The sequence below is a fragment of the Barbus barbus genome, assembly GCF_936440315.1.
Source record: "Barbus barbus genome assembly, chromosome: 17".
Taxonomy (NCBI): domain Eukaryota; kingdom Metazoa; phylum Chordata; class Actinopteri; order Cypriniformes; family Cyprinidae; genus Barbus; species Barbus barbus.
The window spans coordinates 1,451,949-1,524,037 of record NC_136745.1 but is presented as its reverse complement, the minus strand read 5'-3'; the positions used below and the strand labels follow the sequence as shown (position 1 = coordinate 1,524,037).

The 72,089-nt window shown below is 38.7% G+C and overlaps 3 protein-coding genes across 11 annotated transcripts in view; 1 reads left to right on the top strand and 2 right to left on the bottom strand.

Annotated features, from left to right (window-relative positions):
- Positions 1–20,806: 20,806 nt before the first annotated feature.
- myot (myotilin) lies at positions 20,807–31,772 on the top strand. Its single transcript, XM_079438092.1, has 9 exons — positions 20,807–20,948; positions 23,490–24,212; positions 25,227–25,473; positions 25,997–26,034; positions 26,499–26,634; positions 26,954–27,161; positions 28,361–28,526; positions 29,910–30,043; positions 31,167–31,772. The coding sequence occupies exons 2-9, from the start codon at positions 23,569–23,571 to the stop codon at positions 31,295–31,297; spliced, it is 1,704 nt and encodes a 567-aa protein (XP_079294218.1). The 5' UTR covers positions 20,807–20,948; positions 23,490–23,568; the 3' UTR covers positions 31,298–31,772.
- Positions 31,773–35,295: 3,523 nt separating this feature from the next.
- hdac3 (histone deacetylase 3) lies at positions 35,296–59,675 on the bottom strand. 2 transcript variants are annotated; one of them, XM_079438384.1, is made up of 16 exons: positions 59,472–59,664; positions 42,727–42,771; positions 41,856–41,938; positions 41,643–41,785; positions 41,378–41,459; positions 41,079–41,135; positions 40,920–40,975; positions 40,362–40,495; positions 40,149–40,229; positions 38,974–39,047; positions 38,837–38,901; positions 38,679–38,768; positions 38,037–38,095; positions 37,852–37,931; positions 37,258–37,415; positions 35,521–35,946 (listed from the first exon to the last, which is right to left on the bottom strand). In XM_079438384.1, exons 1-16 carry the CDS (start codon positions 59,524–59,526, stop codon positions 35,877–35,879), a joined length of 1,332 nt encoding a protein of 443 aa, XP_079294510.1. In that variant the 5' UTR covers positions 59,527–59,664; the 3' UTR covers positions 35,521–35,876. The 2 variants fall into 2 exon arrangements, with proteins under 2 accessions (XP_079294511.1, XP_079294510.1); XM_079438385.1 differs by lacking the exon at positions 42,727–42,771 and having other exon boundaries at positions 35,296–35,946; positions 59,472–59,675.
- Positions 59,676–63,886: 4,211 nt separating this feature from the next.
- LOC306883038 (highly divergent homeobox-like) overlaps positions 63,887–72,089 on the bottom strand; it is a 20,661-nt gene continuing 12,458 nt past the window's right edge. For 3 of the 8 annotated variants that reach the window (XM_079438097.1, XM_079438099.1, XM_079438096.1), the window contains exons 7-11: positions 70,976–71,168; positions 70,459–70,538; positions 70,286–70,381; positions 64,270–64,392; positions 63,888–64,188 (exon numbers count right to left, since the gene is read on the bottom strand). In XM_079438097.1, coding sequence (XP_079294223.1) covers positions 64,054–64,188; positions 64,270–64,392; positions 70,286–70,381; positions 70,459–70,538; positions 70,976–71,168 — 627 coding nt within the window. In that variant the 3' untranslated portion in view covers positions 63,888–64,053. Of the gene's footprint in view, positions 64,189–64,269; positions 64,393–68,114; positions 68,233–69,323; positions 69,431–69,610; positions 69,691–70,285; positions 70,382–70,458; positions 70,539–70,975; positions 71,169–72,089 lie in introns of all 8 variants that reach the window. The other 5 variants (XR_013785314.1, XR_013785315.1, XR_013785313.1 and 2 more) reach the window with 5 other exon arrangements.

Here is a 72,089-nt window from a genome sequence, read left to right as displayed (position 1 = left end):
GAATGAAAGTTAGAATATATGGAATGAAACTTGAATATATTGAATGAAAGTTTGAATATATGGAATGAATGTTTGAATATATGGAATTAAACTTGAATATATGGAATGAAAGTTTGAATATATGGAATGAATGTTTGAATATATGGAATGAATGTTTGAATATATGGAATTAAACATGAATATATGGAATTAAACTTGAATATATTGAATGAATGTTTGTGTTACCGTATGCTCCACGAAGGACTGCAGGAACCAACGGATAGGTAGAAAACAGAATCTTTAATAACGTAAGAGTTTCAGGATACGAGAAATCATTCATTAAATAACGTAAGCATAACTTCACATAACATTAAGACACGACAGCGACATGAGGAGAACTGAAGACTTATAAAGACCAGGAAACAAAAGAGCAAATTAGATAATTAACACAAAACAGGTGACAGGACTAAACGATGATTACTAAACCAGGACAGGAACTACCAAATAAGGCAAACACAGAACTGAACAGAAACTGACACGTAACAGATATCGCTCCCCTTCCGGAAGGTGCGTCCCGCACCATAATATACACATAACGGGCGGGGGGGCGGGCGCTCTGGAGGCTGGAGCCGGGCTAGGACAGGGAGGAGACCAGGGAAGCCTCCAGGGCGGATCAGGGGCCTTGGGAGGCCATGGTGGGCCTGGGGACACGGGAGGCCATGGCGGATCAGGAGACACGGGAGGCCATGGCGGGCCTGGGGACACGGGAGGCCATGGCAGATCCGGGGACACGGGAGGCCATGGCGGATCAGGAGAATATATGGAATGAATGTTTGAATATATGGAAAGAAAATTTGAATAAATGGAATGAAAGTTTGAATATATAGAAAGAATGTTTAAATATATGGAATTAAACATGAATATATGGAATGAATGTTTGAATATATGGAAAGAATGTTTGAATATATGGAAAGAATGTTTGAATATATGGAAAGAATGTTTGAATATATGGAATTAAACATGAATATATGGAATGAAACTTGAATATATGGAATTAAACATGAATATATGGAATTGAACATGAATATATGGAATTAAACTTGAATATATGGAATGAATGTTTGAATATATGGAATGAATGTTTGAAAATATGGAATGAAACTTGAATATATGGAATGAATGTTTGAATATATGGAATGAATGTTTGAAAATATGGAATGAAAGTTTGAATATATGGAATGAAAGTTTGAATATATGGAATTTTTTTTTGAATATATGGAATGAAACTTGAATATATGGAATTAAAATGTGAATATATGGAATGAAACTTGAATATATGGAATGAAAGTTTGATACACAAATGTGCTGTTCACACAAGCAAGTTTTCCTTTTTTTTTCCTTTTTTTTTTTACCAGTAAGATACCATTCACTTGTTTCAAAATACTGGTAAACTCTTTAATGTCAATCATCCACCCAATTCAAGTTTCATCTCATACAAGGTACATCTAAAAAAAATAGAATATCGTGAAAAAGTTAAATAACTTTCTTATATTTTAGATTCATTAAATGTAAAGTGAAACATTTCAAAAGTTTTTTTGTTTTCATTTTTAATTTTCAATTAATGACCATCCCTACAGTATAAATTCAGGATATCTCTTGTTCTTTGAAACCACAATAATGGAGAATACTGCTGACTTGACAATGATCCAGAAGATGAACACTGACGTCCTCCACAAAGAGGGTAAGTCACAGAGGGTCATTATTGAAAGGTGTGGCTGTTTACAGAGTGCTGTATCAAAGCATATTAAATGCAAAGTTGACTGGAAGGAAGAAATTGGGTAGGAAAAGGTGCACAAGCAACAGGGATGACCACAAGCTTTAGAATACTGTAAAGCAAAGCTGATTCAAACACTTGGGAGAGCTTCACAAGGAGTGGACTGAAGCTGGAGTCAGTGCATCAAGAGTCTCCACGCTCAGACATCTTCAGGAAAAGAGCTACCAAGCCACTTCTGAACCAGAGACAGCATCAGAAGCGTCTTACCTGGGCTGTGGAGAAAAAGAACTGGACTGTTGCTCAGTGGTCCAAAGTCCTCTTTTCAGATGAAAGTAAATTATCAAAAAATCAAAAATCAAGGTCCCAGAGTCTGGAGGAAGACTGGAGAGGCACAGAATCCATGTTGCTTGAAGTCCAGTGTGAAGTTTCCACAGTCAGTGATGATTTGGGCTGCATGTCATCTGCTGGTGCTGGTCCACTGTGTTTTCTGAAGTCCACAGTCAACGCAGCCATCTACCAGGAAATTTTAGAGCACTTCAAGCTTCCTTCTGCTGACAAGCTTTATGGAGATGCTGATTTAATTTTCCAGCAGGACTTGGCACCTGCCCACACTGCCAAAGGTACCAAAAGCTGGTTCAATGGCCATGGTGTTACTGTGCTTGATTGGCCAGCAAACTCGCCTGACCTGAACCCCAGAGAGAATACCGGGGGAGTGGTGATGGCGCAGTGGATAAGACACATGCCTTTGGTGTGAGAGACCCGGGTTCGAATCCACTGTGAGACACCAATGTGTCCCTGAGCAAGACACTTAACCCCTAGTTGCTCCAGAGGCGTGTGACCTCTGATATATATAGCAATTGTAAGTCGCTTTGGATAAAAGCGTCAGCTAAATGAATAAATGTAAAATGTAAATGTATTAATAACTGATAATTAAGCAGCAAATAAGGCATCATTAGAATTATTTCTGAAGGGACACTTAAGACTGGATGATGCTGAAAATTCAACTTAGATCACAGCAATAAATTACATTTAAAACATCCAAAATAGAAAACCACTATTTTAAGTGTAATATTTCATTATATTTGGCTATTGTTTTACTGTATTGTTGGTCAAATAAATTCAATATTCTTTCAAATAAATAAATAAATAAATAAAAAGCCTTAATTATTTCAAACTTTTAACTACCAGTGTGTATATAAAATATGCTAATGGATGTGAATTATTAAGCAAATTATATTTTTATTAGGCCTATAATATAAATCACTTTCCTATGCACAGCACTCGAAAGCAAAAATCTTCAGATTTACATTGTTCTAGAGTAAGATTGAGAATGATATTTATAGATTTTTAAACATTTTCTTAGACACGTGAAATCACGGAACAAAGCAGATTTACATGAACTCTTATCTCATGTCGACTGAAAACTGCATTATAGCCTACATAGTGACGATTCGAATAATGGCATTACAATATGAGACATTTGAAAAGGCCAGTAATAGTTTGCATTCCTAAAAATTAATGTCTGTTATTTAACTAAACGGTTGGCAAATATTGCTGAATTGTCTCGACATGTTTAGCTGCGTATATCTTACCTCAGCTCACATTCACGTCGCACGCAGCTCAGCATCTGTGAACAGTAAATCCTGTCTTCTACACTTTGATTGGCTGTTTCAAACATTTTAACATTGACGAGCGTTTTTGAGCTGCTGCACTGAGCTGGAGCACGCTAAATTAATTAGAATGCCCTAGGCCATTCGTCTGGGCCGATGGAAGGATATACGTACATTTACTACAATCCAATTTTTTATATATATTAAGCAAAGGGCCGGTCCACATTGTACAGCGGCCCACCGGGAAAACTCCCGGTGCTCCAGATGGCCAGTCCGCCACTGGTCTCAACTCTGATTGGTCGTCTTGCTCACGATCTGGGGTGGGACTTCTGAGAATACTTCTTATCAGACTAAATCATTTTTCGGGAGGGTAGAGGGTAGACAATTTCTTTTTTTGTGGTTTTCATAATATCTTAGTTATACAACAGAACATGGGCCTATATAGTATAATTCCTGGATTTTGTGGGGCCCCCTGGGCGGTGGGGGCCCCTAGAATTGTCCCCACCTTTCACCCCATGACAGGGTCACATGAACCATTAAACCACCAAATAAACACTCTTCACCTTTAGATGTCTCTGTGTGACTTATTTCAAATATCAGTATCAACTTTCATTAAATGTGTAGATTCTGTATAAGAGTTACACCAGATACAGTAGAAATATCCACCAATAAATTAATCTATATATGGAAAACAAATCACCAATCTATATAAATGTTGAAATGTGGATCACGGACTATGTACATAATGATTAAAAACTGCAAACGAGTAAAATACATGGCTTACATAAGCCGATTTGAAACACCTCTAAAATGAATGATTTGTGGGCCCACACACACACACACACGCATACACAAACCCCACCGTTGCAGGTCTGAATCGTTGCTCGTGTGCATTGTGGCTGAATCAAAACACAACACTGGCCCCTTCACTCTATAGAGCAAAACTGTTACGGGGTTGACAAGACGTGAGACGTGCGGATCCATTTGCAAGGCTTTATTGCAAAACGTGGTCAAGACAGGCAGGGTCAATAAACAGCAGACAGGTATGGCAGAGGCAAGACACAAGAGCAATCCTAGAGCAAGCGTGGGTCGACGATCGGCAAACAGTATCCAAAACAGGGCAAGGCAGAGAGAATAATCCGGGAACACGGCAGGAATCAAAACACAGGAAAACTAGGTAAACTGGGAATGCTTTGAAAGATAGCTGGGCTAATCAATACTCGGCAATGAGCCAGAGGAAGTCCCAAGCTTAAATAGTGTGTGTGTGTGTGATTGTGAGATGGTACTCAGGTGTGGGCGTGATCAGTGTGAACAGCTGTGAGTGATTAGTGAGTGCAATGGATTATGGAAAATGGAGTCCAATGTGCTGTGTAGTGTGAAAGTCCATGTGGTGAGCGGGTGACCTCTGGTGGCGAGTAAACGGAAGTGCATGGCCAGGATTCGTAACATAGCTCCCCCCCCCCCCCCCCCAAGGAGCGGCTTCTAGACGCTCCTATACAATCAAGGAGGGCGGTGGAGGGCCAGATCCCTGCGGAAGTGGGGATCGAGGCAGAGCCGGCAGGGCAGGGAACCAGGGTGGAGCCAGATGGCACGGGAGCCCACCAGGGCGGAGCAGACGGAACAGGAGCCCACCAGGGCGGAGCAGACGGAACAGGAGCCCACCAGGGATCTGGGATCTAGGGGGAACAAGGATAGACAACACAGGGAGAGCAGAGACAGACACCACAGGGAGAGCAGAGACCGACAGCACAGGGAGAGCATCCATGGTATCAAGAGACTTGGCAGGGCAGGACGGGACCAGAGCCCACCTGGGCGGAGCAGGAGACCCCCAGAGCCAGACAGCTGACCACCAGTGTGGAGTAGACAGGGCAGAGGATCTCCACGGTAGAGCAGACTGGTCAGGAAACCATGGCAGAATCAGGGATCTGGGAGTACAGAGACAGACAACACAGGGAGAGCAGAGACAGACAACACTGGGAGTGCCCTCATGGTCTCAGGAGCCGTGGCAGGGCAGGTCGAGGGTTCATAGGCGGCCTCCATAGCCATGACAGGGCAGGACGAGAATTCACAGACGGCCTCCATAGCCGTGACTGGGCCGGACAAGGATTCATGGACGGCCTCCATAGCCGTGACAGGACAGGACGTGGACTCACAGACGGCCTCCATAGCCGTGACTGGGCAGGACGTGGATTCACAGACGGCCTCCATAGCCGTGACTGGGCAGGGCAAGGATTCACAGACGGCCTCCATAGCCGTGACAAGGCAGGACGAGGATTCACAGACGGCCTCCATAGCCGTGACGGGGCAGGACGAGGATTCACAGACGGCCTCCATAGCCATGACAGGGCAGGACAGGGATTCACAGACGACCTCCATAGCCGTGACAGGGCAGGACAAGGATTCACAGACGGCTTCCATAGCCGTGACTGGGCAGGACAGGGATTCACTGACGGCCTCCATAACCGTGACTGGGCAAGGCAAAGATTCACAGACGGCCTCCATAGCCGTGACTGGGCAGGACAGGGATTGACGGAAGGATACCACTGACACCTCTGGAGGTTCTGCAGCAAACGCCGCCACCTCTGGAGGTTCTACAGTGGTAACCTCAGGTTGTAGGTGGAGTTCAGTGACGGTCTCTCTGACCGCAACATGACAGGTTGAGAATACATTGCTGGGCGCCACCACTTTATAAGGGGCTGAAGCGAACACCACCGCTTGGGGAGGTTCTGCAGCATGTGCCGCCACCTCCAGAGGAGCTGCAGTGGGTGCCATCACCTGGGGCAGTTCAGAAATGGTGTATGCGGCCCAAACGCAACACAAAGTGATCCCTAACATGGGAAGCGCTTCAGACAGGGGAATAAATTCAGTGTCAGATGGGTTAACATGGGTGGACTTGGGAATACCGGCTGCACGGCCAGACACCAGCGGTGCGTCCCACATGTTGGACACCAGACAGGAAGTACGAAGGACTGACCTTAAATCCTTGGGTGTGACAGACTCTTGCTGGAGCGCTGAGGCGTGGTGTGACTCTGGCTGAAGAGTTGAGGCGTGGTGTGACTCTGGCTGAGGGGTTGTGAAACGGAGTGAAACGCTACAGGGTTGTGTTGTGGCCGCCCTTTTGTGAGCGTGCTCTAGCGCGGTTGATAGAACACTATTGAGTGTGGTATCTCGTTCCTCCGCGACCCCCACAGTGAACGCTGAGCCAATAATCAATAAAGCATATTCCATGAACTGACTAAGAGATGAACGGGGACCCTCGCGGATTAACTGTGACTTGAGTGGCTGATTAATGCCCTCGCAAAAGAAGTCTATGAGTGCATAGTCCGGCAGATCAGAAGGTGAGGTCTAAGTACTCTTGTACATAAACCTCGAGCGGTCGCGAGCCCTGCTCGAGGGTTAATAGCATCCATGCAATGTCCATACCTGGCCAATATCCACAAGAAAAGCCGCTGGATCCTTTGTGGGCCGAGTATTCTGTTACGGGGTTGACAAGACGTGAGACGTGCGAATCCATTTGCAAGGCTTTATTGCAAAACATGGTCAAGACAGGCAGGGTCAATAAATGTCCAATGTGCTGTGTAGTGTGAAAGTCCATGTGGTGAGCGGGTGACCTCTGGTGGCGAGTAAACGGAAGGGCATGGCCACGATTCGTAACAAAAACAAAATAATACAGAGTATCTTAATCTCGGTGTCAAGTATGTAAACAAGTGTTATGTGCTGTCCGCTCTGGTTCTCACTCCATCAGATGCCGGCTGCAGATGCTTCCAATCCGCGGTCCTCTTTCCCTCGGTGCCAGAGGAACTCTCGATCGCCAGGGGATCAGAGCACTATCTAGGTCTCTAGTAAAAAATACCTTGGTGCCAGAGGATCTCTCGATCTCAAGGGGATCAGAGTGCTATTTAGGTCTCTAATGAAAAATCCCTCTGTGCCAGAGGAACTCTCGATCGCGAGGGGATCAGAGCGCTATCTGGGTCTCTAATGAAAAATCCCTTGGTGCCAGAGGAACTCTTGATCGCCAGGGGATCAGAGCACTATCTAGGTCTCTAGTAAAAAATCCCTCGGTGCCAGAGGAACTCTCGATCGCGAGGGGATCAGAGCGCTATCTGGGTCTCTAATGAAAAATCCCACGGTGCCAGAGGAACTCTCGATCGCCAGGGGATCAGAGCACTATCTAGGTCTCTAGTAAAAAATCCCTTGGTGCCAGAGGAACTCTCGATCGCGAGGGGATCAGAGCGCTATCTGGGTCTCTAATGGAAAATCCCTCAGAGCCAGAGGAACTCTCGATCGCGAGGGGATCAGAGCGGTATCTGGGTCTCTAATGGAAAATCCCTCAGAGCCAGAGGAACTCTCTATCGCGAGGGGATCAGAGCACTATTTGGGTCTCTAATGAAAAATCCCTCGGTGCCAGAGGAACTCTCGATCGCGAGGGGATCAGAGTGCTATCTGGGTCTCTAGTAAAAAATCCCTCAGTGCCAGAGGAAGTCTCGATACTAACTGCCGGCAGGCTTGGGAGAGCTGTGGACGGCGGCGGCGGCTGATTGCGTTGGCCGCAGATGGCGGCGAGCTTGCGTTGGCCACGGACGACGATGGGCTGGTTCTGGCTCTGGCCCAGACACTTCCCGGACACACTGGAAGATCCCTTCTCTCCAGTGGTGTCTGGGAGGTATACGAGGTGATGGAAATTTGCCCCGAGCCAGAACAGGTGATTGAGGGTGGCGTCATCCCCACGCTGTCGCTGCAGCGAGCTTGCAGAACTCCCCGGCGTAATCATAGAACGGGAGATCCTGACGGGATAGGGCAGCGAAACAGGTGGCAGCTTCCATGCCGCAGGAGAAAAAGGGGAAAACAAAAAACTTTCTTAAACGAAAACAAAATGGAAGTAGGGACGCCGCTGTCACGAGTCCGGGTCCTGCACTTCTCCCTGGCGCCACAGGAGGCCGCCATCTCCCGTTCTCCCGGACTCCTCTCCCATATCACATACACCTGCCACATAACACACACCTGCCGCATCATCACACTCAGTACACCCACAGCTGTTCCCCATTTGCCACTGACTATTTAGTCTCCCCTCTCCCACCACTCTGGTGTGGGTTCATTACTTGTCTTGCCATTTTGTGATCTGTCGTGCTGAAGTGTTTGTTGTGCCGTGTTGGCCTTTGTTTGTTTTATTAAAGACCTCACCTGCATTTGGACCCTGACCTCGTCTTTTCCTCTCAGCGATCCGTGACAGCCGCTTACTGCTGTTAGGTCCGGTCTTCTGTCACGGTGCGTCGGAGCCAGGGAAACGAGGAGACGAGGAATTCTTCTAAACACACAATCTTTATTGATCCAAAACACAGAGCACGTAGGAGACACGGAATGACAAACACAGAATGACAATTAAGACCGGACACCAGAGACAGGAAACAGGGCTTAATTAAGGGAGACTAAACAAGGATAAACTAGATAATTAATAACACACACCTGGAACTAATGAACTAATAAACCTAAATGGAGACAGGAACAGAAACTAACCAAATATGGGCAAGAGAGGAAGGGAAACACAAGACACAGGAAGATAGGACTGACAATTGTATAGGTCAAGATTATTGATTTTTCTTTTATGTTAATAATCATTAGGATATTAAGTAAAGATCATGTTCCATGAAGATATTTAGTAAATTTCCTACCGTAAATATATAAAAACTTAATTTTTGATTAGCATTATGCATTGCTAAGAACTTCATTTGGACAATTTAATTTTTTTTTGCAGCCTCAGATTACAGATTAACTAATCCTAACAAACAATACATCAATGGAAAGCCTATTTATTCAGCTGTCTATTGACATTTAAATCTCAAATTTAAAAAAATGACCCTTATAACTGGTTTTGTGGTCCAGGGTCACAAATGTGTAGCTCTCTCCAGCCAGTGACTCCTTCACCACCAACAACTAACTCCTGGTTACAATATCATACTTTCTTTTTGCCAAGGGTTAGTCGACACAAACATAAAGCACAAGAATGAATCAATCTTCTTCTACTTCTCTCCCTTTGGTCTACTGTGAATGACAGTAGAGCCTGGCCGACATGGGTTATTGGGGGCCGATACCGACATTAGGGAGTAAAAAAGTCTGATATCAATATATTGGCCGATATTATTTATGTGTATAAAATAGTACAGTACCAGTCAAAAATTTGGACACAGTTCCCTTACAATTTAACAATAAACTTTATTATCCAAAATGAGTCTGACATCAGTGCACTTAACAGTAAACTTCACATCACTTATCATAAATAGCTTTAAAACACAAATAGAACAATATATAGGTTATACTACTTGAATTAAGAAAATATACAAGGTAACTGTGTAAGCAACAAGACAACAGGGGAAGGTTTATGCAGGAAGCACAGATTTTCCAAATGTAAACATCTAAAATAAATACATATATGAATAATATATATATATATATATATATATATATATTTATTTTTTTTTTTTTGGTAAATTTGTTTTCGATAGTCCACTTTAGACATTCTACTAACAGTAAGTAACTTTGCAACTACATGTCAACTAGCAGTTATTATAGTATTAGTAGACTGTCTGCTTAATATCCTCTAACACTTTATTTTAATGGGTCCACAACATACAACATACTGACTATGAGAAAATTTGCAGGCATATGTCAACTTATTCTATTAAACCTACACTACTTAAACTTAAACTTTTCATGTTGACTAACCTGACCCACTTACCTTTTGTCTACTTACCAGTTGCTCCAGTGTTCCTATCCCTGTTCTCCAACACTCCAGTTCTCCACCGTCTCCACGCTCCGCTGTTACCTCCGGATCCCCTGGGAAAGGAAAAAGGACATTTACACTCAGACAAGCCCCTAGAGACATTCCCATTCCCCGCCTGCTTACCTGGACATTCTGCTCATCTCATTCCCCTCTGCTTCTACTCAATAAACCTGTTGATTGTATTCCACTTACCTCTGTGTCCTGTCTATCTGCTGACATTCACATTTTTAACAGTTTTATTGTTAGATGCAGCCTCAGAGGTTTTTCTAAACCTTTGTGTTCAAATGCTGCCTGTAGACCCTAGTGACAAAATAAATATACTAAAATATATTTGAATTACATTTATTTCATACTAAATATACTACAAATACATTCACATATGTATGTAGCTACTTAATAAAATACCCTGCAATTGTTATTTTAGTGTACTAAACTGCTATACTTCAAGTCTGCTAGATTGGAACAACTAATATTGTACTTAATGCACTTTAATTGTGCTGAAGTCCAATTAAAGGCATACTGAAGTATATTTGATTGTGCTAAAGTGGAACTAAGTATACGTCAGGTACACTTTAAATATTTTGCATTTAAAAACCAAACCGATATTATTCAAAGATCATTCAATACTCATCAATAATGACATTAAAACACGTTTTAGGCTTAAGAAATTTGGGTTGTGCACAAGTAGTACTCCAAATAAAGTTTAATTATAATCAACTTTGCCATGATATTAAAGCAGGCTCAGGCCCACTTACACACCTGGGCCAAATAAAGGAAATCCCTCATATAAGAAAACAAGCAATCAATTGCGAAGACTGCAGCTGTGGGTATCAGGTTAGGCCTTTTGTGTGTGTCTATAGCCCTATTCACACAGGATTAGGATCATCTGGGGATCTCATGTGATTTAGAAATTACCCCCACATCTGAATTTCGTGTGGCGCATTTGCATGGGATAAGCAAAGTCTGTGATTTTACTCAAATTTTCTGACTTATCTCCTGGATATGATGTCAAGGCTTTGTGTAATATTATATATAATAAAGAGAAGATTGTTCCTTACAAGCCAAACCCTAATCCTAACCCTAACCATATAGTAAGTACATGTAGTTAATTAATATTACTCGGTACTTAAATGTATAATTACACTGTAACAAGGACACCTTAAAATAAAATGTAACTGACTAATACTATCACAGGACCTCTGTGTTCGGCGAAATATGGAATTTGTATTACAAATTACAGACATGGCCGATTCCCACAGGATTAAGATCAAGATGACTAGAGGTCACCAGGTAATACTAGTCCTGTGATCTGCAGTCCAGGGAGAGTGAGCAGATATCAGTCTGCTGGAGGTGTAACAGTAATCCTCACCCTGCTTTATTGAGGCTCCTGACACCTAAACAACCAGCAGGAGGACGGATCCAAAACTCCAGTACAGGGGACATGACAGAGAGATCCAGGCAGAGGAAAGACAGGAGACTCTGGGGGAAGACCTTGGGGAGCCGGGCCGAGCCGAGCAGGAGACAGGGGTCAATGCACTGGATAGCTCTGCCAAGAGAGAAGCTGCAGCGGATGCAGCCAGGAACACAGTCTTGTGTCGTACTAAAGTGGTGCACAATGACTGATTAGTTTTTTTTATTTTTATTTACTCATCAGTCATATACATTGGGAAATTATGTACTGATCGGTGTTGGGAGTCACACTTTATTTTAAGGTGTCCTTGTTACAGTGTAATTATACATTTAAGTACTGAGTAATATTAATTAACTACATGTATTTACTATATGGTTAGGGTTAGGATTAGGGTTTGGTCTAGGGTTACTTGCATGTAATTATGCATAATTTATTGTTATTATAATAGTAAGTACATGTAACATGTGTAACAAGGATACCTTAAAATAAATTGTTACCCTAATTACTAATACGATTTCAGTAATAATATTACAGTTACTATCCATAATACAGCTCATTACTTGATGCCTCAACCCCTACTGATTTAAAGTCCAACAATCCAATATTTGTTTTATTTATTTTCATAATTATCACAACTTGCTCAGGTATATGAAATCACCAGTGCAGCAGGCATATGGAATATGAAAAAGCTTACATTCAGCAGATGGAAATATTGCATTACATTACATTGATTTTGTCAGGAGAAAAGATGATCACTGATGTGGCATTATTTTACTCTGGCTTTACACGGCTTGCCCTCATCCTTCTGACCCTGATATACATTTTTGGATTTCTTTTAATAAAATACATCATGGAATATAATCGTATGGGTATAACAGAGAAATTATAGCTACAATTAGCTTCTAGCTTCAAGCACTTTTACTTAAACGTTACTATAATCAATAACTTCTGAATGCAATCCAATGTGGATTTTGGTCAAATGATGAGGCAAAAATATATTGTTAGTAACATTTTGGAACATTTTTATGGGGAAGATATGCAACTTATGTGAGGCATGAAAGAAAAGTACTGTAACTAATTACTGTTGCCAGAAATTAATAAGTAATAATATTACTTTTGAAAGGAGTAGCTAGTAATGAGTACTATCAATTTTTTGGAGTAACGAGCCCAACACTGGTACTGCTGTGCACATGCATGGATGACTGGAACATACAAAGTGATTTAAGGTTAAATGCCAAAATGGGGATCATGCTGGAGCTTGAAGTTCTGAAACCACATTATATATATTTTTTTAGAATTTTTTTTTTTTTTCTTTAATAATTGGTAATAGTGGTAACTTACTAAGCTTACCAGTCTTCCTGGACAATGATTAATATTAGAGTTTCTTGCACAAGCTATTTCCAATCCCTGAGGCCGAGTGCATGAGTGTGGTCTATATTTGACACCCGAGCGGTTGGTTCACCCGTTTACTGTGGAGTCAGCTGTGTGCGATGGACAGACTGTAATGTGAGATGATATTTGAACACACTTTACTCTGCACCTTATACCTTCCCAGACAACCTGCAGTCAAGCTAGTGAATCTCTTTACCAATAGCCCAGTCTGAGTGCCTGTCCCCACTTCTCCATTTCTTTTACCGGGCAGAAGACATCCAGTCAAAGAGGGGGGCAAAACAGACTTGCAGTGCACTCTCTTTGAGAGGGGAAGAGTGCAACAACTTCCTTCAGTCTTGGTGTTGTCAGCCCAGTGGATTTAATTGTCCTCTCCACAGCAAGAGGATACACGGTAAGACTCCAGGTTGTGAAACAGTTGCACTGCTGGGACCCATGCAAAGAAATTGTTTTTCATAGCATGAGAGGTGGCAAATTAGTTTCTTTGACGGAGGGCATTGGTTGTGTTCAGCCTATAGGCGGTTCTGCTGTAATTTTAGATATACATGTTGAGTTGCTGCAAGAGGACCTTGTATTCCTGCTCATGTTTAGACATTACATGGCTGTGCCAAAAATATATCTGGCTTTAATGCTGATACTGAAACATCTGCTCATAGGTGCTACACTTCATTCAACTCTTCTAAAAGCTATATCCTAGATTTTTTTTTTTTTTTTTGAGAAAATACAATATTTGGAAAACTGTACAGTGATCCAGTTAGTTACAGTACTAAAAAGACAAAATGCATTTGAACGCAACCTTTGATGTAGAGACATATGTTGATCATATGCAGTTTAAGCAGGTTTTCTTGCTCTTATGTAGTTGCGACTGTATATGGTTCTTTGGAGTTCTTGATGTTTCATGATTGCTTTTGGATTATTTACCGCACCATTACATACACTGTAAAAAAAAGAAAAAAAAAAAAGTTGAGCAAACTTAAACGTTTAAGGCAATAAGTTTCAGCAGATTTTTGAGTTTTTCAACTTATTTTTGTAGGAGATTTTTGAGTTTGTTCACATTTTTGTTGTATAAACTAGTTGAGAAAACTCAAAAATCTGCTGAAGCGGGTTGCCAACTTTTTAAGTTTGCTCAACTTTTTATTTATTTATTTTATTTTTACAGTGCTGAAAAAGTTGAGAGAACGTAAACGTTTAAGGCAACCAGCTTCAGCAGATTTTTGAGTTTTCTCAACTTCTTGTTTTAAGTTTATACAACAGGAAGTTGAGAGAACTAAAAAATCTGCTGAAACTGGTTGCCTTAGTTTGCTCAACTTTTTTTTACAGTGTAGGTGATTTTCTAAATAGTGGGGAAAATAAGAAGTCATTAATGGATTTGTTTTGTTTTTCTATGACATCAGGCTGTAAATGCTTTTTTATTTTGACTTGAACCTTTATTTTTAAGGTATACCTCACTGTAGAATGACTACAGTGAAAGCCCTATAAAATCACAAGGTGTAATTTGTGAATATTTCTGATTATTTCTTTAAAAACAAACAAAGACAAACTCTTAATATTTTATTATTTGAGATAGCACTTTCCAGTGCAATGCAGGGTGAAAGATTTATCCTCCACCATGTGTTTCTAAATGCAACACACTGAAGGCACAACCAAATTAGCTCAGGGAGCTGCTCAGGTTTCGTTGCTTCTCTCTTCTGAGTACAGGGTTAGACTCATTACATTGCTATGGATAAAGTCACCTAAAGTCATCAATCTGTTTACAAATCTTGCTTGAGAATAATTAAAGCAGAAGAGTTTGAGAATGCAAAAAAGAGAGGAGCATTTTTCTGAAACTTAATATTCAGTGGTGCTCATTTCTGACTTTAACTCTTGCTCTCAGATTTTATTATAATGGTTGCTTATTAAAGGTGTGCGAGACTTCAAGAACAGATACGACAGGTTTCACCACTGCCGCAAACTGTTATATGTGCATTAAGACAAAATCTTACGTAAAACAAATGTGTGACCCTGGCTGTGAGAACCCAGCTAAAGTCATTTTTTGTTATTTACTGTTTTCTACAAAAAAGAATGACAAATTCTTCATAAGGTAAAGAACATTCTGTGAAAATATAACCTTGATATCTTTAATACTGACACAGTAAGGCCATTTCAATTTTCAATCAAATCACAATAGAATTAATGGTTGAAAGCAAACTTTGATGTGTGTTATCTCATAATTAGGTTTTGAGACTGTGGATTTCACAGACAGGGTCACATTTATTTAAAGAAATGAACATAATGAACCACTCATGCCCTTCTGTTGTCCTTAACTCAGTATTTCTGTTTTCTTGAATTTTCTAGTGCCTCCTGCGCTCACCAACACTCTTCTGAGATAGAAACATGGCACAGTAAGAGACACACCGTGCTTTCAAATAAATAGCTTTATTATTTAAATTCGAAATGACATGTAAATGTGCCACTAAATAGCTCTTAATTATGGCATTTATTATAAATGTAATGAAATTAATTAAATAATGCAGTTGTGTTCTAACTCTTTTAGGATTCAGAAAAAAACCTCCACTATGTCCCTAACTATATCATCATGCTCCCGAGACACATCCTCCTCTTCATCATCCTCATCCTCGACTACAACGAGTGCCTTGACGAGGCACTCCAGTTTAGTACAGCCTGTCTGCATCAGTCCTCAAATGGTAAGAACAAAAAATACATACGTTTTTTTTCAGGATCTGAAAAGTAGGCAAGTTTTGCAACATAAAATTGTGCCTTCAAATCACAAACCATTTTTCACAAAGTTACATGCATCCTCTGGAACACACCCCACATTTCAGTTCATTCAATTTATGTCACTCAACTATTCTTCCTGTCATGTTGGAGCTGTTGATCTGCAGTCATGGGTTTTTGATGTGGAGAACTCTGCTCATGTATGATCAGATGCATAATGAATAATGATGCATTAAATAGTTAATGACCAACGAGGTCAGTTTTGCTATTGTGCTATTCATGTCTTTATACAGGTGATAAAATTAAATAAATACTTTTGATCAGATTAGACGCTAATTATTAATACTCAAACCCCTTTCTTATCCTGGTCACGCACTCTCAGAAGAAAAAAGGTACAAAAGCTGTCACTGAGGCAGTATACCTTTTCAAAAGATACTAAAATGTACCATTTAGGTCTGAACAGAAGCGGACAGTAGTGAAGTATTTTACTTTACTCAAGGAAATTTAAAAAGTATCTAGAGTGTTTTCTTTGGAAAACCTTACTTCACTATATTCCAAAGCATAATGTCATACTTTTTACTGCACTACATTTCATAAATAAAAGTTGTTGTATGTTTTACCTTTAATACTTAAGAACATGTAGTACTTTCTTGTACTCAAGTAAATCTTTGAATTACATTTGCTTGAATAAAAGTAAGAAAGTAATAGATTTCTAATGTAATTTAAGAATTAAATTATATTTAATATGAAACGTAGTGCAGTTGTGAAGTAACGTTTTCTAAAGAAAAACACTGATAAAGTACAGACACTTGAAAAGTACTTTTAAAGCAGAGTAAAAATACTTCACTACTGTCCGCCTCTGGGTATGAACATGAATACTTAGGTACAAATATGTGCCTTTACGGTATTAAAATGCACCCTTTAGAGGTAAATAAGATACATATGTGTACCTTACTGTCCCTGTCCCAGTGGTAGCTTTTGTACCTTTCTTTCTGAGAGTGTAATCAGTCTTCATTCACTGTGCAAATATAAATTACAGTAAAATATATATATATATATATATATATATATTTTTACCACATTCAAGCAGTGAACTTGTGTGATGTATATTTAAAAAGTGATAAAGCAATCTCACACACATCCACCATTTTTACTAAACCAAGCGCAGTGAGTTGTGGGCCGTGTATGCTATGTGTATGTTACTTCCAGCCTAAACACACATCGTTGATCTCTGTTTTTGTTCAGGTTCAGAACACAAACCAGGGTTCAGGGAATACTGGAGTGTCTCCAACATTTGTCAAGGTAAAGCAACAATAACATGCCGTATACCTTAACCTGAGTGGATGAGTGTGAAGTGAAGTGAAGTGAAGTGAAGTGAAGTGAAGTGAAATGACATTCAGCCAAGTATGGTGACCCATACTCGGAATTCGTGCTCTGCATTTAACCCATCCAACGTGCACACACACACCGTGCACACACACAGCAGTGAACACACACACAGCAGTGAACACACACACACACACAGCAGTGAACACACACACACACACACACACACAGCAGTGAACACACACACCGTGAACACACACCCGGAGCAGTGGGCAGCCATTTTTATGCTGCAGCGCCCGGGGAGCAGTTGGGGGTTCGGTGCCTTGCTCAAGGGCACCTCAGTCGTGGTATTGAGGGTGGAGAGTGTCAGGTTGTTATTGGTGTGGTTGTGTCTTCTCAGTGTCTTCATGATGTGAGTACGGTGAAGGGGCAGCTGGTGGTTCTGGAGTGCAGGATCAGAGGAACGCCTCCGCTGCAGATCTCCTGGTTCAGAGAGAACGAGCAGATCATCGACTCGGCAGACTTCCGCATTCTTAGAAAGAGTGAGTGAGAGCTGGACTGATTACAGCTATGTCGTTTAAAGGAATAGCTCACCCCAAAATGAAAATGTGGTTGTATGGACTAGGACTTCAGCACTATATTCCAAGTCATCTAAAGCCGTACAATAGTTTTGTGTGATGATCAAGTTTGAAGTTTGCATTCAGAATTAAAAAAAGATGCAAAAACTGATGTGACATTTATGCTTTTTTTTTTTTTTAAATGGATACAAAATATGCAAAAATTACCAGCATATAGGTTCAAATTTTCAAGAAATTTTATTTTAACTATTTCTTTAAAAACAATAATAGACATAAGACCCCCTTATGTTTCATTTCATTACAAGCCAATGAACTAAAACAGTTTCTTACTGTATGTTTTGCCTTTTTCAGAGGCAAGTTCGGCTTCTGTTCCTGGTGAGTAAACATTTATCTCAAAGGATGGTGCATGAAGGGATGGACTTACTGGACTTTTAACACGTCTTTGTTTTATTGTAGAAGAATTGTGCACCCTCGTGATCACAGAGGCGTATCCAGAAGACTCTGGAATATTTAAATGCACAGCATTAAATCAGTTTGGAACAGTAACATGTAGTGCCATGCTTGACGTATATACAGGTAACTTTTATGCATGCTTACATGGCACAAATAAATCTAAATTAATGTATGCATGTCTTATTTAAGTTATTAATTTTACATTACTTTTGTCATAAAGCCTTTTATTTTATAAAATGATTCATAGCTTTTTCCCAGCCATTTGCGTGTTTGTACATTAAATATTTCAGCCAATTTGATAATACTTTCTACCTCCAATAATATTTGTAATACAGAAACAGAGGGCAGCAGATTCCTACCAATTAACTAATCTTTATTTTCTTTATCTAGAATTTTTGCTGTCACCATTTTGCAAACAAATACTAGGGTAAGGGAAAAAAAATAATACAATATTTAATAATATGATTTTGTTCTTTGAAGACCTAGAGGAGGTTTTGGGAGAGGAGGATGAGCCTTCCTCTCTAAGCTCAGCTGGACTAGAGCCGGATGACCAGCCCTTATTACAACAGGACACATTAATTCCTCCTCCAGAATGGCCTGACAGTTCTGAGGAAGAGACTGCCGCCCCTGTAGCACGGTAGGACATTTTTCAATATTTCAGGTATGTTAAGATGTGCAAGTCAACATGTAGTCCAAAGATCAAAGTTAAAATCTATAGGATGAAATTCACAGAAACCTCACAAACACACAGTATAGTAATGCCACAAAGACATCTACAAAAAAAGATATGAAGCTGTCCAGGTGCAGATGAGGATTTTGCTTGGTGCCTTGCTGTCAGACAGAAAGTACAGAAAGCCAAAAAGGCCAGAAGAAAAAAGTTTGCTAACTAAACTGCATGAGTGTACAGCTGCACTTCTGATGCAGAGAAAAAATAATAATAAAGCAGATGCAGAGGGCAGAAGCTAAATGTGTGGAGAAAGCCATTTGATTGCATTCTAGCGATTGATGAATAACTGCAGTGTTAGTGATCGTTTCATTGTCATTTCATAGAAGCAGAATAATGTGAGTCAAATCAATCACTGTTGGACTACTCGAAGGCTTCCTTACAAAAGAGTTCAATAGGAGAGGCAATGCAAATTCATGAGACATGAGAAAAAAAGTCATCATGGTTGTTACGTTTTAAAGGAGAGTGGCTTGATCAAGTGGAAACAACAGATTATTTGTGCAGCACAGTGACAATCGTTTTGTGTTGTTTTGTGTGTTTATGACTAAAATGTTTCTTTAAATTATTTAATATTGATAACAATTAATACTGTTTAAATATGTTAATTTGATTATATCATATTAGCTATATGAACATTTTATTTGTAAATTAACTTTCTTGTTTTGAATATATTTACATGTATTCATGAATACTGTAACAACTATAATGTTAGTTAATTGGATAACAGGTACAGGTTCATCAAAAGTGTTAGTGATTAAAAATTTAGGTTACACTTTATTTCGATAGTCCACTTTAGATATTCTACTAACTATAAGTAACTTTGTAACTACATGTCAACTACATGTCAACTAATTCTCATTAATTTGCAGCTACATGTCTACTAACTCTCAGTAGGGTAGGTTTAAGGTTAGTAGAATAAGTTGATATATACTTGCAAAGTTTCTCATAGTCAGTGTGTTGTATGTTGTGGACCCATCAAAATAAAGTGTTAGAGGATATTAAGCAGACAGTCTACTAATACTATAATAACTGCTAGTTGACATGTAGTTGCAAAGTTACTTACTGTTAGTAGAATGTCTAAAGTGGACTATCAAAATAAAGTGTTACCAAAATTTAGAATGTAAATAAAGTTCAATTAAATTATAGAACAGATTTAAAAACATTGTGCTAGCACACAGATGAATTGTGTTATATAATAACACTAAGACACTAAGAACAAACAACTAATAACAAGATATAAGGAAAAGAAAATAGGGCCCAATACAGGACCTTGAGGTACCCCACAGATAATGGGTGTAGACGAATAGGAGCTGTTCCCTATTCTAGCAGTTCTGTTCTGTCTGTGTGGCAGGAAGTGAACCACAGAAATACAGAGCCAATAAGTAATAAAAAAAGAATGGCAGAGGATGAAAATGGTCCAGCAATGTCTGGAAAGTTTCTGGTAAATTTGGAAATCACTGGATGCTGTAGAAAATGAAAGAATGTCACCTTTATTTATATAGCACTTAATTGTTTCAAAACAGCTTTACAATGATAAACAAGAAAACAGTGAATCATTGATGCGAACAGAATTTAATTCTGCTGTAAACCAGCTGTAAAATGACAATAGTAAACATGTACATTTAGTCAAACTTATATTACATTGACCTGGAGTTACAGTGTCACTGACTCATTTGAGCTCATAAAAATAAGTTTAAAAAAGCTATTTCAGTCTGTTGAATAAACTTTGCGAAGCTTCCTCTTTTCTTTTTGTATTCAAAGTCAATAGCTAGTAGGTTGCAAGCAGGACAATCTATTACTGTGACATGGTGATCCTCATAAATTACATGCATGTGCCCTCTATTCCCACATTTGACTTGCCTCAACCAAAACTATCATGTAGCTGATTGACAGTTGGCTGTTGAGGCATGCAACATTCACCTTTAGTCTTGACAACAAGAATAAATCAAGTTAACAGATTTATTCACTTTTACTCCGATGTTCTCATTATTCGGTGTCCATACATTGTCCGTGGTTGAATGGGTGGTTCCTCAAGAATGGTGGGGGCGTGAGTCTGCTGCTCATGACTCACATAGCTTTCTATAGATAAACAGCCTGACAGTATCTCATTGAGAGAACAGATGCCAGAGAATTGCTCCACACCTTCAACCTTTCAAACCAATGTTACATACAGTTGATTTTACTGGCTAGCAAACTAATTTTAAAGAGCAGGTAAGCGCAAGATTTGTAATCTGGATTATAATCTGTTACACTTTATTGCAATCAGAATGACCCAAAAACTGCTCTAGCATCTTGATTTGTTTAATCTTTTTATTAATGCATGACCATTTTGCCTTTTTTATTCAGTAGGTAAATTAAAATGTCCTCTCTGCTTTATAAAAATCTATTGACCCCCATAGGTCATACAGTGTGACTCGCTGTCCATCACTGAAGCTTTTACTCCCTTCACTCACTGCTGTGTGTTTGTGTTTGTATAGGATGCACTGCTGGCTTTTAAACTATTTAGTCTGTCAAGCATCTGGTCCTGGTGTTATAATAAAGTATGTTTTTTTTCATCCTGTAAAAGCCTCAAAATTGAATTTAAACCTGCAAATAATCAAATTTTTATGATTTTGACTATAAAATCCTTTTTACAGACGGTTATATTTTAAATGTTTGCTTCCATTGAAGCACAAGATGTTCTTTTAAATATTCTCAAATCATGCTGGAGAACATGATCAGATGGGTTTATACAGCTCAAGTGCCGCTGTCATTAAAGTAAAAGAGGCATATCAGATATTAAGACACTGTTAAATTCATGTTCATATTCAAGTTGTTTTGCTGACAGTTTAATTCTAGGGTATGGTGCTAACATTATACACAGTAATCACAATTTAACACTTTTTGACTTTAGCTGTTGATCTGTTTACACAATTGTTAAAACATTTTGTCCCATTCTTTTTGTATTTCAAAACTATTTTGCTTGCATATTATTGTCTATATATTCCTTGCTTGAATATAAAATAATCTATCTATCTATCTATCTATCTATCTATCTATCTATCTATCTATCTATCTATCTATCTATCTATCTATCTATCTATCTATCTATCTATCTATCTATACCTATCTATCTATCTATCTATCTATCTATCTATCTATCTATCTATCTATCTATCTATACATATCTATCTATCTATCTATCTATCTATCTATCTATCTATCTATCTATCTATCTATCTATCTATCTATCTATCTATCTATCTATCTATCTATCTATCTATATATACACCTGTTTGATGTTGAGCAGTGCTTTTACCATCACACATATATACATTGTTATACGTTATTGAACTGTTACTGAAGTGAATGACATTTAGTGAGCTCGGCCTTTCTTCACAATGACCTCCAAACAGGGTAAGTGAGTGCCAGCATGGCTGTAAATGAACTGCACCTGCCACGTCTGTCAGTCAGGCCTCATGACACTTTTTTTAGCCACATGGCTCTCACAGAAGCACCAGCAGTATGCAGTTATGAACCCCTGCCATGTTCATTAAAGTGTAAAAAAGATTATTGACATATAGACTGTTTACAAATATATAAATGTGTACTTTGTAGCTCTCATTAGGTTTAGTAAGTAATGATTTCAGAAATGTATGATGGCTCTTAGGTTGCTTGTGTGTGTGGTGCTATAGGTACAGTATATGATCATTGGTCATTTACATAAGAGGCGTATGTAGACACAGACAAAGACGACCATACTTTAGTGATGTAGAAAGATAAATGTAGTGTTCTACTGTGTTATTTAGCCTTGTTTCCCTTCCTTGAGACATGCAGTTGCTGGGAGAAGCCATCAATCAAGCTTACAATAACATTGCTGTTTGTTTGAGCATGACACTGCTACACCGAGACCACCAATGGCGTGAGTTTGGGGCGGGGCTAAGTGTTTGAACCTGTCTAAATCAGTCATTCGGTTTTGCATCCATTTGGTAATGCAGAAATTTACTAATTCTGTCAGGATTTACTAAAGATACGCTGTGAACAATTAGTGAGGCATGGACAGTTATTTTTGCAGCTGACCTTTTTGTATATGCATGTGTAGGAGTTTCCCTCTCAGACGCAACATTTATGTGAGGAGAGTATTTAAATGAATCATGCAATGTGATTTACGTTAGTCAGTTTACTGGTATTTGCACCATTATTTAATGCCAAAAAAGCAAGTTTTAACCCAGTTGGAGCTTTGCAAATGAATTTTGCATTGCTTTTGATAGATTGTGTTGGTCATTTAATGATCTGGTATAGAATAAACTATACTTAACGTTTAACATTTCCTAAAGCAGGGAGGTCCAGTCCTGCTCCTGTAGAGCAGTAATCAAGTACACTCTTAAAAATGTATCTTTATTTGGCAATGGTTCCACGAATAACCTTTACCATCAGTGGAACCTTTCCATTCCACAAAAGGTTCTTTAGATTATTAAAATGTTCTTTACACTAACAAAAAGTGGTTATTTTAAGAACTGCTCACCAAAACTGGTTCTTCTATGGCATCGCTGTGAAAACCCCCTTTTGGAACCTTTATTTCTAAGAGTGTAATCAAGATATTCAAGACTGCAGGCAGGTATGGTGGGACGAATTGGAGCTAAACTCTGCAGGACCAGGATTGGCCTAATATCTACATTCCTTTTGTTTGAATTCATTCACTTTGCTGCAAATCATCAGTGTGAACTCGTTTTTTGCACTACCTAGTCCAAGTTAAATATGCTTTCCCAACAGGGTGCCGGAGTCTCCTGTGGACACGGAGAGCAAGCAGGCTCCTGCCAGCCAGCTGACTGAAGCTGCAGAGCTCTCTTCCATGAGCAAACCTGATCCTCCAGCAAAGGGGGTTAAAAACAGTGGCCCACATCCATTCCTTCCCACAAGCAAGCTGAGTAAACCAGCGGAGCCCAGAGGCAGCGCCATGAACGTGGCTGACCTGCCCACCTTCTCACCATCGCTGTACCCCCCCAGTGCCTTTAACTATGAGCGCCCTCGCCATTTCCTCCAGTCCCTGCCCAGTTTTCACACACCTGACACTGAGATCAGCAAACCCAACAACTTCAGTCCCCCGGCTTCAACAGCTGCTCCGTTCCTGAGCCCTCCTCAGCCTGGACCCACTCGAACCTCCATGAGTTCAAGCATGACTTTGATTCCTAAACCACGGAGCTCTCCAAACAATGAGAAACTATCATCAGCAGCTTTCCTCTCATCTGTCCTGCCTTCCCTACCGAGCTCCCAGGCCAAATGCATGTCCATACCTCAGTCTCCATCTCCACGGCGCTCCCCTAGATCACCCAGCCCAACACCGAGAGTCCAGGAGCAGCCTCTGTCTCCTCCAAGTCGGTCGCTAGATCACGCTCTTGTAACTGTCCCACCCCGGATATCTCAAGATACTCCAAAAACAACCGCTCCACCTCCACAGCCCCCACCAGTGTCTCACATGAGCTTCACACCCAACACGTGAGTGCCTTATCGCTGACATTAATCTTAAACACTGTAACGCATGCTTATATCCTCCCACAGGAAAGAAAACTCAAAAAGTAGACCTTTTTAATGTCTTAGTTGTTTATTCTAAAAAGCAATGAGATTTTTACTTAAGCCGAAGATAATTAATTTAATAAAGTTAATACTCTGAAATTTGAAAAAATGACTAAAATCTCCAATCTCTTCTGAGCTTAAAAGGGAACAGTTCACCAAAAAAATGAAAGCTTGCTGAAATTGTGCCCTCACCCTCCGGTGAGAGTTTGTTTGTTCATCAGGTTTGTAGAAATGTGTCTCTGCATCAGTGTCTCAGCAATGGATGCTCTGCAGTGAATGGGTGCCGTCAGAATGAGAGTCCAAACAGCTGATAAAAACATCACAATAATCCACACCACTCCAGTCCATCAGTTAACATCTTGAGAAGATAAAGGGTGTGTGTTTGTAAGAAAAAATCCATCATCAAGATGAGTCCATAATAGGTGTCCATAATCCATATTAACTCTTCCTCCAGTGAAAAAGTGCATCTGCTGTTGTCTCTCTCATCAAAATCCACCCACATATTTGTTTAGAGCTGTTTTGGACTGTTTGGGCTTGTAAACGCTGCTTGATCTGTGCAGATTTCTCTCCTGATTCACACCAGACCACTTTTCACTGGAGGAAGCAATATTATGGATGAACTTGTATTTTAGCAGGAAGCAACAGTTTGACATTTTAATGCTGGATTTGTTTCAGCTTTTGTCTTCTCCAGATGTTAACTGGTGGACTGGAGTGGTGTGGATTATTGTGATGTTTTTATCAGCTGTTTGGACTCTCATTCTGACGGCACCCATTCACTGCAGAGCATCCATTGCTGAGACACTGATGCAGAGACACATTTCTACAAACCTGATGAACAAACAAACTCATCCTAATCTTGGAAGGCCTGAGGGCGAGCACATTTTGAGGAAAAGAAACGCTTTAACAATAAAATTTTCCCATTGGCTTTTTTCAAAGCTTGCCAAAGCCGATTTTGAAGAAGACTGTTTCCCGACCAGTGTCTCGCGCTACAGATGAAGAGATTCAGGGCTCAAAAGATGCTCTCTTGCAAGACCTTGAAAAGAAGCTACGGAACAAAGCTCCTCAACAGAGGACCCTTCAGAAGATGTCTTACGAAGAGCGGATGGCGAGAAGATTGTTGGGAGCCGATAATGCCGCTTCAGTATTTGATCTTGAAAATTCATTCAGTTCACAGCCTGCACAGGTATTGTCATTTTAAGTTACTGGATGTTTCATGCAACTGCAGAATACCTTCTCAAAGCTTGAGTCACTATGTCAGAGCTTGTTAAGAGGAAACACTATGCAGTGATCATGGCTTTATAGCCAGGTGCTCATGATCTGCCATGAGTGCAAACAAGCTAAAGTGTCCTGCACAGAATGATATTATATTAGTAACACCATAAGCAATGCTAAACCCCCTGGTAATCAAGAGATGAGAGTGTCAGTTTATGCAGCTGTACTTTATTCCCATTTGTTACCATCAATCCATAGCTGCCAGGAATTTTGAAAGCCAGACCAAACAGATAACAGTCTGTCCATAGGCCTAAAATAGCATGAGCAAAACCCATGTGCTCTGCAACTATGCTATTCATCACGATGCTATTATTATAATACCACCACATGTGCACATACACATACGCCTCAGTTCCTTTAGTTTATCTGTCTGTCTGTCTATCTATCATATGTTGTAATGTTATTCAAGCAAATGTTATGCACTATTCTAACAGCCAGGCTCTCCAGAAGGTCTCCAGCCTGGAGGAATATGGTAAATGTCTCTTTGCATTAGGAGCATCAGTTTGGAGTTTGTCTCTGAAACGCTTTCATCTTATTATTGTGCATGTTATTATTATTGCACCTAACACTTCTGACACATTTTAGAGTTAATTAGTGAATTATCATTACTGAATGCATCAAACACGGAGTGACAATCTAAGACAGACACTTTGTGCTTGTTGTGGGTGATCGTCTAATGCTCTGAGCCCTGTCTGTTCAAGTTCAAGTTTCAAGTTCACGTTTATTTGTATAGCGCTTTTTACGATACAAATCGTTGCAAAGCAGCTCTACAGGAAATTAAGTTTCCACAATATATTTATATATTGCAGAACCTTAATATATTTAACTTATGGCAAAATTTGGTAATTCTGTGTTGCTTTGTGTAAACTTTGATAATTGAGTTTGTTTTGTTGAATTGCTGTCCCATTCAGTTCATTTCCACCTTCTCTTGCTCAGGTCCAGAAAGAATCGTCCCGGAGAAGACGGTACAGAGGCCTCGACCATCCAAGAGAAGTGTTTTGCTCCTCGTTTTATACAAGTGCCGCAAGATCTTTCTGTTGAAGAGGGGCGATTCTGCAGGATTGATTTTAAGGTAGTTATCATTTACTGATATAATAAAACACCCTGCATGCATTTGTTTTACATATTACTCCACCGCTTCTGGCCTTCTTAAGATGAAATATTAATGAAGCTGTCTTGGGCAGTATAACATTCAAAAATAAACAGTCCACAAAAAAAAACTGATTTTATAACCTGATGCAGAAAATAACATTATACCACAAACAGCAGTAGTTAATAGGAGTCCAGAGTTTATGAACAATTTTGAAACAGAAATACAGTTGTAGTAAAATCTTTACAAACCAACATTTTAGCTTTTTTAAGTTATGCTTTTCTTTCTGTCTTTTCTGCAGGTTGTAGGTTTGCCAACGCCAGATATTTCTTGGTATCTGGATGGGAAAGTCATCCGACCCGATGATTACCATAAGATGCTGGTGTGTGAGAAAAGCGTGCACTCCTTCATCATTGAGATCGTGACTATTCATCATGCAGGTGTTTATGAATGTGTGGCAAAGAACCGTGCCGGAGAGAGCCACTTCTCCCTGCATCTGAATGTGATGGGTGAGCAGTCTTCTGTTACCTGGATAATGTTAAGAATAAAGGTTCCTTTTTGTTGTATGTATTTATTTTATTTATAAATCAGAGTGCAATGATCTGCAAATATCATGAAGCCATATTTTGTCATAGATAAGGTTTGAATACTTAAGCAATGTAATTATGCCTTTTCATTTGAATACATTTAAGTATCACTAATCAGTTTTTTGTTTGTCACTATTGAGCATCGAGTGAAGTGTAGATTAATGTGAAAAAACATTTTAGCATAAGGTTGCAACATGACAAAATGTGAAAAAAAATATGAAGCATGAATACTTTGGCATGTCATTCATTATATATGATGGAATGTTTTAATCATTTTGATCATGATTTGTTTTTTTCACATGAGTACTAAACAATTACCACCTAATGCAACAAATCCGCAGGCCACCACCAACAATTGCAGCGGAGCTTGACAGTTTGTGGAAGCTAGTGCAGAATGAGGAGTGCATGCATGCTCCCAAGTTCAAAACATTTTACTAAAGTCATCTCTGAACAGGCTCGCTTTGAGCTGATTGAGAGCGTAACCGCATTGAAATGTTTAGATGGGAAAAGATGTGCTTCTGTAATTCTCTAGATACTAGAGATAAGTTCCTGTGTTTCTGATGTACTGACTGACAGCTCTGCTGTTGCCATGTTGAGAGAAATCAGGAGTAAGTGCAGAGCGTTGTGTGTGAACATGATCTTAGTAGTTCTAGACTAAATATCAACATGTATTTACTCATCGCACCTGCACTAATATAGATTAAGTATTCCTCAAAATGAATAAAAACTGAAATGCAAACTCAGAATATGACCCAAAGCTGCAATAATTAAATATGTTAATAATTGAATTTACATTTCCTTCAGCCTGAGGCTTGTTCATTTAACTTTAGGTGTGAAAGGTTTCCCCAGCACTGTTAATGTATGCCACACTCACCAACCTGATCTCACAAAAGTGTGTATAAATAGTATGCAAAATACAAACGAAAACTAGTGGTATTGTTAGTAACAAAAATGGACTTTGTCGTGTATATGCTCGCCAACAAATTTCAGATCATATGCACGCGAAAGTCCATTTTTGTGTATCAATACCACGAGTTTCTGTTTTTATTTGGTGAACTATTTGTAAGCATTTTCATGAGGCCGGGCTGATGTGAATGTGGTTGCTCTGCGTGTGTCCTCAGCTCAGGAGCAGCTCTGTCCTCCCTCGTTTGTGGTGAAGATGAGGAACTCGCGGGTTCTGGAGGGCGACGGCGTGCGGCTCGAGTGTAAGGTGACGGCGTCTCCAGCGCCGCAGATCTACTGGAAGAAAGACAAGGAGATGCTGCGCATCGACCCCAGGAGAATGAGGTCTGACATCCACCGTGCACTGTGGATCCCGTGTGTTTCATAGTATTCACAGACTATATATTATGACATTACATTTACATTTAGTCATTTAGCAGATGCTTTTCTCCAAAGTGACTTAAAGATGAGGACAATGGAAGCAATCAAAATCAACAAAAGAGCAATGATACGCAAGTGCTATTAAGTCTCAGTTAGCTTAACACAGTGCATGTTGCAAAGGTTTTTTTATTATATAATAAATACAAAGAAAACAGATAGTATAGAAAAAGAATAGAGCAAGCTAGTGTTAGAGGCCTTTTGTTGCTTTTTGTTAATTGTATAATAAATAAAAACAAAACAGATAGAACAGATCTCATCTGTGTTCATATTCATTCAAATGTCAGCACATCTTAATGTCAGTAACATGTGAGAACCAATGCTGTGTGACGTTACAGACGCTAATCTGCTGAAACCTCTTACAGAGATGAACAGCACTGTCCACATTCAGCTATGTTCAATAAAACAGTATACAGCGGGTAAAATAAGTATTGAGCACCTCACCATTTTTCTCAGTAAATATATTTCTAAAGGTGCTGTTGACTTGAAATTTTCACCAGATGTCATTAACAACCCAAGTAATCCATACATACAAATAAAACTAAACAAATAAGTTCAGAAATTAAGTTCTGTGTAAGAAAATGGAATGACATTTTTTTTTACCCGCTGTATATGGCAAAGTAACTTTCCCAGAAAACGTCATATTTTGGAATGACATGAGGAAAATTCATTCTAAGATGGTTATTTCACAGATCTTAGTAAAGGAGCAAGCATAATGTCCGCACACTGGATTGACTGCTCCATCAAAACATTCCTTTATTGCAACGTTTCCACCATCAGGTCTTCATCAGGCACAGATATCAATGTTGATAACAGATGTAGTTATCTGTGCCTGACGAAGACCTGATGGTCGAAACGTTGAAATAAAGGAAAGTTTTGATGGAGCAGTCAATCCAGTGTGCGGACATTATGCTTGCTCCTTTACTAAGATACATTTTTTTGTCCTGCACCTGAGCCCTATTCAGTTTTTTTGGGGGATGTGCGCAACTTTCTTTCACCTTGCCTATTTCACAGATCTTCACACATTTTCTCTGTGAAATTGTGTGGTTCAGCATCCAGAGCACTACAAACATACTCTAACACTGTTTCTGAAGAACTGAGCTTTAGAAAACACATTCTCATACATTGTAACTGCAGAAATTTCCATGGTTGTACTGCGATTGTCCCTTGAGCTTTTTCAAAACAGATGCATATTGTCAGTTGGTTTACATTACAGTTGATCGTCTCATCTGTAAGCTTCATTACTGTAGTCTCTGTAGTTGTGTGATGTTTGTGTGTTTGGTGTGTCAGTCTCTCTCAGGACGCTTCAGGAAAGCAGTGTCTGGTGATTGATCCAGTGATAAAGTCTGACGCAGGCTGGTACACGGTGTCTGCCATTAATGAAGCGGGCATGTCCACATGCAACGCCAGGCTAGACGTGGCCAGTAAGTGCACTTACTCAGTTTGCTCTACTCGCTTTATGTTTAAGACTTGTTTGAAAGTTTGTGAGTGAAGACTGTTTGCTTAGACTTTTGCTGAAAACTCTTCCTAACTTACGTTTAGATGCACTGACATTATAAAACTTTATATTTTTTTATTCATAAAGTTAACCCTCTGGTGTTGTTTGGTCATTTGTGACTGAAAAAAATATATACATTTAGTTTTTGTTTGTTTTAAGGTGCTCACAAAACACAAACACAAACACACACGTGCAAAAAACAAATCAGGATTTGAAAAAGTTAAATGGTCTTAAAAGAAATTGGACCATTTTTTCGCAGTCCATATTGTTCGCAGTCAGAAATGAGCGCTGTAGGAAATGAATGGGAAGTGAATTTCATCTAGTGGAAATGTTTGTTACGACCGAACAAACACAAACTGACCGAAAGCTCATTTTTTGCAATATCAACCTCAAATTTGGAACACAACTTGTTTAGATTCACGGCTTTGATTTTCTTGCAGCTTTAGAGAAGAACATGTTTTGGAAAATATATATTTATTATAAAATTTTGGTATTTTTGTGCATTTTTTCATAGTTATAAACTTTTATGTATTTATTTATTTTAAACCAAAGCATTCAAAATTTATGACAGTTTAAGCTGGAAATTTAATTTTAAGGTCTGTACTTAAAAAGTGGTTAACAGGAAATAAATAAAAGATTATAACTCGTCCATATTTCATGGGGGGGGGGCACCAGAGGGGTTAACGAGTATATGAATGTATAAGAGAAGTGTGTAAGAATGTGCTGTAAATGTATATCTTTTTGACCCCCCCCCCCCCCCTTTTAAATAAAGAAAACTTTTTATTTATTTTTTTTGGGGGGAGGGGGGGACAACAACAACTTAAAGCAGTATTACACATTGTTTTTATGCTTAAACCCTTTTTCACCTTTGACCCATGTATAACAATGTACAAATGATTTTAAAATATCTTGATATGCATGTCACACAGGACACTTTTGTCACTAATGAACACGACATCAGCTCATCAAATATTGATTGTCTGTGTTGACCCAAATGTGCTCATTTACTGCTTTTAGCAGTCTCAGTCAGAATGTGTGTTTCCCTGCAGCTCGGCTGAATAAGTCTGCTCCTCCTGTCAGGACACTGAAGACTCTTCCCATCTTGAGCCAGTTCTCCACACGGAGCACCGAGCCTGTTCCTCATCACACCGCCCCGCTGTACGAGAGCGAAGAGCTGTAGACGCTTTTCTGTAGTATATTTCTGTGTAAATGAGCCAGTTCAGCAGATTATGGGTCAGACACACTTTAGCCAGTGTTTGCCTGAGGAATGACTGGATGAGAGTTTATCATCCCACTTCACTTCACTGCTGCACAAGCTCTCATGTGTTTGGTTGGAAATGGATTACCAGTTTCATAAAACTACATATTTATGACACCCAATACAAGGGAAAATAATGTATCTAATTATTGTTTGTTAGACTAACGCTTTGATTGCCGTCTGTCTCTCAATATATGTGTGCAGTGCAGTCACTGATACACTCAGAACTACATTATGATCGTATATATGTACTGAAAATGATATTTGTTGGCATTTTTGTTACTAGTACAAAGGATTTGGTCAAATGTATTGGATTACGGTCCTCAACACAGATATCATTTGTGTTATATATGATGTGAGATTAACATTTGAGTAAAGATCTTTGTGAAAATACTATACATTTATCTCTGAGGTGTTTTTTTCTCCGGCCATGACATACTTTCAAATGAGAAAAAAAAGTTACAATTAAATAATTATATATATATATATATATATTAGTGCTGTCAAATGATTAATCGCATCCAAAAAATTGTTTTTTAATATATAATGTGTATATTTATTGAGTACTGTATATATATATAAATACACACACATACAGCACATGTTGAAAATATTTACATGTATATATTTATATTCATATAATTTGTATCATACATAAATATATTTAATATATAAACATAGCATATTTTTCTTAAATATACAGGCACATCTCAAAAAAAAATTTTTTTGGTAACATTTCAAAAAGTGAAACTTTCATATTTTCTAGATTCATTGCATGTAAAGTAAAACATTTAAAAAGTTTGTTTTAATTTGGATGATTAGAGCTTACAGCTCATGAAAGTAAAAAAATCAGTATCTCAAAATATTAGAATATTTACACTGAGTTTCAATTAATGACCATCTCTACAGTATAAATTCTGGGTATCTCTTGTTCTTTGAAACCACAATAATGGAGAAGACTGCTGACTTGGCAATGATCCAGAAGATGAACACTGACGTCCTCCACAAAGAGGGTAAGTCACAGAGGGTCATTACTGAAAGCTGTGGCTGTTTACAGAGTGCTGTATCAAAGCATATTAAATGCAAAGTTGACTGGAAGGAAGAATTTGGGTAGGAAAAGGTGCACAAGCAACAGGGATGACAGCAAACTTGAGAATACTGTCAAGCAAAGCTGATTCAAACACTTGGGAGAGCTTCACGAGGAGTGGACTGAAGCTGGAGTCAGTGCATCAAGAGTCTCCACGCTCAGACGTCTTCAGGAAAAGAGCTACCAAGCCACTTCTGAACCAGAGACAACGTCAGAAGCGTCTTACCTGGGCTGTGGAGAAAAATATTTGCATGTCCCAGAGTCTGGAGGAAGACTGGAGAGGCACAGAACCCAAGCTGCTTGAAGTCCAGTTTGCATGCGCTTATTTGTGACTGCATGTTTTGAGTTTGAGCTCCATCAAAGTTGATTCTTTATCGTCTATTTTCTTAAAAACTATTTTATATACTTTCATTTTCGTTTCTATAACGTGTGAATATATCTCCTATAGCATTCTAAAACAAAACCAATCAGAGCGCCTTGCTATCACTTGTTTTATTTTGATTTCTTGTGTCTGCTATTAGCTTATAGCCCGTTAGCATCAGCAGCGTGGCTTTCGCTAATCTCGCTTACATTGCTAATACTCTATTCACACACATTACCATTGTTTCAATCTTACTTGTTTAAATGGCAGATTTGTGTCTACCTTTGAGTGCAGGTGAGGACACGTTCGAGCTGCATTCGGTGCAGCTGGAGCTGGAGGCCGTGGAGAAGCAGATCCGTGACCTGATGGAGAAGCAGGCCCAACTGAGAGAGCAGAGAGCCGCGCGCCGCGCTGAAAACATCCCGGGCTGATGCTCACAAGTCCAGGGTAAGTATACAGCACGCTGCTAACACTCCCACCACCTCTACTCCAGGACGCGATCTTCCCAGATGTCCTTCACTCCGGCGCCGGGACGCCACGGACCCTGGGTGCACCAGCAGCGGAAGACACGAGCCAAGCCCCGGGCGATGACCTCTTCCCCTCCGCCGCCTCCGGTCTTCGAGATCTCCACCCGGAACCGCTTCGCTGTGAACGCGACGCTGTGACCGACGGAGACTCCATTGTCCGGCACGTCCGTGCTACGTTAGCTGAAGGTAAAGTGCACACTCACTGTTTCCCCGGTGCTTGTGTTCTCGATGTTTCTGCGCAGATACCCGCGATCCTGAAGGGCGACGAGAGCATCGGTGCTGTCGTGCTGCACGCGGGGGTTAACGACACCAAGCTGCGGCAGACGGAGACACTGAAGAGGGACTACAGGAGCCTGATCAAGCACAGCACATCGCCCGCGGCGACGATCATCATGTCAGGACTGCTTCCCACGTATCGACGAGGAAGCGAAAGGTTCAGTAGACTGTTTGCTTTAAACGAATGGTTATCGTCATGGTGTAAAGAACAGAAACTGCTCTTTGTTAATAATTGGAATATTTTCTGGGAGCGTCCTAGGCTTTTCCGTGCTGATGACCTGCACCCCAGCAGAGTCGGAGCGGAACTCCTGTCGGACAACATCTCCAGGACGCTACACTCCATCTGACTAGTAAGCCAACTCTCAAATAACTGCTATGACGACTTTTGTTCTACCCACTTAAAAGATAGAAGTACTTGCGTTGTCCAATCTATACAGACTGTGTCTGTTCCCCGCATAGCGAGGTCAAAATATTAATTTAATGCAGGATCTAGAAAAAATCTGATCGTGATTAAACCAGAAAAACGCTAAATAAATGAACAAAAACAATTTTTAAAGCTTGGGCTCCTAAACATTAGATCACTCGCACCCAAAGCAGTTATTGTAAATGAAATGATCACAGATAATTTTTTTGATTTTGATGTACTCTGCCTGACTGAAACCTGTCTTAAACCAAATGAATATTTTGGTCTAAATGAGTCTACTCCACCGAGCTACTGTTATAAACATGAGCCCCGTCAGACTGGTCGTGACCTGAGATGACCGAACACCTGAGAAAAGATAATGCCAACCCCTCAGAGGATGCCAACGCTCAGACAACATACAGAATTACCAAATTTTGCCATAAGTTAAATATATTAAGGCTCTGCAATATATATACTGTATATTGTGGAAACTTAATTTCCTGTAGAGCTGCTTTGCAACGATTTGTATCATAAAAAGCGCTATACAAATAAACTTGAACTTGAAGTTTCCACAGTCAGAGAGGATTTGGGCTGCCGTGACGTCTGCTGGTGTTGGTCCATTGTGTTTTATCAAGTCCAGAGTCAATGCACCCGTCTACCAGGAGATTTTGGAGCACTTTATGCTTTCATCTGCTGACAAGCTTTATGGAGATGCTGATTTGCTTTTCCAGCAGGACTTTAGCACCTGCCCACACTGCCACTTCCAAGTGCTTTGCTGGCCATGATATTACTGTGCTTGATTGGTCACCCAACATGCCTGACCTGAACCCCATATGGAATCTATGGTATATTTTCAAGAGAAAGATGAGTAACAGTCGATCCAACAATCCAGACTAGCTGAAGACTCAATAGTGCCTCAGCAGAGCCACAGGCTGATCGCTTCCATGCCATTCCTCACTGATGCTGGAGTTTGTGCTAAACGAGCCCTGACCAACTATTGAGTGCAGAAATCAACATACTTTAAAGAACTTGAACTTTTCTGTTTTGCAAATCCTTACTTTTATTGATTTTAGGAACTATTCTAATATTTTGAGATACTGGATTTTTTGACTTTCATGAGCTATAAGCTCTAATCATCAAAATTAAAACAAAAAAACTTCTGAAATGTTTTACTCTACATGTAATGAATCTAGAAAATATAAAAGTTTCACTTTTTGAAATAAGTTAACAAAACAAATGAACTTTTTCACGATATTCAAATTTTTTGAGATGCACCTGTATACATGCATGTGTGTATTTATATATACGTAGTAAATGTACACAGAACATACACAAATTATGTAAACAAAAACTTATTTTGGATGTGATTAATCGCGATGAATCATTTCTCAGCACTAATATATATATAAAATGTGTGATAACTGTCTAAACATTAATTGTATTCATTAATCTTCCTCAGGTCAGACTGTATAGAAGTTAAGAAGTTAGACAGGCTTTTATCCAAAAGATTTATTACAGAAACATTCTATAAACAAATTATGAAAAGGCAAAGAAACAATATTCTGCTAATCATAGCCATTTGGATATTGGACATACAATATCACATGATCTCTGAGTCTTCTCAGTACAGATGCTGTATTAGTACACAGGACTTTTAGAGCTGGGCTTTGATGAACACAAACTGTCATGACAATAAAAACTTCCACATGTAAAACTACACAGATACAGTGCATGTAAAGACAGATGAGGTTCATCCACTGAGCACAACGCAGTTATGAGTACAAGAGATATGGCAAGGAATGGACAGCTTCAGGGCTGAAACAGATCCATCACACCAGAGATGATCTTCAGATCTCCACATCACTTTCTTTATCATTATCATGGTCACCATCGTAAAACTCGTTCGCTGCGTCAGGCCTGTGATCAAACAGAAGACGGTTTAACACGATCAGGACATTCAGTCAAGCAGCTGCTGTTATATCTTCTGGATCTACAGTAAAGTACAATAATGATATACAAATAAGTTGTTTTTGAAAGAAATGAATACTTTTAGCAAAGATGTGTTAAATGTATTAATGTTACAAAATATTTCAAATAAATGCTGTTATATGCTATAACTTTCTACTTATCGTGTTGGGTAAGTTACTCTAAAAAAGTAATTAATTACATCTTCAACAGTGTAATTAGATTACTGTACAAATGACTCTCTCCAAAAAGTATTTAACTTCTTAATACTAATTACTTTCTAAATCCTAGATCAACCTGGACAAGTTAATGATACAAGAATAGACATGAAACGCTTCTTAATTCTTTCAAGTAACTACATAAATTATTCTGCTCACACTTTAGAGTATAATTCTCACTATTCACTAATTATTAACTATGGCTTTTGCCTCAATATACTCCTAATTAATACTTAGTAAAGTAGTTGTTAAGTTGAAGAATTGGGTATGATTAAGGATTTAGAATAAGGTCTTGCAGAATAAGACATTAATGTGTGTGTTTTTAAAGTAATTATAAACAGCCAATATCTAGTAATATTCATGCTAATAACCAACTAGTTAATAGTGAGAATTGGACACTAAAGTGTTACCAATATTCTTATTAACTCAAAGTATTTAAAGTGAGAAGGTTACATAAAAGCATGCATTTTAAGTTTAGACTTTAAATTTGATGTTAAATCCACTATTGTATTGTATATAAATGCTCTACAGTCTACACACAGTAGTGAGTTCAATTACATAAGAAGTAACTGTAATTAAATTACAGAAAATAAGAGTAATCCCTTACTTTACTTCTTTAAGGGAAAAGTAATTCAATTACAGTAACTAATTACACCCAACACTGCTACTTATTAAAGAATCCTGTCTCAATATCTCACAGCTTCCACAGAAATATTGTGCAGCACAGCTGCTTTCTTCATTGATAATAATCAGAAATGTTTCTTGAGCAGCAAATCAGTATATTAGAGTGATTTCTGAAGATCATAATATGTATCATATCATAGTAATGATGCTGAACATTCAGCTGCGCATCACTGGAATAAATTATATTTTATATTCACACAGAAACAGCTGTTTTAGATTACAATAATATTTCACAATATTACTGTTTATTTATTTACATTTTTTACTGCAAGTTTCGATCAAATATCATACAACTGCGGTCTCAGTGGGCAGAAGGGACCTCAGACCCAGCGCTTAAACACGAGTGTTAGTTTCTGGTCACCTGGAGAAGTTGTCCTCTGACCCGCGCTCATCAGGGTCAGCCTCGTCTGGACGCTCGTAGCTCAGCAGATCAGAGGGAACGTCATGGATCTGAACGCTTGGTGCATGATTCAACATCTTCAAGTTCTCAAACACTGTCTGGCGAATCTGCTCCAGATACTAGAAACACAGGAAACACCACACTGCACTGAACATTTACACACCTTCAGAAGTACAACACACTAGAGTATCCTTTAACTAATCGGAAGCGTTACACTTTGATACAGTTTTATTTTTCACTTTTTTTGCATTATTTTAATTTAATACAAAATGAAAAGTTCAATTATAAATAATTAAGCACATGGATTTGATATTAGTACTGGAGCTGACATGAAGTAAACCTTAATAATATGAGATCTCCAAAATCTCTAAATCTCACGCATGTCCAATAGATTTTTCATTATACAATGCTTCTTGTGTTTTATTTTTTCTCAACTTGTTTATTTCCAGCTTTAAAAGAGGTTTTGAAGGTGGTCTCACTGTACTTGTACTGTCAATGTAAACACAGGTTTGTAGACACAAACGAAAAAACATATTTGAGGAAAATAACTCATACTTGTCTAGAATTTTGGTTTTCTATCCTTGTGCTGACATCTGGGTGAAGTGTGAAGTCTGGAGCAAAATATTCAAAGTATTCTGTGCAGAGGACAAATAAAGAGAAGAGGAAACATCAACAGTCTAAACAAAGACATGGAATAACTCTAGATGTGCTCTTCTCCTGTGGCACAGCTGCTGTCTTACCACTATACGGTAGCTCATCACTAATGGGCTCCTCGACTAGCAAAGATGTTTCATATGTCCTACAAGAGAAAATTCAAGTGAATACTCGCACATTACTGAAATCAAGCAGCAAAAACAGCTTAGAAACTGAAAGTCTTCACACATGACCTCCCAAATGAATACGCCTGATGATCAGAGACTCAGAGGTGAGAATGAGGAAGGAGGATAAATCATACGATAGTGAGTAACTACAATGCAAATGTTTTATTAATTAGTGACGCACCAACATTTTTGTCTTATTGTAGTTTAAACAGGAAGCTGCTATAAAGTAACAAGTGATGCAAAGACCCAAGTTTAGCTGGATCTAATACAATGTGTATGAATTTTCATTTTGATAATTCAGGCACTGCAACAAGGCTATTATTGAACATTTATTTGGACTTGACAGCAAACCCAGAGCCTGTGTGTTAGTGATAGAAAGCACCTTTGCTCATCTCACAGAAGCAAAAAGACTTCAGTGAACAACAACAACTCTGTAATGGGCATCAGAGAAACAAACAAAACATATGATATGACTCCTTTAAAGGTTACTTTATAACTGCTATGTAGACTTTTTTGTCTTTTGATGATTTATAGTGAAACAGCGGTGAATAGTGAACGTACCAACATCTGGCGACGTTTCGGACTGTGTATCCTCCTCCTCCCAGAACAAGCAGCGGGATCTTGAAGCTCTTCACAAACTCCACACAATCTCTACAAACACAAGGAGTTTTACCGGCAAGATTTCAACATACTGTGCCGTTTGAGAGAAGTGTTCTTACCCGTGTCCTCGTATGCTGAGATTGAAGCATCCTAACCGATCACAGCCCAGAGAATCTGCTCCACACTGCACCACAGAGATCCCAGAGATGAGCAACAACACAACACACAAACACTGACCGACAGAGCGTGATCTCACCTGCAGAACGATGCAGGTGGGCTGATAGAAGTCCACCACCTGCTTGATGACCGGCTGGAACAGCTGTCTGTAGCCTGAGAGCATCAAAACAAACAGCAAGTCATTTTACTTCTCAGGTGCATGTATCTTGAGATCTTCTGTTCTGTGAAACTGATCAAAATGAAGTGAGTTTATGATTAAAACAAGAACAAACTTCTTTCAAAGTGCTCAAAAGGAAAAGGTTTCATACCCCACTGACATACTTGTTCTTGTTTTAAACATAACCTCAACTTAGTTCAATGTTTCAAGACTTCATTTCACATTTGCATCTGAAGTAAATGTATGTTGATTTAGGCATGTTTAGATATTTGGGTAACACTTTATTTTAGAGTCTCTTAACTAGTTGCTTATTAGCATGCATATTACTAGAATATTAGCAGTAATTAAGCACATATTAATGCCTTTTTCTACATGACCTTATTCTACATCCCTAATCCTACCCAACACCTAAACTTAACAACTACCTTACTAACTATTAATAAGCAGCAAATTAGGAATTTATTGAGGGAAAAGTTGTAGTTAACATTGAATAAATGTTCTATATTCTAAAGTGTCACCGATATTTGTATTGGAAAGCAAAAATATTGATTTTTTATTTTTTTTGCCTTGCATGAAAACTTTCATGCCTTGAATTTCTGCTCTGACCTTTTCAAACCTTACAATCGTGAAAGGGCAAATCGAGACTTTTTAAAGTCTTTCAAAGACCTGAAGAAACCCTGAATGTTCACACTGCTCCAGAGCAGGTTATGTTCACAGAAGACCTTACTATGGCTATTTATATAACCTCAAAGCTCTGTTTACTTGACCTTACAGGACTAAAACTGCTTAACCTGCTTTCAGTAATACTCCCTCAGATACTCTCTCAACATACTGGTGCATGCTGGGATGTTTTAATTTCACAGTAACAGCAGCTCCCATGCTTGCAATAAAGCTGTTTTTTCTTTACTATCTAGCCAAGACAGTAGCAGCAGGTGCTGATCTCTTCACAGATTTAATGTGATATCTTCTGTGTGTGTCACCCAGTAACACAGCAGGCTTTACTATTACAGCTACATGATAAGAGTGAAACTACGCTTTTGCACATTTCTAAGTTTAACTGTATGAAGACTCGTATATTAGAGGATAAATGAACTCACTCTGGTCATCTATCCCGTCTCGCAGCGGCACATTCAGACAGTAGTAGCGGCCGCTCTCAGCTCCCACCTCATACATGTCACCTTCACATGAACACAACACAAACACCTCCTGTTACTAACCCAGTGATATTAAAGTGTGTTTTCATTAGCATGCACTAGGAACAGCTAAAACTCTATAAATGACTTCTATCAGGCAGCATAAGAACAACATACCAGTTCCTGGGAAAAAGTAGTTCCCGTATTTGTGGAAGGACACAGTCATGACTCTGTCTGTGAGGTAAAATGCTTCCTGAACACCATCACCATGATGAATATCAATGTCAATGTAGAGCACGCGTGGATGATACCTATCAGACAGAAATAAGCAAAGATGAGTTGAGCTGACGTGTCCTGCTAGTTATGTAGGTGTGGAAGAGGTCATATTTAAAGTGTGTCATCACTGCTAGCATCACCAAAAATACAATCACTGCTGTTGAACAAGTTTCAAACAACACCACCGGTCAGACAAACACACGCCATAGGTTGAGGCAATGTTATTGTGTCAATCTTATTCTCTATAAAACAACCCGCGAGCAGCTCCATTTGATACTGCATTTTTATTCATTCATTTGCCACACCCACAATACTAGTTCATTCCAAAACAGCTAAAACTTTATTAAAATGGTAAGTTTCCTATATACATTCATAAATGTACTCATATATTTCTATATCATTTTGAATGATGCATTTTATAAAAAGAGTGATGTCACTTCCTGTCCATCTCTCACTTACTTCAAAAGTTCAAGAATACTGATGACAATATCATTAACGTAGCAAAATCCAGACGCCTGAAAATAGAAAAGAAAAGTAATATAGACGCTTTATAGGCACCTGATGTGTTGATGTGGTTTTTCCTCATCTTTATATTAATCTGAGAAAATAAGTGCTTACCTCAAACTTTTTTGCGTGATGTAAACCTCCAGCCCAGTTTATGGCAATGTCACATATCTATGCAATGAACAAATGAATCATCAAACATAATTCAGAGTTCAAAACCTTTACGTTTTAGTTGCTTTTTTATTTGCAAATCTGATTTTTATTTACAAATCTGTCTTTTCAGCGCCACATCTTTCATTTCACATACCAAATGCATTATTTTCAGGAAGCAGAAATAAATGTTCATGTTCACAACTGTATGATTTATGATTTTGTGCAAAGCATCTGCAAATGCAACATTTCCAGCATCTGACCTTGTGATTTAACTGAGTCGCTCCTTGCAAAGAGGCACCTGTGTATCTCGAACAAAACTCAAACAGACCTGGAAAGACAGGACTGGAACACAAAAAAGGGCCCAATGATCAGAAAACTCTTGTTTCATTAAACATTTAAAAGCAGAACTATATATCAAACAAATAAGATGTGCTACTTTCATTAGTATTCATTAACACATCACTAAATATCTCGTGCCAATATTTTAATCAAAAAATGATTTTGATATGATGTGAGGACACTGACCAGTCGTCTCCTACGTTGAAGGCGTTGAGGCTCTTGGTGAAGCCCTGCATGTTGTTTGGACTGACCTTCTGCAGGAAGTCGATGTAATCCTCCGAGTGGAAGCGGCACATGTCGTGCTGAGACGCCTTGTACGGCTTGAACACCTGCACAGAGAGCTCTGCTCATCAGGACCTGCTGTCAAAGAAGTGACTGGACTAAACAGACTCATCATACCATCATCTTCTTGTAGAGGCCATAATGCAGCACGAGACTGTGTGTGAGAGACAGCCGGTGAGGCTTCATCGGGTGTCCAGCACCTACAGGAAAAAATATAAAATAAAATACATGTTCTGCCCCCAAACATCACACTGATACCTGATGATGCTGCCTAGCTGTGGTGGTCTTTTAGGATTTATCAAACTCTTTCATAAAGATCATTCAGATTTTAAAGGGGACCTGTTATGTCCTTTTTACAAGTTGTAAAATAAGTCTCTGATATCCCCAGAGTGTATATGTGCAGTGTTAGCTCAAAATACCCCACAGATCATTTTTTGTAGCTTGCTAAAATCGCCAAATTTAGGGTATGAGCCCAAACGTGCTGATTTTGAGTGTGTTGCTTTAATGCAAATGAGCTGTTGCTCCCGGAGAAGAGGGCGGAGCTTCAAGAGCTCGAGCTCTGCATTAGCAGTGCTAGCCTTTACAAATAAACAGTCCAATATTAATACAAGCCTGTTATCTTTACAGAAAACTACTCTGTTTCAGAGACAATCATCTGATTGTACTGTGCATAATAAATTCACATTTATGAATTACACAGACGGGAGCACGGCGGGATAAAAATAACAACATAGCTGGTCTCATGCTATCACAAACTTTATAAGTCCCACTCGTGATTATGAGCTCGACAACTTCAATCTATCGACTCACATTGCTTTCATATGCATCTTTTAACTACCACATTCCTATTCCCGATCATTCTGATAGCATGTGAAGGCAGCATCAGTGAAAACACACAGAGACAATGATAGCTTTAGCAATTAGCTTTACAGAGTGACAAGAATCTCTTTCAGAAGGGCAATTTTGGAAACAAGCGCGTGATACTTACTTTGTCTGGAGCTGGCGTTCGTGTACGAGGCGTTGGTATTGATTCCTAAACATATAGGGGACGTTACCAGTGTTGCGGGTAACGCATTACAAGTAATGCGAGTTACGTAATCAGATTACTTTTTTCAAGTAACTAGTAAAGTCACGTGTTCCTTTTTAATTTACAAGAAAAAGTTACTTTTTCAAATAAGTAACGGCAGTTCCTTTTTTCCCATTTATTGATTGACAGCTCTCTTGTCCCCATGTTGAGAGAAATCGGGAGTAAGATGTTACTGTAGTTCGATAATAAATGCGAACATGCATTAATTCATCTCACTCGCAAAAAAAACCAAAACAGATTCAGTATTCCTCAAAATCAATAAAACCTGTGAAATGCAACTCAGAACTTGACACAAACCTGCAATAATTAAATGTTAAATAACACAAATATCCTTTATGTATTTAATCCCATTTTATTAACCAATGTCTTTGCTGCTGACCTTCAATGATCCAATTCAACCATATTAATAAGCAAAAATGACTCAAGATAAACATTTGTGCTTCTGAAGTGCTGAAGTGTATTGAAATGACTTCTACATTCAAGTGCAGCATTCCCGCGGGACCCGACCAGATTTCTTGCGACGCAGGATTCAATTTCCAAATAAAACGCGGTCGGTAACTCTGGTGTAATTTGAACGGGAGCGGGCGGTTTAACAATATCCCGTTCCTGACTTCTTCTCAGAACAGCATAGATTCTGCTCTTTATTCTTATTGACCACCGGTACAGCCTGCACTCAGGACTGTTATGCACGAGCTGAACGCATGGACCGCTGCTTTTTGCGTCATGCATTTTATTTGCTTTTAAAGCCTCTTTGGCGCTTACAGTGTATATATCTCGAGGAATGGACCGCAGCTTCTCACTCAGGGCTGTGTTTATGCTAATAGAGCAGAGAGCGTCACAAATGGATGGGACTTTTTCCCCTCGGTGACGTGAACAGAGGGAGAATCTGAAACAGCTCGTTCTGAGAGACTGCTTATGATTTATTGGTTTTATAAAAAAAAATGAATTGGTGGATTTTTAACATTATAGGCTGGTTGTTTTCACACACTGCGGCCACACAACTGTGTTCAAACGCCTTATAAAAGTGATTTTTGCATAATAGGTCCCCTTTATATCTTACTCAATGTGCCTCTTTACAAACAATATGTGACCCTGGACCACAAAACCAGTCATAAGGGTCGATTTCTGAAATTGAGATTTACACATCATCTGAAATAAATTTTTTATACATCATCATCTGAATAAATAATCTTTCCATTGATGTATGGTTTGTTATGATCGGACAATATTTGGCTGAGATACAACTATTTGAAAATCTGGAATCTGAGGGAGCAAAAAAATCTAAATATTGAGAAAATCTCCTTTAAAGTTGTTCAAATGAAGCATATTCAATGCATATTTCTAATCAAAAATGAAGTTTTGATAAATTTACATTAGGACATTTACAAAATATCTTCATGGAACATGATCTTAATATCCTAATGATTTTTGTCATAACAGAGAAATTTATAATTTTGATCCATACAATGTATTGTTGGCTATTGCTACAAATATACCTGTGTTACTCATGACTGCTTTTGTGCTCCAAGGACAGATATAATCCATCTCCTTCTAGACACAAAAGGGTTAAACAGTACTATGTGCTAATCACAGCACATCTTAACTTTAAAGTACAAATACAGTAGTCCAAGGCGACAAATAATGTTACACTTTAACAGTAATCAGTGGAATTTCATTTACTTTCCACTAACAACAAAATTAACCCAAACAACATTTTTAAAATATAATTTCCGACAGTGTTAACACTTTAGAAGTGAAATCGACGGGGTGTTTCTGTCTCAGCATCGACTGGCCGCACATATTTGTTGATGAACATGATGATTTGATTTCTACTGTACAGAGCACAGATGTGTAGTCCTGAAGCTATAGCCTGGTGTCTGGTTTATGACTGTAAACACTGATTTGATTTCTACTGTACAGAGCACAGATGTGTAGTCCTGAAGCTATAGTCTGATGTCTCTGGTTTATGACTGTAAACACTGATTTGATTTCTACTGTACAGTGCACAGATGTGTAGTCCTGAAGCTATAGTCTGATGTCTCTGGTTTATGACTGTAAACACTGATTTGATTTCTACTGTACAGAGCACAGATGTGTAGTCCTGAAGCTATAGTCTGATGTCTCTGGTTTATGACTGTAAACACTGATTTGATTTCTACTGTACAGAGCACAGATGTGTAGTCCTGAAGCTATAGTCTGATGTCTCTGGTTTATGACTGTAAACACTGATTTGATTTCTACTGTACAGGGCACAGATGTGTAGTCCTGAAGCTATAGCCTGGTGTCTGGTTTATGACTGTAAACACTGATTTGATTTCTACTGTACAGAGCACAGATGTGTAGTCCTGAAGCTATAGTCTGGTGTCTCTGGTTTATGACTGTAAACACTGATTTGATTTCTACTGTACAGTGCACAGATGTGTAGTCCTGAAGCTATAGTCTGATGTCTCTGGTTTATGACTGTAAACACTGATTTGATTTCTACTGTACAGAGCACAGATGTGTAGTCCTGAAGCTATAGTCTGATGTCTCTGGTTTATGACTGTAAACACTGATTTGATTTCTACTGTACAGAGCACAGATGTATAGTCCTGAAGCTATAGTCTGATGTCTCTGGTTTATGACTGTAAACACTGATTTGATTTCTACTGTACAGAGCACAGATGTATAGTCCTGAAGCTATAGTCTGATGTCTCTGGTTTATGACTGTAAACACTGATTTGATTTCTACTGTACAGAGCACAGATGTGTAGTCCTGAAGCTATAGTCTGGTGTCTCTGGTTTATGACTGTAAACACTGATTTGATTTCTACTGTACAGAGCACAGATGTGTAGTCCTGAAGCTATAGTCTGATGTCTCTGGTTTATGACTGTAAACACTGATTTGATTTCTACTGTACAGTGCACAGATGTGTAGTCCTGAAGCTATAGTCTGATGTCTCTGGTTTATGACTGTAAACACTGATTTGATTTCTACTGTACAGTGCACAGATGTGTAGTCCTGAAGCTATAGTCTGATGTCTCTGGTTTATGACTGTAAACACTGATTTGATTTCTACTGTACAGAGCACAGATGTGTAGTCCTGAAGCTATAGTCTGATGTCTCTGGTTTATGACTGTAAACACTGATTTGATTTCTACTGTACAGAGCACAGATGTGTAGTCCTGAAGCTATAGTCTGATGTCTCTGGTTTATGACTGTAAACACTGATTTGATTTCTACTGTACAGTGCACAGATGTGTAGTCCTGAAGCTATAGTCTGATGTCTCTGGTTTATGACTGTAAACACTGATTTGATTTCTACTGTACAGAGCACAGATGTGTAGTCCTGAAGCTATAGTCTGATGTCTGGTTTATGACTGTAAACACTGATTTGATTTCTACTGTACAGAGCACAGATGTGTAGTCCTGAAGCTATAGTCTGGTGTCTGGTTTATGACTGTAAACACTGATTTGATTTCTACTGTACAGAGCACAGATGTGTAGTCCTGAAGCTATAGTCTGGTGTCTGGTTTATGACTGTAAACACTGATTTGATTTCTACTGTACAGTGCACAGATGTGTAGTCCTGAAGCTATAGTCTGATGTCTCTGGTTTATGACTGTAAACACTGATTTGATTTCTACTGTACAGTGCACAGATGTGTAGTCCTGAAGCTATAGTCTGATGTCTGGTTTATGACTGTAAACACTGATTTGATTTCTACTGTACAGAGCACAGATGTGTAGTCCTGAAGCTATAGTCTGGTGTCTGGTTTATGACTGTAAACACTGATTTGATTTCTACTGTACAGAGCACAGATGTGTAGTCCTGAAGCTATAGTCTGGTGTCTGGTTTATGACTGTAAACACTGATTTGATTTCTACTGTACAGAGCACAGATGTGTAGTCCTGAAGCTATAGTCTGATGTCTCTGGTTTATGACTGTAAACACTGATTTGATTTCTACTGTACAGAGCACAGATGTGTAGTCCTGAAGCTATAGTCTGGTGTCTGGTTTATGACTGTAAACACTGATTTGATTTCTACTGTACAGAGCACAGATGTGTAGTCCTGAAGCTATAGTCTGGTGTCTGGTTTATGACTGTAAACACTGATTTGATTTCTACTGTACAGAGCACAGATGTGTAGTCCTGAAGCTATAGTCTGGTGTCTGGTTTATGACTGTAAACACTGATTTGATTTCTACTGTACAGAGCACAGATGTGTAGTCCTGAAGCTATAGTCTGATGTCTCTGGTTTATGACTGTAAACACTGATTTGATTTCTACTGTACAGTGCACAGATGTGTAGTCCTGAAGCTATAGTCTGATGTCTCTGGTTTATGACTGTAAACACTGATTTGATTTCTACTGTACAGAGCACAGATGTGTAGTCCTGAAGCTATAGTCTGATGTCTCTGGTTTATGACTGTAAACACTGATTTGATTTCTACTGTACAGAGCACAGATGTGTAGTCCTGAAGCTATAGTCTGATGTCTCTGGTTTATGACTGTAAACACTGATTTGATTTCTACTGTACAGAGCACAGATGTGTAGTCCTGAAGCTATAGTCTGATGTCTCTGGTTTATGACTGTAAACACTGATTTGATTTCTACTGTACAGTGCACAGATGTGTAGTCCTGAAGCTATAGTCTGATGTCTCTGGTTTATGACTGTAAACACTGATTTGATTTCTACTGTACAGTGCACAGATGTGTAGTCCTGAAGCTATAGTCTGATGTCTGGTTTATGACTGTAAACACTGATTTGATTTCTACTGTACAGTGCACAGATGTGTAGTCCTGAAGCTATAGTCTGATGTCTCTGGTTTATGACTGTAAACACTGATTTGATTTCTACTGTACAGAGCACTGATGTGTAGTCCTGAAGCTAGAGTCTGATGTCTCTGGTTTATGACTGTAAACACTGATTTGATTTCTACTGTACAGAGCACAGATGTGTAGTCCTGAAGCTATAGTCTGATGTCTCTGGTTTATGACTGTAAACACTGATTTGATTTCTACTGTACAGTGCACAGATGTGTAGTCCTGAAGCTATAGTCTGATGTCTCTGGTTTATGACTGTAAACACTGATTTGATTTCTACTGTACAGTGCACAGATGTGTAGTCCTGAAGCTATAGTCTGATGTCTGGTTTATGACTGTAAACACTGATTTGATTTCTAGTGTACAGTGCACAGATGTGTAGTCTGATGTCTCTGGTTTATGACTGTAAACACTGATTTGATTTCTACTGTACAGTGGACAGATGTGTAGTCCTGAAGCTATAGTCTGATGTCTCTGGTTTATGACTGTAAACACTGATTTGATTTCTACTGTACAGTGCACAGATGTGTAGTCCTGAAGCTATAGTCTGATGTCTCTGGTTTATGACTGTAAACACTGATTTGATTTCTACAGTACAGTGGACAGATGTGTAGTCCTGAAGCTATAGTCTGATGTCTCTGGTTTATGACTGTAAACACTGATTTGATTTCTACTGTACAGGGCACAGATGTGTAGTCCTGAAGCTATAGTCTGATGTCTCTGGTTTATGACTGTAAACACTGATTTGATTTCTACTGTACAGTGCACAGATGTGTAGTCCTGAAGCTATAGTCTGATGTCTCTGGTTTATGACTGTAAACACTGATTTGATTTCTACTGTACAGTGCACAGATGTGTAGTCCTGAAGCTATAGTCTGATGTCTCTGGTTTATGACTGTAAACACTGATTTGATTTCTACTGTACAGTGCACAGATGTGTAGTCCTGAAGCTATAGTCTGATGTCTCTGGTTTATGACTGTAAACACTGATTTGATTTCTACTGTACAGAGCACAGATGTGTAGTCCTGAAGCTATAGTCTGGTGTCTGGTTTATGACTGTAAACACTGATTTGATTTCTACTGTACAGTGCACAGATGTGTAGTCCTGAAGCTATAGTCTGATGTCTCTGGTTTATGACTGTAAACACTGATTTGATTTCTACTGTACAGTGCACAGATGTGTAGTCCTGAAGCTATAGTCTGATGTCTGGTTTATGACTGTAAACACTGATTTGATTTCTACTGTACAGAGCACAGATGTGTAGTCCTGAAGCTATAGTCTGATGTCTCTGGTTTATGACTGTAAACACTGATTTGATTTCTACTGTACAGGGCACAGATGTGTAGTCCTGAAGCTATAGTCTGATGTCTCTGGTTTATGACTGTAAACACTGATTTGATTTCTACTGTACAGGGCACAGATGTGTAGTCCTGAAGCTATAGTCTGATGTCTCTGGTTTATGACTGTAAACACTGATTTGATTTCTACTGTACAGTGCACAGATGTGTAGTCCTGAAGCTATAGCCTGGTGTCTGGTTTATGACTGTAAACACTGATTTGATTTCTACTGTACAGAGCACAGATGTGTAGTCCTGAAGCTATAGTCTGATGTCTCTGGTTTATGACTGTAAACACTGATTTGATTTCTACTGTACAGTGCACAGATGTGTAGTCCTGAAGCTATAGCCTGGTGTCTGGTTTATGACTGTAAACACTGATTTGATTTCTACTGTACAGAGCACAGATGTGTAGTCCTGAAGCTATAGTCTGATGTCTCTGGTTTATGACTGTAAACACTGATTTGATTTCTACTGTACAGAGCACAGATGTGTAGTCCTGAAGCTATAGTCTGATGTCTCTGGTTTATGACTGTAAACACTGATTTGATTTCTACTGTACAGAGCACAGATGTGTAGTCCTGAAGCTATAGTCTGGTGTCTGGTTTATGACTGTAAACACTGATTTGATTTCTACTGTACAGAGCACAGATGTGTAGTCCTGAAGCTATAGTCTGATGTCTCTGGTTTATGACTGTAAACACTGATTTGATTTCTACTGTACAGAGCACAGATGTGTAGTCCTGAAGCTATAGTCTGATGTCTCTGGTTTATGACTGTAAACACTGATTTGATTTCTACTGTACAGAGCACAGATGTGTAGTACTGAAGCTATAGTCTGATGTCTCTGGTTTATGACTGTAAACACTGATTTGATTTCTACTGTACAGAGCACAGATGTGTAGTCCTGAAGCTATAGTCTGATGTCTCTGGTTTATGACTGTAAACACTGATTTGATTTCTACTGTACAGTGCACAGATGTGTAGTCCTGAAGCTATAGTCTGATGTCTCTGGTTTATGACTGTAAACACTGATTTGATTTCTACTGTACAGTGCACAGATGTGTAGTCCTGAAGCTATAGTCTGATGTCTCTGGTTTATGACTGTAAATACTGATTTGATTTCTACTGTACAGTGCACAGATGTGTAGTCCTGAAGCTATAGTCTGATGTCTGGTTTATGACTGTAAACACTGATTTGATTTCTACTGTACAGTGCACAGATGTGTAGTCCTGAAGCTATAGTCTGATGTCTCTGGTTTATGACTGTAAACACTGATTTGATTTCTACTGTACAGAGCACTGATGTGTAGTCCTGAAGCTAGAGTCTGATGTCTCTGGTTTATGACTGTAAACACTGATTTGATTTCTACTGTACAGAGCACAGATGTGTAGTCCTGAAGCTATAGTCTGATGTCTCTGGTTTATGACTGTAAACACTGATTTGATTTCTACTGTACAGTGCACAGATGTGTAGTCCTGAAGCTATAGTCTGATGTCTCTGGTTTATGACTGTAAACACTGATTTGATTTCTACTGTACAGTGCACAGATGTGTAGTCCTGAAGCTATAGTCTGATGTCTCTGGTTTATGACTGTAAACACTGATTTGATTTCTACTGTACAGAGCACAGATGTGTAGTCCTGAAGCTATAGTCTGATGTCTCTGGTTTATGACTGTAAACACTGATTTGATTTCTACTGTACAGTGCACAGATGTGTAGTCCTGAAGCTATAGTCTGATGTCTCTGGTTTATGACTGTAAACACTGATTTGATTTCTACTGTACAGTGCACAGATGTGTAGTCCTGAAGCTATAGTCTGATGTCTCTGGTTTATGACTGTAAACACTGATTTGATTTCTACTGTACAGTGCACAGATGTGTAGTCCTGAAGCTATAGTCTGATGTCTCTGGTTTATGACTGTAAACACTGATTTGATTTCTACTGTACAGTGCACAGATGTGTAGTCCTGAAGCTATAGTCTGATGTCTCTGGTTTATGACTGTAAACACTGATTTGATTTCTACTGTACAGAGCACAGATGTGTAGTCCTGAAGCTATAGTCTGATGTCTCTGGTTTATGACTGTAAACACTGATTTGATTTCTACTGTACAGAGCACAGATGTGTAGTCCTGAAGCTATAGTCTGATGTCTCTGGTTTATGACTGTAAACACTGATTTGATTTCTACTGTACAGTGCACAGATGTGTAGTCCTGAAGCTATAGTCTGATGTCTCTGGTTTATGACTGTAAACACTGATTTGATTTCTACTGTACAGAGCACAGATGTGTAGTCCTGAAGCTATAGTCTGATGTCTGGTTTATGACTGTAAACACTGATTTGATTTCTACTGTACAGAGCACAGATGTGTAGTCCTGAAGCTATAGTCTGATGTCTGGTTTATGACTGTAAACACTGATTTGATTTCTACTGTACAGAGCACAGATGTGTAGTCCTGAAGCTATAGTCTGGTGTCTGGTTTATGACTGTAAACACTTATTTGATTTCTACTGTACAGAGCACAGATGTGTAGTCCTGAAGCTATAGTCTGATGTCTCTGGTTTATGACTGTAAACACTGATTTGATTTCTACTGTACAGAGCACAGATGTGTAGTCCTGAAGCTATAGTCTGGTGTCTGGTTTATGACTGTAAACACTGATTTGATTTCTACTGTACAGAGCACAGATGTGTAGTCCTGAAGCTATAGTCTGATGTCTCTGGTTTATGACTGTAAACACTGATTTGATTTCTACTGTACAGAGCACAGATGTGTAGTCCTGAAGCTATAGTCTGATGTCTCTGGTTTATGACTGTAAACACTGATTTGATTTCTACTGTACAGTGCACAGATGTGTAGTCCTGAAGCTATAGTCTGGTGTCTGGTTTATGACTGTAAACACTTATTTGATTTCTACTGTACAGAGCACAGATGTGTAGTCCTGAAGCTATAGTCTGGTGTCTGGTTTATGACTGTAAACACTGATTTGATTTCTACTGTACAGAGCACAGATGTGTAGTCCTGAAGCTATAGTCTGGTGTCTGGTTTATGACTGTAAACACTGATTTGATTTCTACTGTACAGAGCACAGATGTGTAGTCCTGAAGCTATAGTCTGGTGTCTGGTTTATGACTGTAAACACTGATTTGATTTCTACTGTACAGAGCACAGATGTGTAGTCCTGAAGCTATAGTCTTATGTCTCTGGTTTATGACTGTAAACACTGATTTGATTTCTACTGTACAGTGCACAGATGTGTAGTCCTGAAGCTATAGTCTGATGTCTCTGGTTTATGACTGTAAACACTGATTTGATTTCTACTGTACAGAGCACAGATGTATAGTCCTGAAGCTATAGTCTGATGTCTCTGGTTTATGACTGTAAACACTGATTTGATTTCTACTGTACAGAGCACAGATGTGTAGTCCTGAAGCTATAGTCTGGTGTCTGGTTTATGACTGTAAACACTGATTTGATTTCTACTGTACAGAGCACAGATGTGTAGTCCTGAAGCTATAGTCTGATGTCTCTGGTTTATGACTGTAAACACTGATTTGATTTCTACTGTACAGAGCACAGATGTGTAGTCCTGAAGCTATAGTCTGATGTCTCTGGTTTATGACTGTAAACACTGATTTGATTTCTACTGTACAGAGCACAGATGTGTAGTCCTGAAGCTATAGTCTGATGTCTGGTTTATGACTGTAAACACTGATTTGATTTCTACTGTACAGAGCACAGATGTGTAGTCCTGAAGCTATAGTCTGATGTCTCTGGTTTATGACTGTAAACACTGATTTGATTTCTACTGTACAGTGCACAGATGTGTAGTCCTGAAGCTATAGTCTGGTGTCTGGTTTATGACTGTAAACACTGATTTGATTTCTACTGTACAGTGGACAGATGTGTAGTCCTGAAGCTATAGTCTGATGTCTCTGGTTTATGACTGTAAACACTGATTTGATTTCTACTGTACAGTGCACAGATGTGTAGTCCTGAAGCTATAGTCTGATGTCTCTGGTTTATGACTGTAAACACTGATTTGATTTCTACTGTACAGTGCACAGATGTGTAGTCCTGAAGCTATAGTCTGATGTCTCTGGTTTATGACTGTAAACACTGATTTGATTTCTACTGTACAGTGCACAGGTGTGTAGTCCTGAAGCTATAGTCTGATGTCTCTGGTTTATGACTGTAAACACTGATTTGATTTCTACTGTACAGTGCACAGATGTGTAGTCCTGAAGCTATAGTCTGATGTCTCTGGTTTATGACTGTAAACACTGATTTGATTTCTACTGTACAGTGCACAGATGTGTAGTCCTGAAGCTATAGTCTGATGTCTGGTTTATGACTGTAAACACTGATTTGATTTCTACTGTACAGAGCACAGATGTGTAGTCCTGAAGCTATAGTCTGATGTCTCTGGTTTATGACTGTAAACACTGATTTGATTTCTACTGTACAGGGCACAGATGTGTAGTCCTGAAGCTATAGTCTGATGTCTCTGGTTTATGACTGTAAACACTGATTTGATTTCTACTGTACAGAGCACAGATGTGTAGTCCTGAAGCTATAGTCTGGTGTCTCTGGTTTATGACTGTAAACACTGATTTGATTTCTACTGTACAGTGCACAGATGTGTAGTCCTGAAGCTATAGTCTGATGTCTCTGGTTTATGACTGTAAACACTGATTTGATTTCTACTGTACAGTGCACAGATGTGTAGTCCTGAAGCTATAGTCTGGTGTCTCTGGTTTATGACTGTAAACACTGATTTGATTTCTACTGTACAGGGCACAGATGTGTAGTCCTGAAGCTATAGTCTGATGTCTCTGGTTTATGACTGTAAACACTGATTTGATTTCTACTGTACAGTGCACAGATGTGTAGTCCTGAAGCTATAGTCTGATGTCTCTGGTTTATGACTGTAAACACTGATTTGATTTCTACTGTACAGTGCACAGATGTGTAGTCCTGAAGCTATAGTCTGATGTCTCTGGTTTATGACTGTAAACACTGATTTGATTTCTACTGTACAGTGCACAGATGTGTAGTCCTGAAGCTATAGTCTGATGTCTGGTTTATGACTGTAAACACTGATTTGATTTCTACTGTACAGAGCACAGATGTGTAGTCCTGAAGCTATAGTCTGATGTCTCTGGTTTATGACTGTAAACACTGATTTGATTTCTACTGTACAGAGCACAGATGTGTAGTCCTGAAGCTATAGTCTGGTGTCTGGTTTATGACTGTAAACACTGATTTGATTTCTACTGTACAGTGCACAGATGTGTAGTCCTGAAGCTATAGTCTGATGTCTCTGGTTTATGACTGTAAACACTGATTTGATTTCTACTGTACAGAGCACAGATGTGTAGTCCTGAAGCTATAGTCTGATGTCTCTGGTTTATGACTGTAAACACTGATTTGATTTCTACTGTACAGAGCACAGATGTGTAGTCCTGAAGCTATAGTCTGATGTCTCTGGTTTATGACTGTAAACACTGATTTGATTTCTACTGTACAGAGCACAGATGTGTAGTCCTGAAGCTATAGTCTGATGTCTCTGGTTTATGACTGTAAACACTGATTTGATTTCTACTGTACAGAGCACAGATGTGTAGTCCTGAAGCTATAGTCTGGTGTCTGGTTTATGACTGTAAACACTGATTTGATTTCTACTGTACAGAGCACAGATGTGTAGTCCTGAAGCTATAGTCTGATGTCTCTGGTTTATGACTGTAAACACTGATTTGATTTCTACTGTACAGAGCACAGATGTGTAGTCCTGAAGCTATAGTCTGATGTCTCTGGTTTATGACTGTAAACACTGATTTGATTTCTACTGTACAGAGCACAGATGTGTAGTACTGAAGCTATAGTCTGATGTCTCTGGTTTATGACTGTAAACACTGATTTGATTTCTACTGTACAGAGCACAGATGTGTAGTCCTGAAGCTATAGTCTGATGTCTCTGGTTTATGACTGTAAACACTGATTTGATTTCTACTGTACAGTGCACAGATGTGTAGTCCTGAAGCTATAGTCTGATGTCTCTGGTTTATGACTGTAAACACTGATTTGATTTCTACTGTACAGTGCACAGATGTGTAGTCCTGAAGCTATAGTCTGATGTCTCTGGTTTATGACTGTAAACACTGATTTGATTTCTACTGTACAGTGCACAGATGTGTAGTCCTGAAGCTATAGTCTGATGTCTGGTTTATGACTGTAAACACTGATTTGATTTCTACTGTACAGTGCACAGATGTGTAGTCCTGAAGCTATAGTCTGATGTCTCTGGTTTATGACTGTAAACACTGATTTGATTTCTACTGTACAGAGCACTGATGTGTAGTCCTGAAGCTAGAGTCTGATGTCTCTGGTTTATGACTGTAAACACTGATTTGATTTCTACTGTACAGAGCACAGATGTGTAGTCCTGAAGCTATAGTCTGATGTCTCTGGTTTATGACTGTAAACACTGATTTGATTTCTACTGTACAGAGCACAGATGTGTAGTCCTGAAGCTATAGTCTGATGTCTCTGGTTTATGACTGTAAACACTGATTTGATTTCTACTGTACAGTGCACAGATGTGTAGTCCTGAAGCTATAGTCTGATGTCTCTGGTTTATGACTGTAAACACTGATTTGATTTCTACTGTACAGTGCACAGATGTGTAGTCCTGAAGCTATAGTCTGATGTCTCTGGTTTATGACTGTAAACACTGATTTGATTTCTACTGTACAGTGCACAGATGTGTAGTCCTGAAGCTATAGTCTGATGTCTCTGGTTTATGACTGTAAACACTGATTTGATTTCTACTGTACAGTGCACAGATGTGTAGTCCTGAAGCTATAGTCTGATGTCTCTGGTTTATGACTGTAAACACTGATTTGATTTCTACTGTACAGTGCACAGATGTGTAGTCCTGAAGCTATAGTCTGATGTCTCTGGTTTATGACTGTAAACACTGATTTGATTTCTACTGTACAGTGCACAGATGTGTAGTCCTGAAGCTATAGTCTGATGTCTCTGGTTTATGACTGTAAACACTGATTTGATTTCTACTGTACAGTGCACAGATGTGTAGTCCTGAAGCTATAGTCTGATGTCTCTGGTTTATGACTGTAAACACTGATTTGATTTCTACTGTACAGAGCACAGATGTGTAGTCCTGAAGCTATAGTCTGATGTCTCTGGTTTATGACTGTAAACACTGATTTGATTTCTACTGTACAGAGCACAGATGTGTAGTCCTGAAGCTATAGTCTGATGTCTCTGGTTTATGACTGTAAACACTGATTTGATTTCTACTGTACAGTGCACAGATGTGTAGTCCTGAAGCTATAGTCTGATGTCTGGTTTATGACTGTAAACACTGATTTGATTTCTACTGTACAGTGGACAGATGTGTAGTCCTGAAGCTATAGTCTGATGTCTCTGGTTTATGACTGTAAACACTGATTTGATTTCTACTGTACAGTGCACAGATGTGTAGTCCTGAAGCTATAGTCTGATGTCTCTGGTTTATGACTGTAAACACTGATTTGATTTCTACTGTACAGTGCACAGATGTGTAGTCCTGAAGCTATAGTCTGATGTCTCTGGTTTATGACTGTAAACACTGATTTGATTTCTACTGTACAGTGCACAGATGTGTAGTCCTGAAGCTATAGTCTGATGTCTCTGGTTTATGACTGTAAACACTGATTTGATTTCTACTGTACAGTGCACAGATGTGTAGTCCTGAAGCTATAGTCTGATGTCTCTGGTTTATGACTGTAAACACTGATTTGATTTCTACTGTACAGTGCACAGATGTGTAGTCCTGAAGCTATAGTCTGATGTCTCTGGTTTATGACTGTAAACACTGATTTGATTTCTACTGTACAGTGCACAGATGTGTAGTCCTGAAGCTATAGTCTGATGTCTCTGGTTTATGACTGTAAACACTGATTTGATTTCTACTGTACAGAGCACAGATGTGTAGTCCTGAAGCTATAGTCTGATGTCTCTGGTTTATGACTGTAAACACTGATTTGATTTCTACTGTACAGAGCACAGATGTGTAGTCCTGAAGCTATAGTCTGATGTCTCTGGTTTATGACTGTAAACACTGATTTGATTTCTACTGTACAGTGCACAGATGTGTAGTCCTGAAGCTATAGTCTGATGTCTGGTTTATGACTGTAAACACTGATTTGATTTCTACTGTACAGTGGACAGATGTGTAGTCCTGAAGCTATAGTCTGATGTCTCTGGTTTATGACTGTAAACACTGATTTGATTTCTACTGTACAGAGCACAGATGTGTAGTCCTGAAGCTATAGTCTGATGTCTCTGGTTTATGACTGTAAACACTGATTTGATTTCTACTGTACAGTGCACAGATGTGTAGTCCTGAAGCTATAGTCTGATGTCTCTGGTTTATGACTGTAAACACTGATTTGATTTCTACTGTACAGAGCACAGATGTGTAGTCCTGAAGCTATAGTCTGATGTCTGGTTTATGACTGTAAACACTGATTTGATTTCTACTGTACAGAGCACAGATGTGTAGTCCTGAAGCTATAGTCTGATGTCTGGTTTATGACTGTAAACACTGATTTGATTTCTACTGTACAGAGCACAGATGTGTAGTCCTGAAGCTATAGTCTGGTGTCTGGTTTATGACTGTAAACACTTATTTGATTTCTACTGTACAGAGCACAGATGTGTAGTCCTGAAGCTATAGTCTGATGTCTCTGGTTTATGACTGTAAACACTGATTTGATTTCTACTGTACAGAGCACAGATGTGTAGTCCTGAAGCTATAGTCTGGTGTCTGGTTTATGACTGTAAACACTGATTTGATTTCTACTGTACAGAGCACAGATGTGTAGTCCTGAAGCTATAGTCTGATGTCTCTGGTTTATGACTGTAAACACTGATTTGATTTCTACTGTACAGTGCACAGATGTGTAGTCCTGAAGCTATAGTCTGGTGTCTGGTTTATGACTGTAAACACTTATTTGATTTCTACTGTACAGAGCACAGATGTGTAGTCCTGAAGCTATAGTCTGGTGTCTGGTTTATGACTGTAAACACTGATTTGATTTCTACTGTACAGAGCACAGATGTGTAGTCCTGAAGCTATAGTCTGGTGTCTGGTTTATGACTGTAAACACTGATTTGATTTCTACTGTACAGAGCACAGATGTGTAGTCCTGAAGCTATAGTCTGGTGTCTGGTTTATGACTGTAAACACTGATTTGATTTCTACTGTACAGTGCACAGATGTGTAGTCCTGAAGCTATAGTCTGGTGTCTCTGGTTTATGACTGTAAACACTGATTTGATTTCTACTGTACAGAGCACAGATGTGTAGTCCTGAAGCTATAGCCTGATGTCTGGTTTATGACTGTAAACACTGATTTGATTTCTACTGTACAGTGCACAGATGTGTAGTCCTGAAGCTATAGTCTGATGTCTCTGGTTTATGACTGTAAACACTGATTTGATTTCTACTGTACAGAGCACAGATGTGTAGTCCTGAAGCTATAGCCTGATGTCTGGTTTATGACTGTAAACACTGATTTGATTTCTACTGTACAGTGCACAGATGTGTAGTCCTGAAGCTATAGTCTGATGTCTCTGGTTTATGACTGTAAACACTGATTTGATTTCTACTGTACAGTGGACAGATGTGTAGTCCTGAAGCTATAGTCTGATGTCTCTGGTTTATGACTGTAAACACTGATTTGATTTCTACTGTACAGTGCACAGATGTGTAGTCCTGAAGCTATAGTCTGATGTCTCTGGTTTATGACTGTAAACACTGATTTGATTTCTACTGTACAGAGCACAGATGTGTAGTCCTGAAGCTATAGTCTGATGTCTCTGGTTTATGACTGTAAACACTGATTTGATTTCTACTGTACAGAGCACAGATGTGTAGTCCTGAAGCTATAGTCTGATGTCTGGTTTATGACTGTAAACACTGATTTGATTTCTACTGTACAGAGCACAGATGTGTAGTCCTGAAGCTATAGTCTGATGTCTCTGGTTTATGACTGTAAACACTGATTTGATTTCTACTGTACAGAGCACAGATGTGTAGTCCTGAAGCTATAGTCTGATGTCTCTGGTTTATGACTGTAAACACTGATTTGATTTCTACTGTACAGAGCACAGATGTGTAGTCCTGAAGCTATAGTCTGATGTCTCTGGTTTATGACTGTAAACACTGATTTGATTTCTACTGTACAGAGCACAGATGTGTAGTCCTGAAGCTATAGTCTGATGTCTGGTTTATGACTGTAAACACTGATTTGATTTCTACTGTACAGAGCACAGATGTGTAGTCCTGAAGCTATAGTCTGATGTCTCTGGTTTATGACTGTAAACACTGATTTGATTTCTACTGTAGAGCAGTCCTGAAGCTGTGGTTATGACTGTAAACACTGATGATTAGCCGCTGCTGCTAACACACACACTTCACTCTTACCGTAGTGAAAGTTCCCCACGTCTGGGTCGTAGAAATACGCCGTTCGGTTCATCATTTTGTCGCAGAGTCTGAATAAAAAGGGTTATTTCTGACAAAACGAGAGAAAAATGTTTTCATTTATTTACTCTCTGCATATCTCTGTCGCCATCTTCATTACAGAACCGGAAGCACTCTCTTCCTCTTCTTCGCTGCTGCTGCTGCTGTGGAGAGATTGCGCTGCACAGCGCCACCTTACGACTACCACAGCAAACACACACTTCGATTTCCTACAGAGTTTGTATGAATAAAACTAATAAAAATAAATATTATAAAAAATAAAAATAATAATGATTAAAATAAATGATAAAATAAATAAATATTTTAAAAGTTTTAATGGTTATTATTACAACCCTTTATTTTATTTCACCAGGAGCTAAGGGTTTGGCACGGTTAGTGAAGCCCAAATTTACATTTAGTACATTAAACTAGACATCTCCTCCAGACAGAGCCTCTGCTCTTCAGGAAACTGCCCAGAACGAGGGAGAGATGTCTGACTGTGTCTGAAAAGCTTTTAATTATTCTTTGTGTGGTTCAAAATGTATAATATAATTGTTGTATACATGTATTCTTCTTGTTGTTGTTGTGTTGAAGTGATCTCTGAACTGAATTAAGCTAACTGAGTCTTGTTATAGCACTATTGCTCCTTTATTGAGTTTGATTGCTTCTATTGTCCTATTTGTAAGTGTCTTTGGATAAAAGCATCTGCTAAATGACTAAATATAAGGATAATCTCTGATAACAGCTCTAGCATCATTTACCTATTGCTTTAATTTACATTAAAATGTAAAGACATACATTCAAGTGTGACTGACCAGTTTCAGCATTGAGCTCTAGCCAGTATTGACTGAAATCAACAGTTTGTTCCGGTCCTCAGGTTTGACTGAGATTTGTCTGAAGCTTTCACTTGAGGACATATCAAGCCATGAGTTTGTCTTTCAGTCTGTGTGAGGTTTGCTGACACAGTTTGATGCTTTCATTTCTTTGCAACTGTTTTCATTGACAGAGAACGAGCATCTGAACCAGCGGGTGATTTCGGTCTGAAACTGGAGCTGCTTGCTCGTGGAGTCATGCTGTCGTGGTGAATATCAGCACCGCTGTCATTCCCTGTGACTTTACAAACACTGCTTTGTGAAGCTTTGCAAATCATGTGTTACAAACCAGAGATTCAGGACATGTATCAAAGCGATTTCAATAAACGAAGCTTTCTTAAAGGGCACCTGTTATGTAAAATCCACTTTTACATGATGCTTGAACATAATTATGTGCTGCCAGTGTGTGAACACAACCAGCCTACAATGATAAAACTCCTTATTTTTAATCCCCATTAAACCAAATATTTGAAATGTTTTGAATCTTCAAAGGTTAGAGGTCGATCTCAGCGAACCCATGCACCAGTGTAAAATATGTGTGTTTTTTACCTAATCTCAGATCAGTTTTATATAGTGGACACATCTGTATAATAAAAATTAATAGTTGGAGTTAATATTCTCTTATGGCCTGATTAACCAAACTCTCCATAAACAAAACAAGCCCTACAAATTAATAAAATAACACATTATACAGACACTTCATATTCATTGGTATTAGATGATTTGTTAATTGCATTTAGTGCAGTCAAACAATTAATTGCATCCAAAATAAAAGTTTTTGTTTATGTAATATATGTGTGTGTACTGTGTATATTTATTATGTATATATACACATACACACACATGCATGAATATTTAAGAAAAATATGTTAAGTTTATATATATAAAATATTTATACTTAATATCAGTTATATGAATATAAATATATACATGGAAATATTTTCCTAATATATACTGTATGTGTGTGTATTTGTCACAGATCGACCAGGCTCTCACCCCAGCCAATCACAGCGAGCTCCCTCACCTGAGTTCTGATCAACACACCTGCACATCATCACCACCTCATCAAGGCTCTCCATAAAACCACACACCTCACCACAGCCAAGCGTCCGGTCTCGTTTATACGAAGGGGACTCCTGCAAGTATATGCTGATACTGACCTGTTATTTACCTGCCTGTGAACTTACCTCTTGTCCTTTCTCCAAGTGTTGTCATCCGTGTCCTGGATCCCTGTTTGTCATTCCTGGAGCTTCATGACGAAGCGTCGAGGTGTGTGGTTCCTGTTCATCCACGAGCTCCTGTCGAAGAAGGCCACGGTTCAGTGAAAGAGTCTCATTCCCATCATACATCTCTGCATCTGAAATTACCGTTGTCATCCCCTGCCTTCACCCATCTGGACAATAAACCTTACCTTTATTTACATCCTAAGTGTTCCATCTTCTTCTGTAACAGTATTTATATAGACAATAAATATACACAGTATCCACGCATATATTATGTAAACAAACTTTTATTTTGGATGTGATGAATCGTTTGACAGCACTAATTTAATATATTGCACTTGATCAGGGGCATAACCATCATTTCAAAAGTGTTATACCTGATTTGGTTTTGTTTCTTCAGTTAACCCTGGTCTAATTGACAGGTTTTATTTTTAATCATACCTTTGTGCTTAATATGCTTTATGATTATATTATATATGATTATAAAACCGAAGGAAAGAAAGAGAGAAAAAAGAAACAAATACAACAGCTTGTCACTGGGACAGTACCATTAAAAGGACATCTTTGTACCTTATTTACCCCAAAAAGTTTCATAGTTGTACATTACGGTACATATTGGTACTCTATATGTGCACCTTTTTGAGTATAAGTTACAAAGATGTGCTTATAAGGGTACTATTGTTTATATATTTCAGATTGTATTTTGTGTGTGTCGTATGTAGAGTACATGGCACACAGTAATGGATACTTGCACATTCACATACTACTTTATTCTGTTCTGTTCTATTATACATTAGTCTGATTAGTGTATGTTAAAAGACATATCTTATCATAGACAATGCTGTAAATAATCTTTACCTCTGAAGCCTCACTGAAACTCATTCACTCATCTGTGTATTCACTTCTGCCTCTGTCTACAGCAAATAAAGTAGTGTTTGAAACATCTACATACAGGGAATAGTGACATACAGAAGAAAATAACTAATTAAGTGCACTGCTGGACAATAACCAATCATTTTTATCCTAAATTATTTTTAACACTTTAGAATGATAAACACATATTCACTATTAACTATGACTTTTGCCTCAAAAAACTCTTCATTTACTGCTTATTAATATCTTGTAAGGTAGTCGTTGTAGTTGTTAAGTTTAGGATTATGGGATGCAGAATATGATCATGAAGAATACAGAATTAATATGTGCTTAAGTACTAATAAACAACCAATATGCAAGCTAATAATTACCTACTGTAGTTAAAAATGATAGCTGAGAAGTTGTTCATCATACTAATGTTATTTTTTACTTTTCTATATTTGATTAATTATGTGTTTTCTATGATTGGTCCATGTATAATCCTACAAACACTTGTGTATTAATAGATTTTATACAATATAAAAACAGCCAGGTGTTAAAAGCCACTCTATCAGTTCTTCTCAGCTGTGAAGTGTGTTTTTCTTGTGTGTCGTCCTGATTCTGCTAACAAACCTAGGCTGACTGTTTCTTGGTCATTCTTGACAACACATAAAAACGTCAAATTAGTGCAATAATGACAGAGCACCCCTAAATGAAGAGCGGTCCTGTATCAGATCAGTGCTTGCATACTTGATTGAAATATATCATGTAGAATTGAACATTAGAGTTAAACATGTCACAATGATGCAAAAATACGGGAAAATACATTGAAAATAAATGCATGTTTGTCCAGGCAGCTTTATCTCTCCATATAATGAACATCAAAACTTGCTAATTATTCAACAAGAGCAATAGGCATGTATAAACTATCTTGTCTCTTTGAATTTTAAATCATTCTGCATTTATATACATTGCTCCATTAAAACCTCAACATGTCGAGAACACAACTGTCAATGAAAAAGTCCCCTGCGTAATCTGGGCCTCTGCACTTGAAACATTGTGCAATTATTTTAGTTTTGTGTTGTATTTACACAGTTCTGACCAGCGCGTGGCGTTTTGAGCTCTTCAACGAAGTGAATGATTTTCAATTAATTGGTTTAATGACTCAATGTTTCGAAAATCGTTGTTTCTCCCATCACTACCTGCCACCATGCGACCACAGACGTGCTGATGTGTTAACCCTGCTTCTTTATATTCAGTCACCACTGATAAGCTACTACTAAATATATTGTAGAAACTTCATGTCCTGTAAAGCTGCTTTGCAACAATTTGTATCATGAAAAGTGCTATACACATAAACTTGAATTGAATTATAATCCTAATTAGTGCGTTTAATGCTTACAGACGTTATAAAAATGAGAAGAGGCAATGTTGTGTTGATTTAGTGGCATTTATTTGATAGTACCGGACCCGGCCAAGGCAGTCTGATATGACATATGTCGTAGAAAATGACTGGTTTGGCCCAACAGTTATTGGTTTGTTTCCACAGGCACTATGTGGCGTGTGTGAGGAACAGAAGAGGTGGAAGCTGCCCTGCGTTTACAGTCTCATCTGATCCATGTCCTCCTCCTCCTCTGATACAGAGGACTCTTTCTGGACGGTGGGCATCTCTACGCCAGACTCGCCCAGGTCCCAGTCCTCATTCACTTTCTGAGGTAGACTGGCTAACAGCTCCTGACAACAGAAAACGCACCGATTAAGATTTGATTTCTTCCATTGCTCGTCTAAAAGCTTCATCTGTTTGAGTTTCCTCACCTGCTGTTTCTTTCTGTCTTTGTTTTTCACAGCGATCAGCAGGCTTTTGGTGAAGCTCTTCAGCTTTGAGAACTTCTGTTTCTGACTCTGCAGCTCATTCTCAAGAAACTGCACTTCTTCATTCTGAGGAGACATATCACCCATATTTAAACACAATATTTCAAATATTCTCCTTTTGACAATAAATAAGTTAGTCTCAGTGGATAAATAAAGCTGTGTCTGAAAATTTAAAATAATTTTCACTTTGCAAATTACAGACATGGACAATTCCCACAGGATTAAGATCACAGAAACCTCTGCAATTATTACACATGACTAGAGGTCACCAGGTAATACTAATCCTGTGCGAATAGGGCTCCAGGCTGAACATGTTCGACTGTGTGACAAGCCGAGGGACAACGGGAGGCTTTCATTTTTGAAGAGAGGTAATTGGTGCTTCTCATTCTCGAATTCTTTGTGCTTCTGTCCTTGAGCCTGTGACCCAGAAACTGATCAATTTGCCATAATAGAGGACATATAAATTACTGAAGAAGAAAACATTGGTGCAAAGTAATTTTTCTCGAAAGACTTGACACGTGTAAAGTATCCTCCCTCTTCACATCTGTCACAATAGTTTAAATTCATCTCTACCGCTGCATTTTAAATTAACCATACATTTCAATAAGGCATCTTATTTTTTGTTTTCAATAATTTATTTAACCAAACCTCAACAACATATAGAAAATAAAATCTAAGGTTGATAAAGGTGGAACAGTTGGTGCTATATTTTTAGATTTGCGCAAAGCCTTCGACACAGTTAATCTCAACGTACTTCTCTGTAAATGATCTAAGTTCACATTCTCATCTGGGCCTTTAGCATGCATCTCCTCATATTTATCAAATAGACAGCAATGTGTAAAAATTAAAGGTGTTCATTCCAATAGCTTAAACTGTACAATGGGCGTACCCCAAAGATCAATATTAGGCCCTTTATTATTTAGTTTGTACATTAATGATCTCCCACAGCAGTGCGAAGGGATAGAGGTGCAAATGTATGCTGATGATACTGTTATTTGTACACATGCAAAAACAGCAGCTGAAAAGATAAATGTTGCTACGGAAAGGATTACACAGTGTTTAGAGCAATCGTGTCTTACCTTGATCACTAGTAGAACAAAAGAGATGCTTTTTCTAAAAAGAATGCGTGTTCTTCCAATGCAGATATTTTTATAAATGGTGAAAAGATACAAATTGTTACTGAGTTTAATTATCTTAGTTTAACACTGGATCCAAATCTCAGTTTTAAAAAACATGTAAAGAAATTGGTGAGGACTATAAAATATAACTTGATAAATTTCAGACAAATTAGACAACTGATGTAGCCAAGGCTTTTATGCATGCTACAGTGTTTTCTCATGTCATACTGTCTGACATGCTGGGGTCAAGCAGGAGAAACTGTTATTAAACCTTTAAAATCTCTTTATAAACAGACTTTAAAAACTCTGGACAAAAAGCCTAATCAATATCACCACTGTACACTCTACCAGAAAACACAAGGATGTGCATCTATTCTTTAAATCTTATTTAAAATCAACTCAAATCTGTGAACACTGACACGGTTTAACAGGACGTTATCTTTACTGTTCTTTTTTGGCTCTGATAGGATGTGTATAAGTATTACTTTATTGTATGTGTTTGTTGTTGTTTTTATGTTTATCTGTGATTATGATTACCTGCCAAGGGACCGCGGATGAAAACTAGTCATTGGCTAAATTCAGTACAATGCATGAAATGGAAACATTTATGTTAAAATTGTACATGGTCCCTTTTAAAATAAATTTTAATAAATAAATAAATAAAGGCAGATTCTTTGAGCACAAATGATGACATGTAAAGTGCCGCTTGAGTGATCAAGGAATTTCCAGTTTGCAAACGTCCTTTCCTCACATCATGGATTTTCCCTCCCAGGTTTGCATGCACTGTAATGTAAACTGCCCTCACGGAGAGGAATCTGCTTTCTGCCCAGAGCAGGATCATCTGTGTCTGCCTGCATCTGTTAAGAGGGGGTAGGAACACAGCCTGAAAGAGACCACCGTGGTGTTGTTCTGTTCTGACCAACACATCGTAGCCCCTCAGATGTGGAAGTATTTCACTGCCCTCATTTCCAGACAATTTATGTTTCATGAGAGCCAACTCTTCTGACCAGCCTAGGATCAGCCAGATATCAGTGTAATTCAGTACACGGATGCCCTGGAGTTGCAAAAGAAGCCAGAGCTGCATCCATGCACTTAGTAAAGGTGTGTGATCTGATGATAAGGCTAGACCAGGCTTTGGAGTTCAGCTCCAACCCTGAAAAAATCCCTCACCTGCCTGTAGCCTTAGTAATCCTGAAGACATTGATTAGCTTGTTCGGGTGTGTTTGATTAGGGTTGGAGCAGAGTGCAGGACTCTCTAGGCCCGAACTTGCCTACCCCTGGTCTAGACAGAAAGGAAAGGACAGACCAAACTATGCTGAACTAAAATGGTCAATGATACGGGCCGTTTGCTTGGTGGTAAAGGGCTGCATTGGGATTGGGATGCAAATCTCATGGGAGCGGGCGGTTTCTTCTTTAATGAGGGCGGGAGTGGGCGGTCAAAAAAATATCACGCGGGTCCCTCCATCCCGCAATTTAGCACATACCAAGGATGATGGAGTTATGTAAACAGGTGTTTACATAGTGTTTGGTAACCCCCCCCCCCCTCCATTGTCATTTTGCTTTTTTTATGGAAATAGAAATCATTTAGTTCAGCTGGAAAACGTACGCTACACTAAACTGAAAGTGTCTGCTCTGCTCCACACAGCCAGGGTTGTCAGGTCTTCATGACAAAACTAGACCATGCCAGTCAAAAACAGCCCAAAGTAGCCTAATTTCAGTCAAATGTAATTTATGCAATATTTCAAACCTTTAACCCATGGGTGGAAATCAATCCATGGAAACTGTTTAAAAGCAGCCCAATTTGGGAATAAACACTGCATCCAACTTGGACTTGACAACGCTGCATCCACCACGAGCTGCAGGAGCCAGATTACACTGATCACGGGTCGAGAGTAAGGAGAGAGGACTGAAAAGAAGATCCTGAGCTCATTGACAAATATCTGATCTTGTAAGATGTGCTGACAAAGTTTGCGTGATTTCAAACTCGAAAATGAAAGTGAACAGTGAGCGCTCATTCAAAAGCGATTTAAATACCCACATATCGATAGCGGCTCCCTGATGCGCAAACATTTTATGAAATATTAGAATGTTTGCGGGAGCTGTGGGACTGGACATAAAAATTGCAGGAGTAGGCGGTAATGGTCAGGAATTCAGTGGGAGCAGGCGGGAACGGGATTAAGAAAACAGTCCCGCGCAGGGCTCTACTTGGTGGCATGAAGACATGTGATCTGTGGCACTGCCTCTGGGTCTAATCCCTCGCCACAATCCATGTCTTTGAGCAGGCCAGCCTAGTACAACTGCAACACCCCCATGGTGTAGAGCGACGCACCAGAATGACCTGCTGATACATACAGTATGTCATACATACATATGTATCAGGGATACATACCTTGCCAACCAAGCTAGATGTAACCCTACACAGCTAGGTATAGAAGGTATAGTATATATAGGTATAGTTTTCCTCCTGGCCAATGAGATTGATGTGTTTTCAAACATGCTTCATAGGAGCCTTATCAACCACTTGACAAACACTGGGCTTTATTAAATCTGTCTATTATTAAAGAGAAGAACATTTGTTTTAAAAACATATACAAGTATGCTGTAATAGCAGCTAATAACTAAAGAACATAAGGAATAGTTCACCCAGAATTTCGGTCATCGTTTACTCACCCTCATGTCATTTGGGACCAGTATGAAGCCTGCATTTGGGGACAGCGAAGGATTCAGAGGTGAAAGAATTCCTGATCCTGTGCTTGCAGTTCCAATCCAAACCCAAATGACTTTCTTTCTACAGAACACAAAATGTGATAATTTAATGAATATCCAGTTGGGTGGATTCATTACAGTGGCAGCATATTGTGACTCACATTAAAGCTCAATAAAGCACAAAATGGCACATTTTACATTGCTGCAATGACAGAAGAAGCATGGGAACGATGTGCTGGAGAGTGAAGCGCTAGATGGTTGGGCTGTTTTTCACCAAAATCGATCAGAACACCTGTAAAATGATCAGTGAGCTGTATGGACATTATTGTGTGCTTTATTAGGCATTAAAGTGAGTCCCTATAGTCTTCATGATCTACAGATGAAAACAAGTCATTTAGGTTTGGACTGGAACTGCAAGGAGAGGACCAATTCTTTTTTATTTCTTCTGAATCCTTCAGTGACCCAAATTTAAACAAATATATGTTCATTTAAAGAAAAAAACAAAAACAATTCGTCATCAGACATTTTTTTTACATAGGTCAGTTCCACAATTCAAACGAGTTTGGTTATTATCCAATATATTATCCAGAGATAATATGACAAAAAGTCATCAAAATATTTTTATTCATTTAAGTTTTTAAAAGTTATGATTTCGTACATTTTTGGTGGTGATCCATTACCATCCACAGGATTGAGTCTTTTAAATTTGACTATTTTGGTCATGTGCTTGGACCTCACTCAGAGTGATTAAATGTACAATTCAATGTTGTGTGTGACAAAGAGATTTTCACATTCATTACAGAAGAGTGCAACACTGTAGCTAGATAAGCCCATAGTGTTTGGTGTTTCTGCCATGGACCTCTCTAATGTCAGGTGCGCATCTTTCACTCTCAGATTTGACCGATGTTAATGTTTTATATTGATTAACTCAAAATGGATTAATTATGGAATTAGCCTGTTTACCTAACAAATAAATCATTATATTTGTTATATTCAAATAAATAACTGTTATATGACATTTGATTTTATTCAGATTTGGCATTTAATGGAGAATGGCACACTTCAACTGGGATTTCGGAGGAAATGACTTTGGTTTTAGTTTAGTTTAGCAACTGTATGTACGTTGTTTCCCTTGAAATATCAGTTTCAAACCCATTCTGATGGTACACTGACCTCTAATAAGGCAAATGGTCTTTGTTTCTTTCCCACACTCTGGAAGTAAGTTTGGTGAGTGGGTAAATTGCCTTACGACAGCTCCACAGCCGCAATAATACACAAAACTGCATACAGTTGCATTAAGGGTAAATAATAGGTAAAAGAGTGACAGCATTGACTTTTCTCCCCCAAATCTTTCTTTTTAAATGTAATGTATAAACAATCATTCTTGTTTAAAGTAATAAAACATCAAGTTATATGTCAGTAAGGTAGGACACAGAGAAAAGGGAAAGAAAAAAGGATACACTTAAAAAAATGCCAGGTGGTAAAATGCTCTAAGAATGTAAACCATCATTAAACCACGACTCCTGGATTCGCCTGGAACCTGTTATATAGCCAAAATCATCATTATAAATGCCATTATAAATTTGTATAAATATGTCAGGGCTACAGATAAAAAAAAGACTAGGAATATGCTAATGTATGTTTTACATTACAGGCAATAGTTCCCAGGTTCATTTCTGAATCAAACATAACTGGACAATGACTCGCAGTTCAGTGAACTCAATCTGAGCAATGAAGTGATTTCTCCAAACACTCGGCCTAACATGGTAAGTTACTTGTATTGTGTGTTTATTGTCGCAGTCTGGACAGGACACGGTGTAAAGGGAGATATGAGTTCTTAAAGAGATAATCTACCCCAAAATGAACGTTCTGTCATCATCTACTCCCCCTCGTGCCATACCGAACTCATATGATATTCTTTTGCATTTTCTGCAGAAGAAATGCATACAGGTTTTGAATGACAATTTGGGTGAAATATCTCTTTAAGCTGTTGGCAAAGACCTGTGTTTCTTTACATGGCAATAACACAACAAAAGTGATTCTCTGAAAACAAAAGCATATGGAGCCAGATCCATTTGTCCTGGTCATTGTGGGGTTTTTCATTATTATTATGCAGCTCTTGACTCTCGGCTTACCCTGAACTCTAAGAGGTTTTGCATCTGTTCCATCTCAGTGGTCAACATGTCACCATCATCATCATCATCATCTTCTTCTTCAACGATTTCAATCTTCTAGAAGAAAGTTTCATGTTTGAGTTAGCATTAAACCGTTAAACTGTTTGGTTATGTTGATGAATATGTGCTCATACCACATGTTTAGCAGGGGTGGAACCATCTGATTCATCGTTCACTTCATCATTTTCTTTCAGATATAAATCACTGGCTCCATCTTTAAAAAAGGCAAATGTACAATTACTAGACATAATGGCTTAAAGCAATACTGTTTTCTGTGTTAATGATGTAATTAAAAATCAGTACACCGCGTGCATAATTATTAGGCACGTTCATATTCTGATGATATTTTTTTTCCAAGCACATTTTACCAATACCAAACCACATAAATCTTAATAACTACTATTCATTTTGTATTTAATCATTTATGAGTGATTTATAATTGTCCATGAAGGCTGGAAGTGAAAGACTCCTTGTATTCAGGTGTGCAGAATTATTAGGCATGTTTACTTTTACAGATAAAATGAGCCAAAAAAGAGGTTTAACTCAAACTGAGAAAAAAGATATCATCAGAATATCAACGTGCCTATTGCCTAATAATTATGCACGCGGTGTAAGTGATCTCATTTATCAACAGCATGAAATCATCCCCACCATCAGACAAACAGAGTGACATGACGTCATTGTGTTCGCTGGCCTCTCCCAGCTCTGGAGTCTGGCGCTCGTCTTCAGGGATGTGAGGGGAATGAGGTGCGGTCTGATTTGGGAACGTGACCGGCCCTCCTTTAGGCGGAGGAATTTCAATGCCCATCAAACGGTACTTCCTTCTGCGGTTACCGATCCACGTCTGGCAAACACAGATTTCAGAAAGACCTTAAGCATTAATGATGACTAGGAAACAATGGATTTTGAGAATAATGTGAGATAAATGTAAAAAGTAGGGATGCACCGATAATCGGACGATAATGGCTTTGAATGTAAATATCGGCATCGACCCGATATGAAAAGTGATGTTGATATGTCTTGCCGATAAGAGGAATACGTTAACTCACGTGGGCTCAGGGTGTGCTAGTGATTAGATCACGTCAGCAATGTTTTAATTCCGTAGGGGGCGCTGGTGGCCTACTTCTAATAAAATGAAATGAAAATAAGCAAATAACATTTAGACTGTGTTTCTGATTAAATAAAGCAGCAATTAATGTCATAAAATCATGAGTATGTTTTGATTTAAAGGTCAGAAGCTATAGCTTACATGAACAAACAAAACAAAATCACAAACATGACACTTGTAAATTAAATAATTTATACCGATTTAATCGTTAATGTGTATTATGTTATTTTTTTTAACAAATTATGAGCTCACTCTGAAGTATGCTTGATGTTATTTTAATTTCTTTTATGTTCCTTTTGTATGTTTTAATAATAATTATGTCAATAAAAAATTGTTCAAAAAAAACAAAAACAAATTATGAGCTCTAAAAGATTTTCAGAATTTTTACAACTCTTTTGCTTTGGACATCTACAAATGTTACATTTTAAAATAAAATGTTAGGGTTAATACTGCATCTTTCTGAAAAAAAATGCAGTGATTGATATATAGTTTATTTATAGTTATTTTCAAAGCTTCAATGTATTCTCGTTATAAAATAACTTCATTGTTGTTTATTTAATTCTAACAAGTTCTTGTTAAAAACTAACCAAAATAATGTGCTTGTAATTTCCACACAGAAGAGACTTGGTGTTGTTTCCAAACAAAAGGAAATATATC

Coding starts and splice junctions, on each gene's coding strand:
- myot (XM_079438092.1), top strand. CDS start 23,569: ATGAGCAAACCTGATCCTCCAGCAAAGGGGGTTAAAAACAGTGGCCCA. Junction 24,213..25,226: donor ATGAGCTTCACACCCAACAC/GTGAGTGCCTTA, acceptor CTTTTTTCAAAG/CTTGCCAAAGCCGATTTTGA. Junction 26,635..26,953: donor TCTGCAGGATTGATTTTAAG/GTAGTTATCATT, acceptor TCTTTTCTGCAG/GTTGTAGGTTTGCCAACGCC.
- hdac3 (XM_079438384.1), bottom strand. CDS start 59,526: ATGATGAACCGAACGGCGTATTTCTACGACCCAGACGTGGGGAACTTT. Junction 42,772..59,471: donor CGTGGGGAACTTTCACTACG/GTAAGAGTGAAG, acceptor CTATATGTTTAG/GAATCAATACCAACGCCTCG. Junction 41,939..42,726: donor GAACGCCAGCTCCAGACAAA/GTAAGTATCACG, acceptor TTTTTCCTGTAG/GTGCTGGACACCCGATGAAG.